At 39.3% G+C, this 72,089-nt stretch overlaps 2 protein-coding genes and 1 pseudogene across 2 annotated transcripts in view; 2 read left to right on the forward strand and 1 right to left on the reverse strand.

Moving 5' to 3' along the window:
• Positions 1-4,657: 4,657 nt before the first annotated feature.
• Positions 4,658-5,599, forward strand: LOC124086077 (olfactory receptor 6V1). Its single transcript, XM_046434082.1, has one exon. The coding sequence runs from the start codon at positions 4,658-4,660 to the stop codon at positions 5,597-5,599; it is 942 nt and encodes a 313-aa protein (XP_046290038.1).
• Positions 5,600-21,143: 15,544 nt separating this feature from the next.
• Positions 21,144-22,048, reverse strand: LOC124086078 (olfactory receptor 6V1-like; annotated as a pseudogene).
• Positions 22,049-71,119: 49,071 nt separating this feature from the next.
• Positions 71,120-72,089, forward strand: part of Pip (prolactin induced protein) — a 4,432-nt gene continuing 3,462 nt past the window's right edge. The window contains exons 1-2 of the mRNA XM_046434084.1: positions 71,120-71,214; positions 71,807-71,912. Of these exons, the coding sequence (XP_046290040.1) occupies positions 71,120-71,214; positions 71,807-71,912 (201 nt within the window). The remainder of the gene's footprint in view (positions 71,215-71,806; positions 71,913-72,089) is intronic.

Genomic DNA, 72,089 nt, shown 5'->3' on the forward strand with positions numbered 1-72,089 from the left:
TGCCTCCCTCTGTCTGCTCTCCTCTCATAGCAGGCCCAGTGAGCTTCTAGAACACATCTCAGAATAGGTCCCTCCCATGACTAAAATCTCTCTCACTGACCTCTGCCTAAAGCCCCAAATCCTGTTTAAATGTTCTCTAAATCATCTCATTCCCCTGCTACCCCATGCTGCCCTCAAACACCTAGTTAGTTTCTCCTTGTCCCTCCCAGGGCTTTGTCTCACACCCCACCTTCCCTTGAAGGGCTCATCTGTCTCCCGCCCAGCTCTGCCTAAGCACTTGCAGACACCAGGATATATCACTCTCCTGCAGATGCCTCCCCTGACCTCGGTAGACACATCCAGGTGCCCTGCCAGGGCGGATGCTGCTGTCGGGGAGGACCAAGGTACTCACTGCCCCAGCCACACTGGAGGGTCTCCCCAGAAATCAACCCCAAAGAGGAATGCTCCCCAATATTACAGCCCCTCATCAGAGACAGTGGGCTTCCAAGGTCTTATTAGTGCAGGGGTGTAAATGCCCACACCCTCACATCTCCTTTATGCTACAATGGGGGTTATTCCAACTGCCCACTTTCTTTTTCAAAATGATTCCCTAATTGTAATTGTGTGTGTGTGCATGTTTGTATAATGTATGGTAATACCAGTCTTCATCAAATATGGTCTATGAATCCCCTTCATCACTAGTGTAAGAATGTGCTCCAACACTCCAACACCCTGTCAAAAGCAACAGTTACCAGTTACTCAAAAAATATTATGGTTAATTTTCAACCCTTTTTTATTTTGTGTTTCAAGACAGAATCTGACTAAGTTGAACTTGTGATTCTCTTGCCAGGAACTTCCAAGTACTTGGGATTGTAGGCCTGTACTACAGGGCTTGGCTTAAGTTTTCTTTAATTTTAATTATGAACAATGTAAAATGCCTTTTCTAATTTATAGAAATGTTTATATTCCTCTTTAATGAATTTACTGGTTTTCAAGATGATTTTGTGTGTAAATTAAATAAACCTTACTTCACATGTTTTTAATTTTTACATTTTGTTCTTATCAAGTATAAATATTTTATTCTTATGCATTTACATTTCACAGGTTTTTAGTCTCTTGGGATCTGTGTTTTCCTTAGAAAAAGCCTATATTCATTTCCTAAATTAATTAAAAAGGAAAAATTCTCATTTGTTACATGTTATATTAAAATCTATTTGAACCATCTGGAATTTAGATTTTTGGAAGCATAGGGTGTCGGGCCAAGGTTAGGGTTGTTCCAGATATTCTGTCAATGCAACACATGTGTCCAGGACAACCTGAATGAGGGAATAAGGAGGACATAGGGGACCAAGAAGGACAGAGGGAGAGAGCATGTTAATGCAATGCCCATTTCAAATATTTTTAGCTCGACAATGACAGGGACTGTGCAACGGAAATTATCTATATTACTTGATAAGTCAAACCTAAAAATCACAAAGAAGAGAAAATTTCAAAAAAAAAAAAAAAAGAAAGAAAAGAAATTCTGCAATGCTCAGTTATTGTTCACCCATCACTGCTGTCCTCCTGAGGACTTGCCTGAGCCAGAGAGCTATGGATGGAAGTGACACAAATCACTTTAAGAATAAGCTTGAAGGACCAGCTTTCAATTCACCATTCTCTTTCTTTCAAAGGGTCATGGAAGAGTGTGTTAAAATGGAGCTTCCATCATCATGGGCCCTGTGCAATAATCATGAGCAGAGTCAGGTTCCTGGGCAATCATTGGTAGACATGTAGCATCAATGGAAAATAATTGGGAGACATAATAAAGTCACTGAGTCTTAAACCACTGTTTGAAGGTAGCAAAAGATAACTAGAAAGTCACCTCTTCTCCCATCAACTGGGGTTGTTGTTACCTCCTATCCTAAGATTCCTGCTAGCAAGGATGACAGAACCCTACCCTGATTGTTAGCTTGCTGGAAGCAAGGAGGTCAACTCCCACTCTCTGCCAGCAATGAAAATATGCAGAGATGTGCAGGAGAAAGTTGGAGATTGGATGCAGAAAAACAAGAGATGTAAGGGATCAGAGCAGCAATGTGAAGCTTTCAGAGCCCAAGCCCACCATAAAAACAGAGGATTCCTGCAGCATACAAAGAAATTAAGGATCTAAACAACTAGAGTCAGTCATCCAATCCTTTCCTTCTCCCTTCACTACCAACAAAAAGAGGTGAGTTCAGTAGATCACATATACTTCTTTCCCAACCAACCAACATTTTAGAGGTCTCCTCCACAGTTATGGTATTGATCACCAAACTTCTTCAAATAACACTTGGGAGAACTAAAAACGTGGGCACCATTGTTCAGAACCTCTATGCCCTATCTCCCTAGATCCCACATACCTGGATCTGGAAGGAGACAAATTTCCAAATGGAAATTCTAAATCTAGCCCTAGCCATTTACCCAATTTGCTCAAATTTCACTTCTATGGGGGAAAATCCTTTGTAACTTTTCACTGTATCCTCATTTTCTCTCCATTGTCCCAGGAGGAAAGAGACTGCCAAGAGGTATGCCTTGCCTTGGAACTGAGTCTAAGCCCTTCTACCCTGTCTTCACTCAGATCACCTTGGCAATGTCACTTCATCAGAGCACGGGACTCTCATTAACCTAAGGAGCATCACCAGCATCTCAGCAGTCCCAGGAGGCTCCCTGCCTTCCCCTCATTCCCACAGAGAATGCTCTGCTGGAGAGCAAGCTCCCATCCAGCATGAGCTCAGTTCTAACCAGCATCAAGAAACCAAGGTCCTGGAGACTGGCAGATAGAACCAAGAACACGCATCCTTGGGAGATAAGAAACAGCCCTTTTCCTCTCTGATCTCTCAAAGCACTTCTTTCCTCTCTCCCAGACCCACACCACTGTCCCCACTTCCCACCTGAGCTTTGTAGTGAGATAGGCTAAACTTGAATTTGGAGTTCAACATAAGCACTGGTGTTATTTGGTTCACCAACTCACTCTACCAGCAGTGCCTTCCCTGCCCAGCCATGCATGAAGCCCTGTGCTACCCTGCCAGCTTCAAGATGCCAATAAAGGGCAATGATGGCATATGTTATGTTACCCATGTCACAGAGTGAACATGTTAGGAGACTCCGGGCATAGGTGTCTAAATGAGAGAAGCACAAGGAGAAGACTCAGCTCTTTGGCTAAGGTGAGTGGCTTGTTTGTACCTCCATCAGGTTCGCATTAGTACAGACTCAGGATTGATTTTGGATTTGGTCAATGCTGGGTGTAGAATTGACTTACTGTTAAGGTTTGTCAATGACAAAGGTAGAAGCCTTCTTTAAATTGGAATGCTATTTCTAGGTTTCTGGGACACCACCTCAAATGAAGATTTTAGGGAGCCTGGAAAGGAGAAGAGTTACCTGTATACAGCTTTGCTCTCTCCATTCCTAATAGGCTTGTTGATGCTTATGTGCTTTTGGGTTTAAAATGTTTCACAATATCCTTTTAGTATCTAACATTGTACACCATGCACACATTGCCACTAAGGCAGTATGGAGAGCTGGTAGACCAAGCAAATTTAAGCTTCATTAGCAATGATTAAATTAAGAACAATGAAAAAAAGACCCAACATGTATTTGTTGAATTCTTAGTACAGTACATGTAAATGACTGTATCAAGTGACTTACTTATTTAATGTTCACAGTAACCCTAGTATTTGCAGCAACCCTATCTTCATTTTGTCCCTGGAAAGAGTCATTGAAGAAGTCAATAAAAGAGGAGCAGTTTTCTGGTCCACAGCAAATAAGAGTTGGATGCAGAATTCAACACAGATAGTCCCCCCTGCCCCAGCTACAAAAACACCCGCCCATAGCCCATGCTCTGTACCATGAAGGGAAAGAGAAGGGACACCACAGTAGCATAGAAGGCCATCAGGAACATCCCTGACAACCTGGCTGGCACTGCAAAAGCAGCTGCCTGGATTCCATGAGTATACCCCAGACTCTTGTGTCCTTTCTATCTTTAATGTGTGCAAGCACATACCAGAGGGTAACTAAGAAAAACTAATTTATCAACACAAAACACTGACTTTTTGCTAATTTCAAGGTCATAGCTGTAAAAGGAGGACAAGTGAAGGCCATAGTTGCAAGATGTGGACAAGTGAGAGTCTTTAGAAAACAGTGCAGAGAGATTTCCAGGGGTCCTTTCAAAGGGTCTTGGTGCAGAGCTTCTGGGGCATGGCACAGGGTCCCAGCACCAACCTCCATGGGGTTCTGGATGATTTTCCCTAATCTTCCCTCTTTCCTTCCATGTCTCCTCATCTCTCTCTGTCCCCCCCCCCATATTTGGTGATCCTCGATTCCTTGTCTGTTTATTTCCCTTTTATTCCCTTCTTGTTCTCTCTCTAAATGTCAGTGTCTGTTGCTCTGCTTTCTTTCTTACTCTGTTCCTGATTTCCCTCCCCTTATCAATGGCTGGCCACACCTTCCCTGCTCCCCGTTTCTGGGTGATTCTCATATTCCCTTTGTTGTTCTGTTGCGTTTGCTCTATGTCCTCCTGTTCATCACCAGCTGGCTCCTTGGCTTCCTCTTCCTGTTCCTTGTCTCTGTTCCTGCCTATCTCTGGTCCATGGTGTCAGGGTCCATGATTCCTCTTTCCATCTGGGTTTCTTGTTTCTCTTACATACAGAGATACAAGCCCTGGATCATGGCGAATCTGAGCCACACTGAATTTGTGCTCTTGGGCTTCTCCTCTTTTGGTGAGCTACAGGTTCTCCTGTATGGACCTTTCCTCATGTTGTATCTCATCGCCTTCCTGGGAAACACCCTCATCATAGTCATGGTTATAGCTGACACTCACCTGCATACTCCCATGTACTTCTTCCTGGGAAACTTTTCCCTGCTAGAGACCTTGGTGACCATGACTGTGGTTCCCAGGATGCTCTCCAATCTGCTGGCCTCTCACGCAGTCATCTCCTTCACTGGCTGCATGGTCCAGTTCTACTTCTACTTTTCCCTGGGTTCCACCTCCTTCCTCATTCTGTCAGATATGGCCCTGGACCGTTTTGTGGCCATCTGCCACCCACTGCACTACGGAACCTTGATGAGCTGGGCTATGTGTGTCCGACTGGCTGGGGCTGCCTGGGCAACTCCATTCCTAGCTATGGTACCCACTGTCCTCTCCCGAGCTCTTCTCAACTATTGCCATGGCAACGTCATTAACCACTTCTTCTGTGACAATGCACCTCTTCTGCAGCTGTCCTGCTCTGACACCCACCTGCTGGAGATCTGGGATTTCTTCATGGCCCTGGCCTTTGTCCTCAGCTCCTTCCTGGTGACTCTCATTTCCTATGGCTACATTGTGAGCACTGTGCTGCGCATTCCCTCGGCTAGTGGCCGCCAGAAGGCTTTCTCCACGTGTGGCTCTCACCTCACCCTGGTCTTCATTGGCTACAGTAGCACCATCTTCCTGTACATCAGGCCTGGCAAAGCACATTCTGTGGAAGTCAATAAGGTTGTAGCCTTGGTAACGGCCATCCTCACCCCCTTCCTCAACCCCTTTATCTTTACCTTCCGCAATGAGGCAGTGAAGGCAGTCCTACGGGGACAGATGCAGAGGCTGAAAGGCCTTCATGAGGCATTATCCTGAGCACCAGAGACCTGACCAGGCTCTCAAAAGCAGTTCAGGGAGGAGGCGGCAGAGTACCTGGCTGGATGGGAAGCCACTGTCCAGTTTCTTTGGATTTTTCCTTTGTGCCTCTGAATACTAACTACAGTGATTTTCAGTGCTATGATATCTGGCCTGAAGCTGTCATAGCCCACCATCAGAGTGCATTCACAATCCCTGTAAGCTATAAGAACTCTGTAGGTAGCCCAGAACCTGGGAGTCAGCTCAGGATTTTTGATACAAGCTAAGTACATGGCCTTTGCTTTCAAGGAAGAGAAGCCAGGAAGTGTTCTCTAACCAAGAGCTATCAGCCAGGCTCATGTGCGTTTGTGTGTATGGGCATGTATGTGTTTTTAAAGTGTGCTTATCTACCACTGTGTGTGCCTCATTGATGACTTTTTGCATCGTGAGTGCTTGGGTTACATGGGATTAAACAGAAAAGTAAAATTGACCAAAACAAATTATTTTCTGTGTGTGTGTGTGCAATTATTTATATAATCAGTTACCTGTTTATTTATATATTTAACCAGATTTACTCTACTTGTCAGGCACTATAATAGATACAAGATAAAAAGTTAAAGAAGGTGCACAAAATCCTCATCCCTACGAAACTCAGGCTAGTTAAAAAATAAAGGCTATTTCCTGTGGAATGAGGAGCATTTCCATGGTGGTCTATGGCAGCCTCATCAGAGGAAATGCAAGATGACTTTTGGGGGTTTTCAAGAGCACATGATGTGAGAGGAACCAGGCTGAGGCTGAGGACAGATTCAGGGACACACTGAATACAAGGTGGACATTGTGTGGACATGAAGCATCAGGCCCCCTTGTGCATGAGAAATACAGAAAAAACGACATACATGAAAATAAGATAAATCTCCATTGGCACAATGACAAAGCTTTCAGGAAGTATAAAGTTTTCAGAGAATGAATATGCAGAATTTTAGATAGAAAAAATAAATTGTTCCATGTATATTAGAAACATTCAGGTATCTGAAGGCAGGGATTATAATAAATCTGGTGCATTCCTTTGTCCAATTGCTACATGTATGTATGAATATGTATGTACACATATATACAAGCGCTCACATGTATGTGTAAGTATAAAATCCCTGAAGACACATTGTGCTCCATATTCCCCTTGGAATGAAATAAAATGCATTGTCCTTCCCTCCTCCATAAGAGTCTGAAATTGTAAAAATCTTGCAGTTACTGTGGCCTCGGAATAAAGATGTTCTTGTAGTTATAACTTATGCATCATTTTCTAAAACATGCCAATTTAAATTTTTCTACCATATTGTTTCTATAAACACGCTTTCATCTACCAAACTACCTTCCTTTATTTGTGGTCTGTGAACTACGAGCAAGGGTGTGTTCCTAGTACCACTTACTTGAAAACAACAAAAACTACTAATTTGTTCTAAATGTCAAGCTTTAAAAAATTTACTATGTGGAAGAAAACAAGGTGTTTCAATGTGGGGTCATTTGGTGCCTTCAGAGGATAGCTTCAGAGACAAGACTCGAGGAGGGCCCCGGTGGTTCTCACACGGGCTCCCTGGGCCACCCCAGGATGCTTCCTTCCTAAAGGAGGCACACCTTTCTCTGGCTTTCTGAAAGTGTACTTCTCCTTTGCTGAGACGGCTGTCAGCCAGAGCAATGGCGCTGGTGTTTGCTATTGCTGTAGAATTAATCGATTTTTTATCAGATTTATCTGTGCTCACCACTTTGGAAGTATTTGTAGGATAAAGGAAAGGATGATGAATAAGTCAAGAATTTTCCTGCTGATATTATCTCTTCACACTTCACACACCAATTTTCTTCATATTTTCCATTCATTTATATCCTCAAAGTCATTTCTTTAGAAAAGATCATCACCCATCAGAAGCAAAGCACTGCCCAGTGTTGGCCATTTGAAAGGAAAGAAATGTGGATTCTAACTTCAAGGGGTTCCCCATATCCTGAGATGGGGGAAGTACAACTAATTTTTATACATTTCGGTGACAGCACAAGAGAGGTGCTGACTCTTGGGCTGCAGCCAAGCAGTGTTTCTGACATTCTTTAAGAAATACGGGAACCATGGTTGAGAGGAAAACAGATGGCAGAACAACAGTGGAATCTGATTCTTTGACTTTGTTTCTATCTCTCTGTCCTTGAAATCTCTTCTTATATCTGTATCAAAAGTGGAAATATTCAGGGCTGGGATATAGCTCATTGGTGAAGTGCTTGCCTTGTATGCACAAGGCCCTGGGTTCAACCCCAGCACCACACACACAAAAAAAAATTGGAAATATTCAGACCTTATTATCCTATGTACATATATAACTATACGGCCGATGTGATTCTACGTCATCTACATCAGAAGAATGAGAAATTGTACTCCATTATAGATGATTATGAAAGTGCATTCTACTTCCATGTATAAGTAATTAAAACAAATTTAAATTTTTTTAAAAAATATGGAAATAACTGAAAGTTGGTATTTCTGGAATCTGAAGCTGCTAAATAATATTTGCCTCAGCCAAGCCCTCTTTTAGTGTGTATGATCAGTTCCTGTCTAGTCTTATCATGACGAAAATTCTGATGGCCCTTAGTGACAGTCATTGTGTAGTTAGTACCCACCACTGGAAGGAACTAGTCACTGGCAGGAGGCAACTATAGATTCAGTGTCACTTTTGAATAGTAGTGTTTTATTTTGAACACGTATTTTTAATCCAGTTCATGAACAATGTTAATTGCATCATGGATTCAGTCCTTTGCTATTATGACATTGACCTAGGGAGATGAAAGTCATTGGTCTGTATCATTAATCTATCTAAGATCATTTGACTCAGCTGTTTGGAAGCCAAGAGCCATACCACTCCATAGAAGAAGCTTTCACTGGAACCTACTTCAGGGTGATACAGGACCCAGAACTTATTTAAATACAGACAAAATCAGTGGCAGGAGTGCATGACTCAGAAATGTCTTCCCTGCCCCTGAACATCTTCCCACTAGCCCTCTACTTGTCTGGTGTTCCAGCCCCAGAGATTCACTGCTATAGTTAGCAACCATTAGAAATACAGAGTTCTTAAGAGCTAGCCCAGAATCCTTTGCCATACACTAAATCCCAATTGTTAAGCCATTAACTAGATTGTTTCTTTCAGTTGAGAGGGTTAGGGAGCCTAACCTTAAGGATATGGATATTTCAGGGTGGGGAAGTAAAGGAATATAATTATTCAAAGAAATGTAAGTTGGGTCCTGTGGTGGCCAGCAGTAAGGGAGACCTGCATCGATGGGCTTTTAGGCCTTGGAAAGGTGAAAAAGGTTTTGGGTCAAAGTCTTGGGCTGCTTGTCTGCAGCCCAAGAGTCAGCACCTCTCTTGTACTGTCACCAAAATGTATCAAAGTATATGGGAAATCCTTTGGAATTAGAATCCACATTTCTTTCCTCTCAAATAGTCAACTTCTAGGTGGCCATATTCATTCGTGTATTTCACTGATTCTTTAAGTGTTAAATGTCTTGATATAAATAAATTCCTTGCAACAATGCCTGATAGATAATGCAGAAAGATGTAAATATTTAATCTCCAGCTCCCTATTTGCTGATTTCTAACATTTGCCAACTTCCATGAGTGAACATTTCCATGATTTCCCATATAAAGTTGCTAACATGACGTCACTGAGTTTGAGATTGGGAAGAGATGCTCAGCAACAGCACTGGACAATATTTCCACCACCCTGATAAAAGTAAAATCTGGTAAATTAACTAGGAGTTGTGAATTTTTATCACCTTTGCTTTGAGCACAATTTTTTTGTGTGTTGGGGGGTACTGGGGATTGTACCTAGGGGTATTCAACCACTGAGCCACATGCCCAGCCCCATTTTGTATTTTATAGAGAGATGGGGTCTCACTGAGTTGCTTAGCGCGTTGTTCTTGTTGAGGCTAGCTTTGTACTCATAATCTTCCTGTCTCAGGCTCCCGAGCCGCTGGGAATGCAGGTATGTGCCACAGTGCCCAGTTTGATCACAATTTATTTGACTATGAGGTGGTTCTATTTAATTTTTAAGAATGTTTATATTTAAGTTCTGATGATTTCACAATTGATTCTCAGGAGGGCTCCAAAGTATCATGGACTAACATTCTGCCCCTGGGCCTTACCTCAGATTCTGTCCCCCATTCAACACAACATCTCTGCTGTTCTCCTTCCCTTAAGCTAGACATGAGCCAAGTCCTCTGGAGGTAAAATCATAGCATCTCCTTTATAAATTCTTCTTTCTTATGGACACTGCTCTCCAAATGCAAGAGAATCTGCCTTCATTAGCATCTGCGCAGCTCACAACTCATGCCTGTGTTTCTGTCACCTCTCTCAGTTGGTGGAAATCTAACCTAGAAGTTCCAATTCTCCCACCCTGGCTTTAAATCCAAAGGGTTGTGTAGGAAGCCTTTGTCCTTGCCATGTTCAAGCTGCCCATGATTGAAGGAGAAGGGACATCAGAGACTTTCTTCTCTCTTCTCCATACACACAGAAGAGGAGAGCAGAAGGTAGGATCCCCCATCTTCTCAGTCCTCACACCCAAGTCTCATGCTCCCTAGAAGAACCTAACAAGGTGCCGCAGCCAGACTGGATCCAAAAATATTTGGATCCATTTTATCATGAGCGCTCATCATATATGATATATGGACATACATACATTCAAACATATAACACAAAACACAAGTGTGCACACATGATATAATACATACAACACATAACATTATAGTAAAGGCCTTATAACTTTTTAAAGGTGAAATCTCCATTGCAATGTTTAAAAACTCTATAGTCAAAAAATAGAACTGATCAGCAAAACATTAACCTAGGTCTGTATGAGCTCAAAAAACAAAATAGAACTTCATGATATGGCAAAGGGCAATAATAAAATAGATATTGAAAAAAGCATCCTGGTTCTGTTGCAGATGTAAGAATAGCCAAACTGGAGTTTTGGATATCAGTTGTTATGGATTTGAGCCAAATCATCTTCTTTTTGGTCTGTAGAAATCGCTTTAGTTAATCTTTCTGGAATCCAAATCGGCTGCTGTTCTCCCTGTGGAAACACACAAACAGACCCCCGACTCCAGACAATTACTGGGTCAGGACCTTTCCATTGTCCTGTTAGAATATCCTTCCAAAGTACCTTGGGCTTATGCACATTTTTTGGACACATATGCCTTTCCGCAGCACTAAGTCCTGATGAATCCAAATTTAAAAAGTTTAGAGTAAAAAGGGTTATTTTAAGTTTATCTTTGGGGAATATATACCCCTTCCCAATTCCTTCTTTTTGCTTTAATAAGTACATTTTAATAGTTTGATGAGCTCTTTCAACTATGCCTTGTCCCTGTGGATTGTATGGGATTCCTGTTATATGAGTAATGCCAAATGTTGAGCAAAATTGTTTAAAAGAGGTAGAAGTATAACCAGGGGCATTATCTGTTTTTAACTGTTTTGGAACACCCACAGTGGCAAAATTTTGTAAGCAATGAGCTATAACATCTTTAGTTTTTTCTCCGGCATGAAGGGAGCCCATCAAAAATCCAGAAGAAGTATCAACTGTAACATGCAAATATTTTAATTTTCCAAATTCTGGCAAGTGTGTGACGTCCATCTGCCAAATATGGTTAGGTATCAATCCTCTAGGATTGACTCCAAGATTAACTTGTGGTAAAAAGGTCACACAATTTTGACATTGTTTTATTATTTGTCTAGCTTGTTCCTTAGTTATTTTAAAACGCTTTTGTAAAGTATTAGCATTGACATGGAACTTTTTATGAAAATTTATAGCTTCTTCTAGTGTAGAGAAAATATGTATGTCATGTGTAGTTTTATCTGCTAAATCATTGCCCAAACTAAGGGCTCCAGGCAATCCTGTATGTGCCCTGATATGTCCTATAAAGAATGGATCTTTTCTGTCCCAGATTAGACTTTGTATAGTGGAAAGCAAAGAGAAAACAGTAGAAGAAGGGGAAATCCTACCAGCATCTTCAAGAGATACTATAGCATTAACTACATACTGACTATCAGAAAATAAATTAAATACAGAATCTTTAAACATCACAAAAGCTTGTAAAACTGCATTAAGCTCTACCTTTTGAGCTGATTGTTTGGGTACTAAAAATGTAAAAGTTTGATCAGGGGTAACTACTGCTGCTGTACCATTATTTGACCCATCAGTGAATATATTTGGAGCATTCATGATAGGTGTTTTTCTTGTCATTTTTGGAAAAATTACAGGATGCAATGACCAAAAAGACAATAAAGGATTAGATGGTAAGTGGTTATCAAATGAAACATTAGATTTGCACATGATTATTGCCCAAGTATTTAACTCATTAGCTAACTCATCAATTTGATTCATAGTATATGGAGTAATAATTTTATTGGGAGAAATTCCAAACACTCCCTTTGCTGCTTTTATTCCTTTGAGTATTAATTGTCCTACAGCCTCAGGATACCTAGTAAGAATAGTGTTAGGAGAATAAGATAAATGTATCCATAATAATGGACCTTCTTGCCAAAATACTCCTGTAGGAATATTTTTTGTTGGTAGTACAATAAATAATAAAGGCAAACTTACATCAATTCTATCCAAATGCATATTTTCCATATATGTTTCAATGATTTTTAATGCCTTTCTTGCTTCAGGCGTTAACATTCGGGTGAATTTGGATCTGATGGACCTTTTAGGATATCAAATAAAGGTCCCAACGCTCCTGTTGGTATACCTAAATAAGGCCTTATCCAATTTATGTCTCCTAATAACTTTTGAAAGTCATTAAGTGATTTCAGTTGATCTACTCGTATTTGAATTTTTGGTGGACAGACCATGGTTGAGGATAATAGAACTCCTAAATAATTAATTGGAAAATTTAATTGTACTTTATCTATTGCTATCTCTAGGTTATAATTTTTTAATAAGTTTGTAAGTGTGGCATAACATTCTAGCAATGTGTTTTTAGCTTTGTGTGCTAATAATACATCATCCATATAGTGAAATATTTGTAGTACAGGATTTTGATTTCTAAGTGGCTGGATTACTTTGTTAACATAAATTTGACACATAGTTGGGCTGTTAGCCATCCCTTGAGGGAGTACTTTCCATTCATATCTCTGATCAGGACCTTCATGATTCAGTGCAGGGATAGTAAATGCAAAACGTGGACTATCCTCAGGATGAATTGGAATTGAAAAAAAAACAATCTTTAATATCTATAACTAAAACATACCAGGTTTTTGGCAAAGCAGACAACTGAGGAATCCCTGATTGAGCAGGTCCCATAATAACCATCTCATTATTAATGGCTCTTAAATCTTGCAATAATCTCCATTTACCAGATTTCTTTTTGATGACAAAAATGGGAGTATTATGGGGAGATACAGAAGGTTGTATATGTCCTTCTGCTAATTGTTGTTTGACCAGGTCATGGGCTGCTTGTATCTTTTCTTTAGTCAGGGGCCACTGAGGAACCCATCCTGGTCTTTCTGATTTCCAAGTAATTTTTATTGTCTCAGTGGCCCTTTCTGAAAATCCAACCCATGTCTGTCTGTTCCTTGATCTATTTGTATTGGTGCTGCTATACCTTGTTCTTGTTTTTCTAATCTTTTTCCTTTCCTAAAACCTTGTCTAATCATAATAGTGGGTGCATTTTGGTTGATGTTATTTGTTAATGTCAAACCTAATTGATCTAGGACATCTCGTCCCCATAAATTTACGGGAAGATGATCCAATACATATGGCTGTATAGTTCCTTCACATCCTTCAGGATCCTTCCAATCTAATACCATTGCACTTCTATGGGGATTAGTCGCCACTCCTAGGCCTCGAAGCGTTTGAGTGGCTTGTTGTAATGGCCAATGTTTTGGCCATTCTTGACGAGAGATGATGCTAAGGTCTGCACCTGTATCCAGTAGCCCATTAAATTCATGTCCTTGAATATTTAGTTTTAGCATGGGGCGAGAATCTAAATTTAAAGAAAGCATAGCCCAATCTACACCTGTGGAGCCTAATCCCTTGGAACCTCTTTCTACAGTACGACTGGAAAATTTATCATGTAGGCTGGGTATTATTAGTAACTGTGCTATTCTATCTCCTGGTGAAATTACTGATATACCCTTTGGAGAACTGGCTATAATTTTTATTTCACCTTCATAATCGGGATCAATTACCCCAGGACTTATCATAAGTCCTTTTAGAGTAGAAGAGCTGCGTCCCAATAATAAGCCTACTGTTCCTTTGGGAAGAGGTCCTTTCACCCCTGTGGGAATGATTTGAACTCCCATCTCTGGAGTTAGTACTGCTCTGGCGGAGGCGCAGATGTCCAACCCTGCGCTCCCTCTGGTTTGTCTGATGAGGGATCTGATGGACAATGTGTCCTGGGCACTACCCTGATGGGGTTGCTGGGTTCCTCCAGTGCTCCGTATATTTGTGGTTTTGGGCCCCGGAGCATTGGGCCCCCCTGTCCATTTTTTGGCAATGGAGCCCGATGCCTTTCTCCACGATATCGTGGATAAACACCTGGTCCTTGTTCGTTTTTTGATAATGGAGTACCCTCTATGGTGGTTTGAGAACGGCATTCATTAGCCCAATGTCTCCCTCTACGGCATCGTGGGCAAATACCTGGTATTCTACTCCTTTGATACCTAGTTTTGTTAAACCCTCCTCCAATGGGGCAATTCCTTTTAAAATGTCCTGTTTGTTCACAATTGTAGCATGTTCTTGGCCTGGCATCTAAAGCCTGTTTTACTGCAGCTGCCACAATTTGCCCTTGTTCATTAATGTCTCTGGCATCTAAAGCCTGTTTTACTGCAGCTGCCACGACTTGCTCTTGTTCATTAATGTCTCTACATAATTTAATATATGTGTTTAAATCTTCATGTTTCCATGGTCTAATGATATCTCTGCACCAACGATTCGCTTGCTCATAAGCCAGGTGTTTTAGTAATGGCATTGCTTGTTCTGTATTCCCAAAAACTCTGGTAGCTGTTTGAATAAGCCTATCTACAAATTCAGCATAGGTTCATTAGCTCCTTGTATTACCTTAGATAATTGACCTTGTAAACCTCCATGTCCTTGTAAAGTCTTCCATGCCTTAATTGCATCTACAGCAATTTGTGCATATACACCAGGATCATATGCAATTTGTTGCTGCTGATCCTCATAAGGTCCCTTTCCTAACAACATATCTAGATTTCTCTGAGGATAACCAGCTGCTGCATTTCGCCTAGCCGTCTCCTTGCAAAATTCCTCATTGGCAACCTTCCATAACAGGTATTGTCCTCCATTTATCACAGCTTTACACATATTAGCCCAATCTGCTGGCGTCATGTTCAAGTTGTTAATGGATTCGACCATGCTTACAGTGAAGAGTGCTTGAGGACCATAGGTTGTTACAGCCTCTTTTAGCTGCTTCACTGTTTTGAAATTTAAAACTTGGTAAAATCGCTGCCCTCCTGCCTCAAATACAGGGCATGTTAATATTTGAGACCTTGTCTCAGGATCCCAACTATCAACTGCGGGGGTTGGGGACCTCCCAGCATATGGAGGTGGCCTTGTTAGTTGGACACTTACGTCCTCTGGTGATAGAAAGGTGTTAGTAGCAGTCTCCTGTAGAGGTGGTGCTGTTGGTTGGACACTTACACCCTCTGGTGATAGAAAGGTGTTAGTAGCAGTCTCCTGTTGTAACTTTCCCCCTGATGGCTTTTTCTGTTTTACTTTCTTTCTCTGTCTGACTAGCTTGAGAGGCCTTCTCTTTTACTTGAATCTTTTCCTCTGTCTGACTAACTTGAGAGACCTTCTCTTTTACTTGAATCATTATGTCTTCTCCTTCCTCTACCATTGTCTGAACTGAAGGCTTTGGACTAAGCAAACAAGATATGAACATCCACAATGGCAATGTGCCAACTGGCAGAGTCCCTGGGCTTTTCTTTTCTATTCTTTTTAAATCTTCACCATGATGGTTCCATTGTGATATATTTAACAACTCCTCCTTAAAAAGCCATGGGCTACATTTTTGTATTGTATCAACGTATGCCCTGATTGTTCTTGATTTTACTGAGATGCCTCCTTCCTCTAACAATTTACTTAACACTCTTTCAGTTTGTTTTTTACTAATTTCTGATCCCGTATTTCTACTATAATACAACCCAACAAGATGCCGCCAAACAAAGCCGAGACAGAATGAAATAAAAAGGGAACAACAAAAAGTCATTATAGCCTTTCTATCCTCCTGACATGTGCATCCGTCCTTTCTCCCTATCTGTTCCTCAGACGTAAATAGTTTTTCCTCAGATGTGAGCGGTTTTTCTTCGGTCTCACTCATCTCCAGGGACAGGCAACTTAAAACAAAAGTGAAGCAAAACAAAAGAGGAATCTTAAAATGGCTACCCATCCTCTCACCCTGCCCTCAGGGGTGAGCAGTTTCACTTATCCTCAGTCGCTCCCCGTGGAGCCACCAAATGCCGCAGTCTGGCTGGGCACAATCAGGAGCCACTTGTCAAAAGAAACTAACTTTATTTTTAGAACCACACACGACAAACAAAACAGCCTCTCAGGAAAAACCCTCAGAGCCTCAACTGCCACCACCGGCTTTCCACAAGCCTCTCTCTCCCACACAAGCTTCTCTCCACCTCCCACAATCCTCCTGCTCTTGAGGCCGATTGGCTGGGTCACATGGGTGGAGCCAAAAAAAGTCCCCCAATGAGCAGCTCCGTGGTCTGAAAGGGCAGGGAAACAGCCCAATGAGCATCACCGCAGAGGAGCCAATCAGCTAGATGTTGCTGGGGCCGCTGTGAGCCAATCATCAGCCGGCAGCTGGAAGTTTGCTGGCAGCTGGAAGTTTGCTGGGGCCCCTTCGGCTGTGGCTCTCAACAACAAGGTCCCCAGGAAGGGCTACATTCTTGACCAACTCAGCTGTTGGCAGAGAGGGACACTGAGCATTTCAAAAAAGCTAAGCTCTCTCTGAACTGACTTAGGTTATTTGCAAAAGTGAAGGCAATAAAATTCAAGCACTAAAGGCCTTCCTATGACTATATCATTGCCCTCACACACAAAGTTTTCTCCGCCAATGCCTGCTATATACAGTGTCATAATCACATGGTCTATTGTTTCAGTGAGTGTAACTTTCTTCAGGGAACATTCAGGTGTCCCCTGAGAAACCTAGATCAGATTAGTGAAGGCACACATGGCCACCCTCCAGAAAGCCCATTTATTTATTAATTCCATCTCCTAGAATTTCAATTGTCTACACCACACACCATTTTATGTCTATCTTACTTTACATATTCAGTTGCCTCTCAGAAGTTCACATTTCCTCTCAGCCTCTTCAACTGCTTTCCATACCTCAATATTCAACTCACATAACAAAAAGTTGTCTCAACTTAACTTTCAGTTTAAACCAAAGAGAATGAGGTTCTCTCCCCTGAGCTCCCAGAATGCTTTCCATAGGACAGGTTTGTCCTTCCACACTAAGGTCTCAGTTCCTTGTATTGAGTGCTGTCTTCCTATCTCCTGTACCCAGGATACAGTGGGTATTCAATACATGTCAGCTTTCCTGTTTGCTACTGTGCTGTGCTGCTTTTTAAACATAAACTGAGAATTTAAAAGTTCAGATACATATGAAGAGAATCTGAACCAAGAAAGTGAGTATGGACAACAGGAAATAATTTTCATCTAAAATGTCACAGAATGGATGAAAAGCCCTGAAAAGTATGTCTTCATCATCAAGTATGCCATTTTGTATGAATTTTGCTTCATAAAAATTTTTATTTGTAAAAAAATAAAAGAGAAAATGAGGTTTTTAGATGAGTTTGGGACAGGAATTAGCATTGCAACCTGAGACATGGAATACAAACTTAGTGGATGATAACAGAAGAGCAGTAAACACAGCCAGTAAAGAGGCTGTCCCACTGCATCTGTCTCAGTCGCCTAAGCTCACACCACACTAGTGCAACCCCACCTAGTAACAGGGATGGGAAGAAGCAATGTGGATGGCAAGAGGCCTAGACGTTGTTCAATGGCAACATCTTATTTATCAATCTGAATACTTTGGAATGGAGTCTTCACTCATATGCTAGTTAGCCTACGTAACTCACAGGGGGACACATTGAGCAACAGTGAATGTTAATGTGAGTCACACCCAATGTAGAGTTTCAGTTCAAAATTTAAACTGTGTCACACAAGAGGGGGCTGCTTCATCATCTTTGAGTGCTGCATTCCTGGGCTTGGTTTGAACAGAGTCTCCAAGCCAGGCTGGTAAGTGTGATGTATGGAGATGCTTTCACTTAAATGGAAGGAGACAGACCTGAGTGACCTGCAAGGTCCCTTGCAGTTGCTTTTGGGCATAGTTTAGTTCATAACGACCCCATTCACTTAGAACTGGAATGCCAAGATTCTTTGCAGCAAGTTAGAAAATTCTGATAACATTGTTTCCTAGGACATGTCTACACAGGAGGCTCATTCGATTTTGTGCACATCTAGGATTCCTGTTCCATCAAGACAAATGTATGAAACCAGAACATCTCTAGGCTATATCTCCACAGGATTCCAACAGCAATTCAGAGGCTGGAGAATGTAGCCAAAATCACTCAAGAAGTATAATGTCAGAGCAAGATGAAAATCTTACAGGTCCTTATCCTGGATACTGCCTCCAGAAATAGGACCAGAAATAAATGTCACTAAGAAAGGATGGCTCAACTAATAACAGATGTGACCTCCAATTCCCTCTTGCAGTGCCCTTCACTTTGGGATTGGGACAAGGGCCTCCTTGAACAATTTCTTAGCTGCAAATTCCACCAGTGAAATGTTTAGATGGGTGCTGCTCGAAATATTGATGTGCACAGGTATTACTCCAGGGGGCCTATAAAAACAGATTTCAATTCAGCCCTTCTTGAACGGGGCCTGAGATTCTATATATCTAACAACCTCCCAGGAGGTGCTGATGCTATTCCAAACATCATGCATGGAATACCAATGGAGCACAGGTAGTTTCCTTGAGAATGTTACACAGTGTATTGCTGGATGTGATGGGCAATTGCTATGGAGGCCTAGGGCAAATGTCACCTTCCTCCAAACTGGCCAGTCAGGGACCTCACATGTGGGGAACATGATGATAAGTGGGCTATAGACTGCCATAAGATGTTGACTGTTTTTAATGTTTAAAGAAGGAAATATGCAGAGTTGAGAATAACAGGTAGGAAGGAGTTCCTCCGGGGGAAACTCCAAGTGGATTTGTAGAGTGATTATTTTAGAAGGACAAGCTGAAGGAGAGTATATGTATATCAGAAGGAGATAATTGCTTCCCACTTAGTTCTTCAGTTTTTCACAAAGTTTGCAAGGAGAGCAAATAATTAGTCTCTTGAGAGGTGAAAGTTCTCAGGCTGAAAAAGTGTTTTCCCTACTGTTCTCAGCAGAGCAGGATGTGTCTACTTATTGGTGGTGAGCCCCCAATGCAAGCACTTCTTTTAGTAGAAAAGAAAGAAACAGAGAGGCAAGGACAGAGGGGAATGGAGAGAGGTACAGAGGGAAGGAGAAAGAAAGGAATAAATGGAAGAAAGGAAGGAAGGAAGGAAGGAAGGAAGAAAGGAAGGAAGGAAGAGAGCATGGAAGGAAGGAATGAAGGAAGGAAGGAAGGAATGAAGGAAGGAAGGAAGGAAGGAAGGAAGGAAGGAAGGAAGGATGGAAGGAAGGAAGGAAGGATGGAAGGAAGGAAGGAAGGCACTTACATGGAGATCAAACTAAAAGGGTAGTAGTAGGAGACCAGTGCCTCTAGGTATGTCCTTGAACGCTTCCCCTTCCACCATGATTTTCTTCCTTGGTTGACTCCATGGATGCCCTCCACACCATCACTGTCCACACTGCATTTTACTGCCAGGGCCTCTCCTCAAGCTCTCCTGTGGATGGAGCTGGTTTCAGAAGTAAGAGGAAGTTTGCACCTACTCTTTGCCATGCTCGGCTAATCCCAGCCCATTTAAGGCTCAATCCTGTGTAAGAAACCAGTCACCAGAGCTCCTCTCCCCCATGGTCTCATGACTCCCTCAGCCACCCTGACATTTCCAAAGAATGCCTTCTCGCATCTGTACTCTCCTAGTACCAGCCCACTCTATTGCCTCCTTCTCATCTGGCTTCTGCCATTTTATTTACCAACTAGAGATTCTGGAAATATGACGAGGCTGATTCCACACAACCCAACCCCAGAGGGCTTAGGCATCTCTTCCCTCCTCTGGGCCATGGGCTTAAGTTTCTGTGGGAGAAAAGAAGTAGCACCCTTGTGACAATTTGAATATGAGATATCCCCCAGAGTTTATGATTAGATCATGAGAGCTAGAGCCTCATCAGTGGATTGGTCCATTTGATGGATTAATAATTTGAAAGGATTGCTGTCCTGGGTAGTGACCATAGTCTGGTAGGCTGTGGCTGGAGGAAGTAGGTCACTAGGGACTTATCCTTAGGAATTATATCTTGTCCCCCTGGCTCCTCCTTCCCTCTGTCTCTCTGCTTCCTGGCCACCATGAGCTGAGTTACTTCTACTGCCATGCCCTTCCACCATGATGTTCTACCCCACTTCATGCCCAGAGCAATGGAGTTGGCTGACCACGGACTGAGTGTCTGAAACTGTGAGCCCAGATAAGCTCTTCCTTCTCTAAGTTGTTCTTGTGAGGCATTTTGGTCACTACAACAGAAAGCTGAATAACACAACCCCGCATGATAAAGAAGACAGCAAGTCTGGGAGCGGTGACGCAGCTTTCCTTTCCCTGTTGAGTGTATGGAAAGGACACGGCCCTTATGGTTTTCTGTAAGAGGCCTGAGAAGCTGGCTTCTGGAGAGGCAAGAGGCACTGGGGCCTCACAGGGAGAGGAGGGCAGCTTGGGTGGGAGCAATGGGAGTGTGCAACACCTGCTGTGTGGGGTTCCAGGCTCTCTGTTCTTCCCAGAAAGCTGCCCATTTTCAAACCCCACCCTACACCCTGAGAAGGGAACACACCAAAAGTAAAAGTTGCACACAAAGAAACATAAGGGGATATAAACACAACCACAAAGTTAAAACTGAGCTAAGACTTTTTAAAAATTATTTATTTATTTTTTTTAGTTATAGATGCACATGATACTTTTATTTTATTTATTTATTTTTATGTGGTGCTAAAGTTCAAACCCAGTGCCTCACTCCTGCTAGGCAAGTGCTCTACCACTGAGTTACAATCCTCCCCGTGGGGAGACGTTCGTAGCAGATTTTAATAACAATAGCAACATCCACTGAGTTCTGAGGATTTATGAGATCATGTTCCAAGAATTTTATTTGGAGTTAAGTGTCTCACTTAACTGGTATCATTCCATCACTTTTACTCCATGTTGTGTGTTCAGTAGCTCTTTGTAGTGTAAAAGCGGAGACATATGTGCTGACATGGGAGTGAGAGGGACTAAGAAAGAGAAGATGGAGGAGCCCCAGCCTGGGTACCTAGTACCCACTCTGCAGGGTACTGAGGTTTTTACTCCTCATGACCGCACAGGTACTCACCAGCCCCTTCATCAGTGGACAGCTGGGTCTCTTTGGAGGTTCCTTTTTGTTACATTGTCAATGACCTCCTTGACCTTTTCATTCCAGAAAGTGAAGATGAAGGGATTACCACCACAACTCTCAGGTTCACCACCTTGTTGAGGTGTGTGGAGTGGCCCTTGCCTGGCCTCATATAGAAAAAGATGGTGCTGCCATAGCCCAGAACCACCTCCATGCCATGAGATCCACAGGTAGAGAAGGCCTTCTGGTGCCCAGAGGAGGAGAGGAGTGCAGCCACTCTGAGGATGCAGGAGACCACAATAAGCAGCATGGTGGTCAGCACAAAGAGCCAGGACAGGAAGAAGTCCATGAGCTCAGGAAAGCTTGAGGAGTGGAGCAGTGTCACAGAAGTAGTGGTTGATGACCTTAGGACCACAGAACCAGAGCTGTGCTTTCTGTGTTTTCAGGGTGGGGGAGTGATGGAGAAGAACCCAACCACCCAGCAGGCCACGACCAGCTTCACACAAACTGGACTACTCATGACAGTTGAGTAGTGCAGAGGGCAGCAGATGGCCACATAGCCATCAAAGGCCGTGACTGAGAGGATCAGGAAGTTGATGGCACCCAGAGGGAAGTAAAAGAAAGACTGAATAAGACCAGCCGGAGACACCATCTTGGGAGTTGATAGCAGGTCTGCCAGCATCCTAGAAATCACAGAATAAGTGATCAATATCTCTGTGAGAGAGAAGATTCAGAGGAAGAAATGCATGGATGAGTGGAGGCAGGAGTCCAGGCAAGAGAGGACAATAATGGCCAGGTACCCCAGAACTGTCAGCCCATATATCAACAGGGTAAAAGCAGACAGGAGGATCTGGAACTCATAGAGATGAGGAAATTCCAGGAGCACAAATTCTCTGACGACACTGCACTTATTCATGGCACTTGATGCCAGTTCTCTGTGATACCTGAGAGGTCAGGAAACCTTAGTGGAAGATAGCCATCAACTTCCTCCTCGGCCAAGTCCCTCGACGGTTGTCCTGGTTCCCCAAGCTTACCAGCCTATGGGCATGGTAATTTCAGTGTCCAGAAGGAACATTACCACAGGCAGAAGTTTCCCTGGGGCAAGGAATAGACCAGGTTTAGGAGTCAGCCACCTGCTTCTTTTGTCTTCAACTTATTCATTCTACATATTTATTAAGCTCCATGTCTGCAAGATGTTGGATGGGTCTGGAGATAAAGTGGTAAACGTTTTCTAACTTTCAAATTTAGGTCCTTTGATCCAATAACAGGTGCTAAGTATCACTTCTTTTCCTGTGCTGGAAACTGTGCTGTGTACCCTACCCACCACTACTTCTCATCTTTGTGCTCAATCCTCATCCTATTTTTCTTCTCTGGGACATTTCAGACTACAAATAACCCATTTTTTAAGCTGCTTTCACTCTTAACTGCAAGGTTGCTGTCCTCTCTATATAAGTGTTCCTCCAGTTCTGACTCCCTTGTCTGACCACTTTAGCTGTCTTTCTGTCATTGTTTAAAATAAAAGCTTCCACAGTTCTCTTCTCATTCTTTTCTCCTTTAGCCAAAGCAATCTTGAAAGTGTAAGTGAATCTCAAATCTGTGCTTTTGTCTGTCTCTGAGTCTCAGCTCACATTTCTAAACCACCACCACACGCTCAACACGTCTAAACCATAGAAGTAATTCTTCAAAACCAATATCATGTTCATGGCCCTCCAATCTCCCAGCCATCTAGGCTTCAAACTGGAGAGTAGCTCTGATTTTTACTGCTCTCTTCTAGACCACTTGAATTGCTGCTCTTGAAAATTTTTCTTCATCCAGTTTCCCTTTCCTTGTCCATAGCTACCACCCTAGTTCAAGGACTCTTTGCCTCTTAACTTCAACATTGCAGCTGGCTTTTTATTTATAGATTCCCTTAAACCCACTCTATCCATAAACAGCTTTTATACTTAGTGGTTTAAATGACTCTGTCCTTTGGCTGCTTTTAATAATCTGAAGCAATGTGATTTCATTTACATCTTTAAAAATTATAAAATCAATTAATCTCAAAATCAACTCATCAAACAAGCCATCTACATTCATACAGAAAAATACTAGAAAGATGTTTTTAAAATATTAACAATAGCCATTTCTGAGCGTGGGTTATAGGCACTTTTAATTGAAATTGTTTATATTTCAGGTTTATGGCATGTTGTCTTGATATGCATATACACAGTAAAGTGATTACCACAATCAAGCTAATGATTATATTCCTGACTTCTCATAGCTACCATTTTGTGTGTATAGTAAGGAAACCTCAGATCTACTTTCTTAGCAAATTTCAAATACACAATATAGCATCATTAACTATGCAGCATATCAAACCCCTAGAACTTATCATACTACATAATGGAAACCAATAAGAGATCCCACTCATCTCTCTCCAGATCCTTCATGCTGCAGGCTTTACTGTTTAGATCTATTTTTAAATTTCCAGTAGCAGATAGCTCTCCCATCCCCATGTACTAATATTACAGAGATTTGGAAGCCATTTGAAAGTTCCCTCCTTGTTATTCATCTCTCTCTGCATGTCAGCCCTTTCAGTTCTCTGTAAATTATCCCTGTTTCTTCTGACTCCTGAAACAACTTTCGTACCCCAGAGAATGACTCTCTTTTTTTTTATACACTGGAAATGCAAATGAGAAAGCTGTCCTCTTGATTCTTTGTAGCAGGAAATTTGGTCATGAGTGTCTTGGGAGGCATGTAGGTTTCTCCAGGACACGAAGGAGCAGGGCTGAGGATCAGAGCAAAGGTGGGACAGGGAAAGTACCCGAGCATCTCCTTACTGTGGCCAGGTCTTTGGAAGAGGCTGGTCATAGGGGCAGGACATGGAGGGAACAGCACACTGGGCAAGTAGAACAGCTAGCAACAAGAATTAGAGGCAAAACCAATTGAGAGGATCCTGGCTGCATGGTTTAAAGCCTAGGAAGGTTCACAGAGAAGAAAGAGATACATCAGATGGAACCAAGGCTGAGCTTCCCCACCCAGTCTCAAGAAGGGGCAGGAAGGGAATGGACAGAAAATGCTGAGCTTCTTCCCAGGGGGAGGGAAAGATGAGCCAAATGCAGGGAATTGAGTCTCCTCCTGTTATGATGAAACTCATTGCTGCATCTCGAATCAGAAATAGCCCAGTGAGTGGGAGGACATGAGCAACTCAAGTCACTCATTGGCTTGCTCATTCAGAAGACCTGACAGACTATGCCGGATATGTTGGTGCTCTAGGAATACAGGGTGAGAAAAACAGTCCTGTACCTCACAGCCAAGTTGGAGGAATAGGCAAAACAAATTTAAAATGAAAATCTTTGATGACGTTGAAATTGACATGGCAAAGACAGAGAGGAAGGTACGGTGACGCACCAGGGCCAGCTCACGTCCTGCTGCCCAGATGTGGGACCCAGAGCTTTGACGTGATGGACAACAGAGCAAATGCAGTGGGATGAACCAGGCAAAAGTCCCCCCAACTTCCTGCCAGCACATTCCCCACCCTGGGACATCTGGGGCAGTCCATAGTAAACAAGGACAACACACCACCAGGGTGGAGCCACTTCACCCCACCTGGGCCCTGATCTCTCTTTCTCTCCCTCCCACTCTCTAGGCACTCCCAGTGGAAGTCCTGGAACTGACATGCGCTCAGAAGGACATCAGCCTTCCTCCAGCAACCTTTGGTACTGATGATGTGCCTCAGCAGGATCTGGAATAGGGGCATGATGGTGAACCCCAGAGAGTGTTAGCATGTACTAGGGATTTGGGCAATGCAACTTCATCCTCAGTTTGGCAACTCTGAGCTCCTGGGAGCAGGGAGCTGACAGCCTACAGGTGCCTCCTGGAGTACTGTGACTGTTCTCACCCTCTCCCCCCTCCACTTCCCCTTCTCCCTCCCCTTCCCCTTCTCCTTCCCCCTCCCCCTCCCCCTTTCCCTCTTCCTTCCTGTCTTCTGTGAGCAGAGTTCAGTGCAGCCCTGACAGCCTTGCGATCTGGATGCTGGCTGAGAGAAGAGGAAGGGCAGGGAGTTGGGCACAGTTGCTTTAGACGTAGACCAACTCAAGAACAGAGGCAACAAGTCAAGAATTCTCCTTAGCTCAGGTCACCCAGGAGGGAAAAACCAGGTCCACTATCTCGTGGTTTTCTTATAAACTAAAAATAAGAAGAATGCTGAAGTAAGAGAAAAATCTCTTAGAAATAGACAAATGACCAGGGCCTGCTCATCAACATATTGGGTGTACCAAAATGAGAAGTTGAGGACTTGTTAACAATTATGAAATGGAGGTAATATGCATGTTTGTGAGTGTGTGTGCATACAGTAGTCACCCTTTACCTGCTTTTACTTTCCATGGTTGCAGTCATTTGTGGTCAACCAAAGTCTGAATGGAAATTTAGAAAAATAAACAACTTACAAATTTTAAAATTGCACATCATTCTGAGTAACTGATGAAATCTGCACTGCCTAGCTTCATCCCACCAGATATGCACATCGTCCCTTTACCCTATGAATCCACACTGTATACACTGCCCACCCTTTAGTCACTTAGTGGCCCTCTCAGTTGTCAGGGATACTGTCCTAGTATCATAGGGCCTGTGTCCAAGTGACCCTTGTGTAGTAGCTTAATGTTACATCTGTGCCATTCATCTCATCGGGTAGGCATTGTATCTTCTTACATCATCACATAACAGAAGTAGAATCCCATTATTGTGATTGCAAAAGTCAAAAGGATTGTGTATCTTTTTCAGAAAGATGAACTTCCTCACCACCCCAAGGATGTGCATCACCTCCCATCCCAGAGATTCAAGACATTATATCATCTTTTTCTTTGTCCCTTGCTTTACTCCATAGCAATAACTCAACTGATGTGTGCTTTCTACAGACATTGTCTGTTTGTCTCTCTCAATAACCTAGAAGCAGCTATTGGTGTGTTTATTTCACTATTGATGGTAAAGAGGAAGCCCCTAACCCTAGGGCACATAACAAGTTAGTGTTGTCTGGGTTCAGCCCCAAAGAGCAGAGTACAGCTAAGCTTTGACTTACATACTTCCAACTTTTGTGACCCTGAAGACACTCTATATTGACATAGCTCATTCACCTTTGCCAAACTCATATTTTCACATATTTGTTGACCAGTGAACATTTCAAGTATCACACCCAGAAGTGTACAATAGGTCAGCTTTGTCTAATCAATTATGAAGTATTTTTATTGAAAACACTGGAGTGTGAAAAATGGAAACTGGGGTTGGGGAACTTATATTTGCATAATATATCTATGCGAAATTGTGTAAAACAATAACAAACAACAATTACAGTACATCTGTCTCCAAGATTAAGCCAGAGTAGAGTTCTATGAATTCCTCTGTGTCAAAGCTCCAAAAAAAGAGTCTGAGACAGTTGTGCTTCTTTGAAATACCTGTCAATGTGTTTTTCTATCATCCTTTCCTTGCATATATGGGGAAGCATATCTTTGTCCTGCTGGGGCTTCAAATCTCTGATTAGGTCCATGCTGAATTTGGTGATGGGTACAGCCACCAGCCTTTTAATGTTTGAACCTCAAAGTATGACAAATATGAAAGGCATTCGGAACCTCCACATAATTTTTATGCCCCACTCTATCTAGAAGCTGTGAGTGACCCATATCAAACTAAAAGTGGTGGTAGAAAGAGAGTAAGGTGAGGTGGAGAGATGGAGGGTGTGGGGATTAAGAAGCTGAGTTGAGAAAATAATCAAAAAGGACACTAGTCCAGATGAATGAAGTAGAGGTGCTGTGATACTCAGCTTGAGAGAAAAACATGAGAGACAGCACAGGAAATAAATGGAGAAAACTGCCACAGACACACTGCTGTGGGCTGCCTAAGGAAAAGTACTCAGCAAATCAAACTGTTCTGAGAGCCCAGGATCTGAAGGAGGCTGCTCAGCAGTCCAAGGCAGAGGTCATGATGGCTTTGCACTTCTGGCAAGAAAATCATATTTTCCCCATAGGTCTCAGGGGACAAGAAAGCTTGAAGAGAACTTGTAGAACAATAACATGAACAAGTAAATGGACTCTTCCTGGGTGTGAAGGTGAAAGATGTTCTGACTAGGAAAAATAATGATCCCAAACCATGCTGAAGGCAGAATAGAGTCAGCCAGTGACTGTCACTGCCATAAGCTCATATCTAATAAAGATGAGGCACATACAGTTGATCTCCACCGTCTGTAAATTCTGCCTACATTCCTTATGCTGCCGGGCCCATGAGCAGATTTTGAGCTCGTTTTAATTCCTAGGGATTGGTGGATGGTAGGACAAACTGTAGACAAAAGTGGGGTAGGAATTGCAGGATATTGTTATAGGAAAAAAAAATCACCCTTTCTTACAAAAGGCATTAGAAAATGTCCCAAGGCCAATGGCGTGAAAATCTACCTAGGAGAACCTTGGATTTAGGGCTGTTTGAGGATGGTTTGGTCAATGGCTGGTCTGCTTGGAGGGTGATACTTGATGAGTAAATGAATATCATGATGAAGGAATTTGGGGCAGTTTGGGAACTGTGGGGATGGACCCACAGTGGGTACAGCTTCCATGCTGTGGATCTCAGGAGGCTAATTGTTTTGCCTTTTTGTGGACTTAGAACCTATAAACCAAGTGGAAAGCAATTATCTCAGAGATGTAGTACCTTCGCACATTCCTTCCTTATAAAATAATCATCCTCTCCCAATGACCATGCCTCCTCACCTCTGCATGTGTGCACAGGCACACACACATATACATACACATGCACACACTCATGTGATTGCATCTTACCTGAGGGAACATGGATCTTTTACCCACAATGGTTGGCTCAAAACTGAGACATCCAGTATCTTTCCACAGTCCTCTAAGTAATTTAAAAAATACAGCATCATCAACAGTTCAAAACAGATTTAGGTTCTTTATTAATTCTCAAATCAAATTAATAAGCTTTACTCTGGCAGACTCTGTTCTGACAGCCTCCTTACTGCCCAATACCATGTCTCGGGCAGAATCTCTGTCCCCATCTTCTTGTCCCTTGCTTTACCCCATAGCAATAACTCAACTGGTGTGTGCTTCCCACAGACATTGTCTGTCTCTCTCAATAACCTAGAAGCCGCTGTTACTGGTGTCTCAATTTCGCTATTGAAATTTCAGCTAATCCTCTTTGTCACATCTGGCTCTCTCATTGGAGCTGGGGCTCAGTCCCCACTGCTTCCTATGAATGCTGTGTCACATCCTCCTTGACACCACTTTCTACCAGGCATATTTTTAAATGTGTGTGGCTCCCTTTCCATTCTCATAAAAATCCTAACTGCTGATGTCATTTTGTTTCCATCTTCTGTTTAGCACTTAGGGACTCCGATTACACAAGAATGGATTCACTTTAACATCTGATGGAGGCTGAGAGGAAGAAAAGGCAATTAGCAGGAAATTATAAATTAATGAGAATTAATAAAAGAGCTAGTATACTGCTGTTCTTAGATATCTAGAAAAGTAAATTACCCATAATGAGGATAAAGGACTCATTAAGGATTTTCCTCACCCCAAACAAGTCCCAGCATCTCCTGCAGAGGCAGAGTTTGCAGGTCCCTTCGCAGCTTTTAGTGATCGGTCCATGGTACACTTTCTAAAGGAAGGAAGCATCATAATCACCACATATTACACATTCTGGCAGCAAAACAACCACGGGGGAGTCAAACTTTCCCCCAAAGAGTGCTAAATACATTACAGCACAATTGTGTCTGTCTGATGATAGTGTCCTAGTAAATAATTGAACATTACTTAGGAAACACACTTGAATATGAATGAAAAATTCAAGAATTTAAAGCAATGGCTCAGGAAATGTAGGTTCAGACACTAAAAGTATAAGTTGAAGGAGGAAAAAAAAAACTGAGATTATGACCAAATTTACAAAAGCCTTACAAACATGAAGAGTTTGTTGTTCTCTGCCCCTCCTAAAACTTCTACTGTCTTGTGTGGGAGCTGAAATCAAGAATCATCTGACCAGTTTATGTTCTTGCTCCACAGAGGAGCTATGGGAGAATCTTCACCTCACCCTCTGACCTTTTCTTTCACCTCCATAACCCTGGGACCTTCACTCTTCCATTTGGGTCTCCTTTGACTCCAATCTTCTAAGCTCAGAGAGCATTCTTTTGTCGTATTTGAGTCGGTATTTGAGCGACAAAGGGGAGAATGAGATGCATTGAAGACAGGAAGATAGGTATATGCCTGGCTTAAAGCTATGAGAGAAGCAGCATCTTCAGGGACCTTTGGCCTCCTTGATTAAGGTCCTGAATTCAAGTTCTCCTTAGGGTTCTTCTGGTTGTAGAGTGATCTGGGAAGGACCTCAGCAGAGAACAGGTGTCCTCCCCTGTTGGTGGCCCCCCACTCACACACACCTTTCCCCATCACTTTGTGGATTCTTTTAATGTTTTTTTTCCCTCCTCTTCCCTCTCTTGACCAACTTCCTCTGGGTCCCAATTACCTGATAAATATGCATGGCTATCAACTTGTCTGAACTTTTAGGTCAAATATCCACTATTGTTTTTAACTTTTCTTTCAAACTCCTGAGAGAAAAAATCTTAGTTGATCCAGCTTATAGATTTTAGACAATCTACTGAATGTTATGAAAGTTTCACATGAAAGAGTTGTTATTTCTCTTAATTTCTAGTGCCTGTTTGAATATTTGACATGTTATGTTTCCAGGCCCAGGGATTCCACAATTCCAGTGTTTTGCAACTCTGGCAACAAAGTACAATTCCTTCTAGAATGTTTCTAAACACTTGGGCAGGATGCCCAGAAGTTCTAATATAATTAATTGGTCTCAGGTGAGGCTCTCCAGACACATCAAGAACCAAGTCTCGGTGCATTGTCAGAGAAGAAATGATTGGCTTCCCTGGTCCCAGTAATTACTGAAGTTCTTATAGCTTTGGGCATTGCATCAGCCATGTAACCAGATGGTCTCTGACATGCTCAGCTGATTTTCCTATACCTTAAGCACACACTGCCAAAAACAATGTTCTCACTAGATCTCCTGGATTCTATTAACCAATGGTGCCACTGGCTGTGTGTCTTGTGAAGTAATGATGAGGCAACAGTGGACGTCAAGAGTGGATACCTTCTCCCCACTCACCCCCACTTGGATATCTCCCTGTGTGGTTTGAAGCCAGGTCCTTCAATGCTCTATGAGAGAGATGTTTTACCTCTGTCCTAGGCCCAAATGTAATCAGAAGACTACAGGAACAGGTAGTCACCTCTGCATCTGGATCATCTGCCTGTTTAAAAAATTACTAGGAAACAGGTTTTCTTGGGTGCAAGAACAAAAGAAAGAAATAACTCTTTCTTCAATAGACTCAGATGACCCATCCTTCCAGGGCTATTCTAGGAGAAGGAGTCACAAGATTATTTTCTGTCCCTAAGATTATGGTCTCCTGAATCATCCAAAAACAACACTATGGGATTAGCCCAATGTCCTAAGTGACTTAGCAGAAGGTTTGTCCTCATAGGCCTATAGCCAGATGTTTACCCTGGGCTAAATCTTTCAGAAATACCATGTGGAAATGAGGCAAAGAGCAGATAGACATCTCTGAAGTTGCTCTTCAGCACCTACATGTTGGAAATAGACCCATGTGCAGAAAGACACTGACTCACATCACAAACACCAATACACAGACATGTGTGCAGGCATATCTGGCTGAGGACATCAGCACCTGGTTCTCATGAGAGTTGGCACATATATGCACCCACACATCATCCTCTGACCCTTGTCTATCAATACTTAGACATATTCATGTCAGAGGGAAAATAAATTCCCACTGCCCAATGATATCTTTTCTTCCATGATGAGCACCTAAAGCTATCCATTCCTTCTCTTTTCCCACTTTTGTTCTAACCACACTGTTCCTCTCACAAGTTTTCTCTGCCCCTACTATCCTTGGTCATACCCTTAACCATCTCTCACCCAGAGCCTCTATATTCTTTCCACCTTTCCGAATGAAATTTATTCTTCAACACTCAACAGATCAACTTCTCATTGCATAATCACGGATTCAAAAGATTTTTACATATGGAGGAAATTAGTCCTCTAAGAACTTTTTGCCTTATTAGAGTCAAACATGAGTATCAGAAAACTATTGTTGGGGGCCACCCTGAACAGGAGCTGAGTACACCCCCTGAGCCTTGATTAAAGGGGGTGTGGAACTGGCATCACATGCAGTCAAGGCAGGTGGGTCTCACCTTCCCTACAAGGAAGGGTAGCTTTGAGAGTGGGCATCACCCAATGGGACTGGGCTATACCCCCCTTTTTGCTGTAACTCAATCTTTTGTCTTATTTGGGTGGAGTTTTTTATTGAATGTCTTTCCCCTAAATAAAAACAAGGGATCGGGTAAGCTCGCTCTCTTGCCTCTTGCCTCCCTTGCTTTCCTTGTCTTCCAATGTGGGAGCTGAGATCTCAGAGGCTCCTTGAACCCTGGAAAAGGTTATTTCTGTGTTTGTGTGTGGTCTTTTTGTTGCCAACCCAATTCACGTGGAGTGACCCTGACTCCATCGCCCGTGCAGGAAATGGGCGATAAACTTTAATGTCAAAAATAAATTTGGGAAGCTACAAGAGAAAGGAAGCAGATCACATTTAGGGGTAAGCCAATCAGGATAACAGCTGATCTTTCAACACAGACTCTGAAAGCTAGAAGATCCTGGAATAACATATTTCAAACACTGAAAGAAAATGGGTTCCAACCAAGAATTGTGTTTCCAGCGAAATTAAGCTTCAGGATGGAAGATGAAATTAAAACCTTCCACGATAAACAAAAGTTAAAAGAATTTGCAGCTAGAAAACCATCTCTTCAAAACATCCTTGGCAAAACATTACAGGAAGAGGAAATGGAAAATAACAATGAAAACCAACAGTGGGAGGTAGGACACTAAAGGGGGGAAAATAATCAAAGAGGAAAACAAACCATGTTTAGTAACATAAATAAACAAATATGGCTGGAAGAACAACCCATATCTCAATAATAACCCTAAATGTTAATGGCTTAAACTCACCAATCAAGAGACACAGGCTAGTAGAATGGATCACAAAACAAGACCCAACAATATGCTGCCTACAGGAGACGCATTTGATAGGAAAAGACATACATAGGCTGAAGGTGAAAGGTTGGGAAAAATCATATCACTCATATGGACTTCGGAAACAAGCAGGAGTATCCATACTCATATCAAATAAAATAGATTTCAAGCCAAAGTTAATCAAAAGGGATAAAGAGGGACACTACATACTGCTCAAGGGAACCATACACCAACAAGACATAACAATCATAAATATATATGCCCCAAACAATGGTGCAGCTATGTTCATCAAACAAACTCTTCTCAAGTTCAAGAGTCTAATAGACCACCATACAATAATCATGGGAGACTTCAACACACCTCTATCACCACTGGACAGATCTTCCAAACAAAAGTTGAATAAGGAAACTATAGAACTCAATAACACAATTAATAACCTAGACTTAATTGACATATATAGAATATACCACCCAACATCAAGCAGTTACACTTTTTTCTCAGCAGCACATGGATCCTTCTCAAAAATAGATCATATATTATGGCACAGGGAAACTCTTAGACAATATAAGGGAGTAGAGATAATACCATGCATCCTATCTGATCATAATGGAATGGAACTGAAAATCAATGATAAAAGAAGGAAGGGAAAATAATACATCACTTGGAGAATGAACAATAGGTTACTGAATGATCAATGGGTTATAGAAGACATCAAGGAAGAAATTAAAAAATTCTTAGAGATTAATGAAAACACAGACACAACATATCGGAATCTATGGGACACATTGAAAGCAGTTCTAAGAGGAAAATTCATTGCTTGGAGTTCATTCCTTAAAAAAAGAAAAAACCAACAAATAAATGATCTCATACTTCATCTCAAAATCCTAGAAAAAGAAGAGCAAAACAACAGCAAAAGAAGTAGAAGGCAAGAAATAATTAAAATCAGAGCTGAAATTAATGAAATCGAAACAAAAGAAACAATTGAAAAAATTGACAAAACTAAAAGTTGGTTCTTTGAAAAAATAAACAAAATCGACAGACCCTTAGCCATGCTAGCGAAGAGAAGAAGAGAGAGAACTCAAATTACTAACATACGGGATGAAAGAGGCAATATCACAACAGACACTTCAGAAATACAGAAGATAATCAAAAATTATTTTGAATCCTTATACTCCAATAAATTAGAAGATAGTGAAGGCATAGATAAATTTCTTAAGTCATATGATCTGCCCAGATTGAGTCAGGAGGATATAGACAACCTAAACAGACCAATATCAATTGAGGAAATAGAAGAAACCATCAAAAGACTACCAACTAAGAAAAGCCCAGGACCGGATGGGTATACAGCAGAGTTTTACAAACCTTTAAAGAGGAACTAATACCAGTACTTTTCAAGCTACTTCGGGAAATAGAAAAAGAGGGAGAACTTCCAAATTCATTCTACGAGGCCAACATCACCCTGATACCTAAACCAGACAAAGACACTTCAAAGAAAGAAAACTACAGACCAATATCTCTAATGAACCTAGATGCAAAAATCCTCAATAAAATTCTGGCCACTCGGATACAAAAACTTATCAAAAAAATTGTGCACCATGATCAAGTAGGATTCATCCCTGGGATGCAAGGCTGGTTCAATATATGGAAATCAATAAATGTTATTCACCACATCAATAGACTTAAAAATAAGAATCATATGATCATCTCGATAGATGCGGAAAAAGCGTTTGACAAAGTACAGCATCCCTTTATGTTCAAAACTCTAGAAAAACTAGGGATAACAGGAACATACCTCAATATTGTAAAAGCAATCTATGCTAAGCCTCAGGCTAGCATCATTCTGAATGGAGAAAAATGGAAGGCATTCCCTCTAAAATCTGGAACAAGACAGGGATGCCCTCTCTCACCACTTCTGTTCAACATCGTTCTCAAAACACTGGCCAGAGCAATTAGACAGACGAAAGAAATTAAAGGCATAAAAATAGGAAAAGAAGAACTTAAATTATCACTATTTGCAGATGACATGATTCTATACCTAGCAGACCCAAAAGGGTCTACAAAGAAACTATTAGAGCTAATAAATGAATTCAGCAAAGTGGCAGGATATAAAATCAACACGCATAAATCAAAGGCATTCCTGTATATCAGCGACAAATCCTCTGAAATGGAAATGAGGACAACCACTCCAATCACAATATCTTCAAAAAAAAAATAAAATACTTGGGAATCAACCTAACAAAAGAGGTGAAAGACTTATACAATGAAAACTACAGAACCCTAAAGAGAGAAATAGAAGAAGATCTTAGAAGATGGAAAAATATACCCTGTTCATGGATAGGCAGAACTAACATCATCAAAATGGCGATATTACCAAAAGTTCTCTATAGGTTTAATGCAATGCCAATCAAAATCCCAACGGCATTTCTTGTAGAAATAGAGAAAGCAATCATGAAATTCATATGGAAAAACAAAAGACCCAGAATAGCAAAAACAATGCTAAGCAGGAAGTGTGAATCAGGCGGTATAGCGATACCAGACTTCAAACTATACTACAGAGCAATAGTAACAAAAACAGCATGGTACTGGTACCAAAACAGGCGGGTGGACCAATGGTACAGAATAGAGGACACAGAAATCAATCCACAAAACTACAACTACCTTATATTTGATAAAGGGGCTAAAAGCATGCAATGGAGGAAGGATAGCATCTTCAACAAATGGTGCTGGGAAAACTGGAAATCCATATGCAACAAAATGAAACTGAATCCCTTTCTCTCGCCATGCACAAAAGTTAATTCAAAATGGATCAAGGAGCTTCATATCAAATCAGAGACACGCCGTCTGATAGAAGAAAAAGTTGGCTACGATCTACAGTCGGTGGGGTCGGGCTCCAAATTCCTCAATAGGACACCCATAGCACAAAAGTTAATAACTAGAATCAACAAATGGGACTTACTCAAACTAAAAAGTTTTTTCTCAGCAAAAGATACAATAAGAGAGGTAAATAGAGAGCCTACATCCTGGGAACAAATCTTTACTCCTCACACTTCAGATAGAGCCCTAATATCCAGAGTATACAAAGAACTCCAAAAATTAGACAATAAGAGAACAAACAACCCAATCAACAAATGGGCCAAGGACCTGAACAGACCCTTCTCAGAGGAGGACATACAATCAATCAACAAGTACATGGAAAAATGCTCACCATCTCTAGCAGTCAGAGAAATGCAAATCAAAACCACCCTAAGATACCATCTCACTCCAGTTAGATTGGCAGCCATTATGAAGTCAAACAACAACAAGTGCTGGCGAGGATGTGGGGAAAAGGGTACACTTGTACATTGCTGGTGGGACTGCAAATTGGTGCAGCCAATTTGGAAAGCAGTATGGAGATTTCTTGGAAAGCTGGGAATGGAGCCACCATTTGACCCAGCTATTCCCCTTCTCGGTCTATTCCCTAAAGACCTAAAAAGAGCATGCTACAGGGACACTGCTACATCGATGTTCATAGCAGCACAATTCACAATAGCTAGACTGTGGAACCAACCTAGATGCCCTTCAATGGATGAATGGATAAAAAAAATGTGGCATTTATACACAATGGAGTATTACTCTGCATTAAAAAATGACAAAATCATAGAATTTACAGGGAAATGGATGGCATTAGAGCAGATTATGCTAAGTGAAGCTAGCCAATCCCTAAAAAACAAATGCCAAATGTCTTCTTTGATATAAGGAGAGTAACTAAGAACAGAGTACAGTCGAAGAGCATGAGAAGAAGATTAACATTAAATAGGGATGAGAGGTGGGAGGGAAAGGGAGAGAGAAGGGAAAATGCATGGAAATGGAAGGAGACCCTCAGAGTTATACAAAAGTACATACAAGAGGAAGTGAGGGGAAGGGGAAAAATAATATAAGGGGGACAAACGAATGTCAGTAGTGGGAGCAGAGAGAGAAGAGGGGAGGGGAGGGGAGGGGAGGGGAGGGGAGGGGGGATAGTAGAGGATAGGAAAGGCAGCAGAATACAACAGACACTAGTATGGCAATATGTAAATCAATGGATGTGTAACTGATGTGATTCTGCAATCTGTATATGGGGTAAAAATGGGAGCTCATAACCCACTTGAATCAAATTGTGAAATATGATATATCAAGAACTATGTAATGTTTTGAACAGCCAACAATAAAAAATTAAAAAAAAAAAAATAAAAAAATAAATTTGGGGAGTCCAGGCCTAGGACTGTCCCACTGACCCCTGTGGGAGCCTAGGACATGGTTAGGCCCAGAATCACCCTGCCAACCATCAGACCCACCCCTGAGCCCAGAACCTAGCCCACCTCCATCTTGGGACACTGCAGCCATCACCATAGCCCTCCCCAAGTAGTAGCCTCAGCCTTGAGACAACCGACAGGGCCTGGAGGCAGCTGAATCTCTGAACAGGCAACCCACCCTTTCAGCCCCATCTCTCTGAAAGTGGTTGCAGCCATCTTGGGACACCCCCACTGCTATCTTGAGTTACCTCTGCTATTGCCACCACCACCTTTAGTTGCATTAGCTTTTATTGTGGGACACCAGCCAGGGTCTAGAAGCTGAACACCAAGGTGAGGTACAAGTAATCTGCAGGGACTCTACAAGATTATAGGGCAGAAACTGTAATACCTCAGATCTGCTCTGCAAAAAAGGGAGGGAGATATACAGAAAACATTAAAAAACAAGGGAGGAAAGTGCCCCAAACAAACAAAGATACTACAATAATAGAATCCACAGACAGCACGGTTAAAGAAATGTCAGAGAAGGAGCTCAGAATGTACATAATTAAAATTACCTAAAAATTAAAGAATGACCTAAGTGAGCAAATACAGTCAAAAATTGATCACTCCAACAAAGAGGTAAGAGAGCAAATAGGGGTAACCATTGATCACACCAACAAAGAGATAAGGGAGCAAATACAGGTAGCAAAAGAGTATTCAAGAAAGAGATAAAGATTCTGGGAAAAAAAAACCCGACATCACTATAATGAAGGAAACAATAAACAAAATTTTAAAAAGCTCAATAGAAAGCATCAACAACAGACTAGATCACTTGGAAGACATAACATCAGATAATGAAGACAAAATATACAATCTTGAAAATAAAGTTGACCACACAGTGAGGATGGTAAGAAACCATGAAGAGAACACCCAAGAATTATGGAATAGCATCAAAAGACAAAATGTAAGACTTATTGGGATAGAGGAAGGCACAGAGATTCAAACCAAAGGAATGCACAATCTCTTCAATGAGATACTATCAGAAAATTTCCCAAACATGAAAAATGAATTAGAAAATCAAATACAAGAGGTTCACAGGACACCAAATGTACAAAATTACAACAGATCTAACCAAGGCACATTATAATGTAAATGCCTAGCATGCAGAGTAAGGATAGAATCTTAAAGGCCATAAGAGAGGGGAATCACATCACATATAGGGGGAGACCAACTCGTGTCTCAGCAGATTTTTCAACACAGACCCTCAAAGCCAGGAGATCCTGGAACAATATATATACGAAGCTCTGAAAGAAAATGGATGCCAACCAAGAATCTTATATCCAGCAAAATTAAGCTTCAGATTTGATGATGAACTAAAAACCTTTCATGATAAACAAAAGTTAAAAGAATTTACAGTGAGAAAGACTGCACTGCAGAGCATCCTCAGTAAAAATTCCAGGAGGAGGAAATGAAAAACAACAATGAAAATCAGCAAAGGGAGTAACTACACTAAAGGAAAGGCCAATCAAAGAAGAACCCAATTCAAGTTAAAAACCAAAAATAAACCAAAATGTCTGGGAATACAAATCATATTTCAATAATAACCCTGAATATGAATGGCTTAAATCTATCAGTTAAAAGACATATATTGACAGATTGGGTTTTTAGAAAAGACCCAACAATATGCTGCCTTCAAGACACTCATCTCACAGGAAAAGACAGCCACAGACTCAAGGTGAAAGGGTGGGGAAATACGTACCATTCAAATGGACCAGGTATACAAGCAGGGAGGTTTCCATCCTCATATCAGATAAAGTGGACTTCAAACAAAAGCCAGTGAAACTGGATAAAGAAGGAAATTTCATATTGTTTAAGCGATTCACACATCAACAAGACATAACAATCATAAATATCTATGCCCCAAACAATAGGGCATCTATGTATATCAAAAACAAACAAACAAACAAAAAAAAACTTCTCAACTCAAAGAACCAATAGACCACAACACAATAATAATGGGTGACTTTATTTCACCCCTCTCACCACTGGATAGATATTCCAAACAAAAACTAAACAGAGAAACTATAGAACTCAATAATACAATTAATAAGTTAGACTTAACAGACATATATAGAAGATTCCATCTAGCAACGAGCGATTACACTTTTTTCTCAACAGCACATGGATCCTTCTCCAAAATAGACCATATGTTATGCCACAAAGCAAGTCTTAGCAAATACAAGAAAATAGAGATGCTTCCCTTTATTCTATCTGATCATAATGGAAGGAAATTAGAAATCAATGATAAAATAAAAATAGAAACTACTCCAAAATCTGGAAACTAAACAATTTGCTATTGAAAGATGCATGGATAAGAGAAGACATCAGGGAGGAGATTAAAAAATAATAATTCTTGGAGGTAAATGATAACTCCAATACAACTTATCAAAAACTCTGGGACACTATGGAGGCAGTCCTCAGAGGAAAGTTCATCGCATAGAGTTCATTCATTAAAAGAAGAGAAAGTCAACAAATAAACAACCTGACATTGTAGCTCAAAGCCCTGGAAAAGAAGAAGAAACCAACAACAAAAGTAGTAGAAGATAGGAAATAATTAAAATCAGGGCAGAAATCAATGAAATTGAAAAAAAAATTTTAAAAAAATTGACAAAGAGCTGGTTCTTTGAAAAAATAAATAAAATTGACAAACCCTTAGCCACCCTAATGAAAAGAAGGAGAAAGGAAACTCAAATTACTAAAATTTGTGATGAAAAAGGAAATATTATGACAGATGCTATTGAAATACCGAAAACAATTAGAAATTATTTTGAAAATTTATACTCCAGTAAAATAGAAACTCTCAAAGACACCGACAAATTTCTAGAGGCATATGATCAACCCAAACTAGGTTAAGAGGACATACACAATTTAAACAGATCAATTTCAAGCAAGAAAAGAGAGGACACCATCAAAAGCCTAACAGCCAAAATAATCCTGGGACAAGATGGATTTACAACTGAGTTCTACAAGCCCTAAAAGAAGAATTAATGCTGATACTCTTCAAATTATTTCATGAAATAGAAAAGGAGGGAACCCTTCCAAACTCATTCTATGAAGCTAGTATCATCCTGATACCAAAACCAGGCAGAAACACATAAAGGAAATAAAATTTTAGACCAATATCCTTAATGAACATGATGCAAAAGTTCTCAATAAAATTCTGAAAAATCACATACTAAAACATATTTAAAATATAGTGCACCATTATCAAGTTGAGTTCATTCCAAGGATACAAGCTTGGTTCAACATATGGAAATTAATAGATATAATTCATCACATCAATAGACTTAAAGATAAAAATCTATCTTTTTGATGAAGAGAAAGCATTTGACAAAATACAACACCTTTCATGTTCAAAACACTAGAAAATCTAGGAATAGTAGGAACATACCTCAACATTGTAAAAGCTGTCTATGCTAAACCCAAGGCCAATATCAGCCTAAATGGAGAAAAATTGGAAGCATTCTCTCTAAAAACAGCAACAAGACAGGTATGTCCTCTTTCACCACATCTACTCAACATAGTCCTTGAAACTCTAGCCAGAGCAATTAGAGAGATGAAAAAATTAAAGAGATATGAATAGAAAAAGAAGAACTCAACTATCATTATTTGCTAAAGACATGATTTTATATTTATAGGATTCATAAAATTTCACCGGAAAACTTCTAGAATTAATAAATGAATTCAACAAAGTAGCAGGATATAAAATCATTACCCATAAACCAAATGCATTTCTATACATCAGTGATGAATCCTCTGAAAGAGAAATTAGAAAAACGATCCCATTCACAATAGCCTCAAAATAAATAAATAAATAAAATGCTTAGGAATCAACTTAACAAAAGAGGTGAAAGACCTCTACAATGAAAATTATAGGACACTTAAAAAAGAAATTGAAGAAGACCTTAGAAAATGGAAAGATCTCCCAAGGTCTTGGATAGGCAGAATCAACATTATCAAAATAGCCATACTACCCAAAGTGCCATAAAGATTCAATGCAATTCCAATTAAAATTCCAACGGCATTCCTTATAGAAATAGAAAAAACAATATGAAATTCATTTGGAAAAATAAGAGACCCAGAATAGCCAAAGCAATCCTTAGCAAGAAAAGTGAAGCAGGAGGCATCACAATATCAGACCTTAATGTATACCACAAAGCTATAGTAACAAAACAGCATGGTATTGGCACCAAAATAGACATGTAGAACATGGTACAAAATAGAAGACACAGAAACAAACCCACATAAATAAAGTTATCTCATACTAGACAAAGGTGCCAAAAACATACATTGAAGAAATGATAGCCTCTTCAACAAGTGGTGCTGGGAAAACTGGAAATCCATATGCAGCAAAATGAAAATAAACCCCTATCTCTCACCATGCACAAAACTCAATTCAAAGTGGATCAGGGACTTAGAAATTAGACCAGAAACCCTGCACCTAATAGAGGACAAAGTAGGTCCAAATCTTCATCACATAAGATTAGGCCCAACTTCCTTAACACAACTCCTAAAGCACAAGAAATAAAATCAAGAATCAATAAATGGGATGGATCCAAACTAAAAAGCTTCTTCTCAGCAAAAGAAACAATCAACAAGGTGAAGAGAAAGCCTGCAATTTGGGAGCAAACTTTTGCCACACACACATCAGATAGAGCACTAATCTCCAGGATATATATAAAGAACCCAAAAACTTTAACACCAAAAACTCAAACAACCCAATCAATAAATGGGCTAAGGAGCTGAACAGATACTTCAGAAGATTTACAATTGATTAACAAATACATGAAAAAATGTTCAACATCTCTAGCAATTAGAGAAGTGCAGATCAAAACTACTCTAAGATTTCATCTCATGCCAGTCAGAATGGCAGTTATCAAGAATACAAATAACAATAAGTGCTGTCGAGGATGTGGGGAAAGGCACTCTCATACGTTGCTGGTGGGACTGCAAATTGGTGCAGCCAATACAGAAAGCAGAAGGAAGTAACCTGTCAAGGCCGTTTGGTGTCACAGTAGAAGGCCAGATTGAGGAATTTTTATTCACCTTGATAAGAAAGAGAAACATCTTAAGAATGTTGAGAGTGAAGTGGTCCTATTGAAGCATCAGCTTCAAAAGGCTAATTTATGTTGTTTAAAGTTATTTGAATTGAAGGAAAGAGAAGACAGGGACAACAGATAGGAAACTCTTATAGTCACAGTGGACTATCGAGGTTGAAATAATGTGGCTGAAACCAAAATAAAACCAGGGTAAGGATGGAGTGGAGGAAGACTCTGGATGACTTGATGGCTGATTGATCCTTCTCTCATCCTGCTCCATGCTAGGAAGAAGATACTAGTTTCCATACCTGGTAGACTGAAGAAATGGTAAAAGCAACAAGGGGAAGAGATTATTTGAGTAAAATAGATTTTGAATACACTCAATGAAAGTTTAACTGAATGTCCAAGGAAGTGGACAACAGGCCATTGGAATGAGGGGCAGGAGATCAGGAATGAAGTCAGGGCTGGACACTGCTATTTCAGTCTCAAGGTGAATTTGTAGCTGGGAAAAATATCAAGAGAGTGTCCACAAATAACTATTTTTAAAACTCTGTTTATTGGGTTGGGATAGAGTGGGGCCTTATACTAAAGAGGTTTCTCGGGTCCTGGCTTTTGCTGTGTGATTTAGTTATCATTTTGATTTAGTGTTTTTGTTCTCTTCATTTATTTCACGGGGAGAGAGGGGGAGAAGTAAACAAGTGGGCTGATTTTACCATCTTGAGCTGAAAGCCCCATAATAAAAAATTCCCACGGAGAGCTGGGGCTGGGTCTCAATGGTAGTGCACTTGCCTGGCATGTGTGAGGCTCTGGGTTCGATTCTCAGCACCGCATATAAATAAATAAAACAAAGTTCTATCAACAACTAAAAGAAATAAATAAATAATAAATAAATGATTCCAATGGAGATTGAAAGAACCATAGCCCAGGAGAGGAGAGCAGCTCTGGAGTGGGTTGTTTTCATCACCTCCGTAGAACTGTGCTATCCCAGCCCAGGACAGGTTCCTGGAAACTAACCTGAGTGCTGAAGGACTGTGTGAGATAGAAGCTGAGATAAAGGGGAATTAGAGTGATCAGCCACCATGATGTGTCCAGAGCTGGGGATTTCCCGGGACACAAGACTTTCAGTGCTACACCTGAGAAAGTCTAGGAAAATCAAGGTGCGATGGTTTCAAAAAAAAAAAGGGTAAAACGGTGACAGTGGGAAGGAATGCCATAGCTCTGGTTGATTATTTCCCCAGGTTCTCTCAAAATGTTCCCAGGCCTGGGAAGCAGAGAATTATAAGGAAAGCATGGGTGAGCTCCTTGTGTATACAACACAGATGAAGCTCCTGGTTTACGTGGAGGTTTCTATCAACAACCACTTTCCCATAGAACCAGAGCCCTGGAGACTTGAGCAGGAAAAGTATCTGGGGTGCAGTCCCTGCAGGCACTCCAAGAAGGAACACAGGGTTGGAGTGAAGGCAGGAAACAGATCAGGGCAGTCAGTGGCAGAGTGGCAAATGGAAATTGAGCAGCAATTGTTTCACATGATTGACTTTGAAATAGCAAGCAGGTGGATACAGGTGGATTAAATTGACTTCTGACAGAAGGACATTATTTCATCTATAAACCCAGGAAGAACAGCCTGTCTCCTATCCTGGAGGCCTAGTCATGACATGTGCCATTGTGCAGCTGCTGTTGACTTTGTGTATAGAAGCAGAATCCGCTTGAAAGCACATCTTGAAAGGAGAAGAGGGATCATTGGGAACCCCTGCCAACTGGCCTGAAGGGACTCTTGCTCTTTCTCTTCCTCCTGATCCCTCCAAAAATCCTGCTGGGCTGTGGACATTGGTTTATCCTTCTGCTCTTCGCTAGCTGCCAGGTGGGAGGCATTTATCTTGGCCTCTGTGTGCAGAGGATCACTGCAAGGATTAAGCTGGGATTTTAAGTCCTAACTGTTAGGCAGCATGCTATACTGAGAAGAGAAGGGCTTTTGCAATGAGCAACATGGAGACATTAATTTTGTCTGGCCAACTTACTATCTGTATCATCTTGGGTAAATAATTAATTTCTATGGTATTTAGTTCTCTTATAACTATCGTTGATTTAATAATTGTATTTCATAGGGATTTTATGGGACAAGCACCGTGTTCACAAGAAAGAAAACTCTTCTTCCTTCTCCCACAAAGTGCTCTGACTCTCCATCTGTGTGTGACTATGTACATGAGATATGGGATGTGTGTGTGTGGTGTGTGTGTGTTGTTCTTCATATGACCCTCTGCCCTGTGGTCTTACCTAAGAACAGAAACCCTCTCTTTCTTCCTCATTGTTCACAGCTATTTTGTGAACCAGGTATTATTGTAACTCTAACTCTAAAGCCTATCAGGTTGCATTTCTTCATATCCCATATAGACTTCCCCAGGCTCCAGATAATATTTGTGGCTCCCATTCTACTCTAAAGAGGATGTTGAAGGACCTTCCTTTCCATTCCAGGGAACATGGAGCTAGTGTTGTCTCTGAGATATCCTGCTCCAAAGATCTCTCTCTGAGAGGTTTGGATATTTGAGTCAGAAAATGACCTCCTCCGACATTCCCAGTACTCAGATCTCTTGATGAAAATGAGCCAAAGTCTCTTCTTCCTACAATCCTCCCAGCTCTCTCACTCAATCCTCTTTTGTTCCATACATAATTAATTCATTAGGAACACAAAAGGCCTCTGGGGAAGACCTCTACCAGAGAGGGCCAACACACTTCTGGAACTGGTATATCAAAGAAATCCTTTAGAAATAGAAGCTAAAGGCGTAAATCTATTAAAGGAAAGGAAATCCCTGACTTCCTGCCACCCCAGAAAAGAGAACCTAAAACCAAAGAACCTCATTTTTCCATCTGGTTCTCTGGCCTCTTTGTTTTGCATGAGACAAGACTAGTGTGAGGTGTTTCACTGGTTTCAAAAACTTTGTTCCCGCGTTGCTAATCCAAGATACCTAAAAAGAAGCAGATACCAGGAGGAACTTCTGGGGTAGAAGGGTGCACAGGAAGTCAATAAGGCCCTGCTGGAGAGCAGTTTCTTGAACAAGGTTAATGGAGAGTTCCATTTTCCTGGCTTGGCTGGCTGAGAAGGTCCGAAACATAAGTTTCTCCTTCCTGGTTGTTCTGTGCTGCACTGGACAATCTCTTTCAGGCCTCGGTGTCTTCTTGTGCTCTCTTCTTTTGTTAGAAACAAATTCTGGAGAATGTTGCTCATTGGGAGTTTGTAACTTTCTTAAAATTGTCAGGTCCCCAGATGTTAAACTCTGAAATGGCAATCCATTTCCTGAAATGTTCTGTCACTTTACACCCTCATATATTTGCTTCTCCTCTCCCTTGCTCCCTGTCTCTCTCTTCCCTACCTTTAAGGGTCCCTCAACCGACATTTCATTCAAGATCCAGTTAAGACATCTGCAGTGGGCCAGACACCTCCCACCCAACTGCAGCTGTCCTGGCCTGCCATGGGCTGAGGAGGCTTCTGCACCCAAGATTGAATCTGAAGGAATAATGGTCCCAATGGGATCTGAGATACAGAGAGTACTAAACAAACACCACCAGGAGATGCCAAAAGCTGCCATGTTACAATGAATTTTAAAGACAGATCTATACTTTTCTCCATAACAGAAAATTACTTCCAAGCTTTCAAGATATTTTAACTCTGAAAGAAGTTTACTCACTCATTTATTCTTTTGAAAAATACTTACTGATTTTCTACTGTTTGAAAGTTAGTGTTTTGTGCCTTCTGGATAAAGCAAGAAATGAGATTGAGTCAATGACCTGCCTGTAAGACTTCCATCCTATTGAGGGACAGACAGAGTATAAATAAATACACAGTAACATGCTGGGTATTGATAAGTCCAATGGAGAACAATAAACCAGGGAAAATGGACAAAGAGCATCTAGAAGTAATGACTTAAACAGGTGGCCATGAAGGTGGTTGTTGGAAAGGACATATTTGGGCAGGGTGGTCCAGAACTTTCCACACCTGTGATAGTGGTTGTTAGGCAGAGGAACAAGTAAGAGCTACAAGCAAGTACAGAGGTCCTGAAGAGGGAGTTCACTTTAGTGTGTGTAGAGAGAGCAAGAAGGCCAAGGTTAATGTGGTAGAGTTAGAAGAATAATAGTAGGAGATAAAATTAGAAGCATGAGGCCACGATAGGGTAGAAATATTCCAATTTACTGTACGTATAGGGATACGTCATCAGGAAGGGTTGAAGGGTTTTGTTTTTGGAAGAAGGGTTTAAAATCTGATTTATTAAAAAAAGGGTATCGATCTTTAGATGACATGATTTCATACATATAAAAACCTAAATAATCCATCAAAAAGATTTTATAATTGACAAATGAATTCGGCAATGTTGCAAGATACAAAGTCAATACAGCAAAAACAATATCATTTTTATGTACTAATAATGAACTTTCTATAAAAGAAGTCAAGGAAGCAATCCCATTCATGATAGCTACAAAACTAAATAATATACTTAGGAAATAATTTAACCATGGAAGTAAAACATCCACAATGAAAATTATAAAGCATTGATTTAAAAAAGTTTAAAGAACATAAAAAAATTGAAATATACCTGTATTCATAGATTGGAAGAATTAATATTGTTTAAATGCTCATACTCATACTACCCAGTGTGATATAGATTCAATGCAATTCCCCTCAAAATACTGATGGTGTTCTTCACAGAAATAGAAAAACAAGCCTGACGATTAAGTGGAATCCAAAGGACCCACAATAGCCAATGCAGTCCTGAGTGGGAGGGAAAAAAAGCCGGAGACATCATAACACTTGGCTTCAAAACATACAACAAAGCTATAGTAACCAAACAGCATGACATAAGCATAAAAACCAACTCACAGGCCAATGGGACATAATGGAAAACCCAGAAATTAATCCACATTCTTGCAGTCAGCTGATATTTGATAATGGCATGAAGAATGTACATTGGGAAAAGACTAGTCTCTTCTTAAACAGTGCTGATAAAAATAAATATAAATATGTAAAAGAATGAAACTTAGTCCCTGCCTCTCATCATATACTAAATCAACTCAAAATGGACCAAAGACTTAATGTAAGACAAGAAACAATTAAACTAATATGTGCAAACACTTAAAAACTGAGGTGTAAGTGTTTTAGTCAGTTTTTTGCTGCTGTGACTAGGAGACCTGAACAGAACAATTGTTGAGATTTCAGTCTACAACAGCTGGTTCCACTCCCCAGGGATCCAGGTGCACAGAACAACATGGCATAAGAGTATGATGATGGGAAGTAGCTCATGTGAGGGTCAGGAAAAGAGAGAGAGAGAGAGAGAGAGAGAGAGAGAGAGAGAGAGAGACTAAGCTCAGCTCACCAAATATATATGATGATCAGAAAGCAGAGAGAGACTCCACTTGCCAGATACAAAATCTTATACCCCAAAGGTACATCCCCAATAATCATAACCCAATGATTTATCCTCTAAACCTCCTTGCACTGTTTCACACATGAGATTTTGGGTGATATCTCACATCCAAACCCTAGCAGTAGGAAAAGATGTTTAAATAGGATCCCAAAGCATGAGAACAAAAGTAAAAATAGCCAAACGTGATTTACCAAACTAAGAAACTTCTATATAGCCAAAAAGCAATCAACAGACTTAGAGACACCTAGAATGGGGAATATATTCTCAGTATTCATCCAGAATACTGAATTTGTAAGAATTCAGAATTTTTAAGAAACTCAAAAAAACACCAAAAATACAAGCAATCTATTAAAGCGTGAGCTGGAGATCTTAACAGACATTCTCAAAAGAAGACATACAAATGGCCAACAGTTGTATAAAAACAACAACAACAACAACAACAAAAACCCACTAAATTCACTAAGTGGGAAAATTAAAACTACTATGAGATCATCTCATCCCAGTTTGAATGACTATTATCAAAAATAATAATAATAATTTAAAAAACTGAGGGCTAGGGTTGTGGCTCAGTAGCAGAGCCATTACCTCCTACGTGTAAGGCACTGTGTTCAATTCTCATCACCACATAAAATAAATAAATAAAATAAAAATATTGTATCCATCTATAACTAAAAAAAAATTTAAAAAAATTCTGGCAAAGAAGTAAGGAAAGGGAAACTCTTATACACTGCTGGGAATATGAATTAGTACAGCCATTATGGAAAGCAGTATGGAGACTCACTCCTTAAGATACTAAGAACAGAACTACTAAAAGACTTAGTAAACCAATGGCTGTAGATCCAAAGAAAGTGAAATCATTATATCAAAGAGATACCTGCACTCCCTCATTTATTGTAGCACTATACACAATATCCAAGATGTTCATCAAGGAACTAAAAGTAAATCAGGAAGTGGGCTGGCTTGTGACTCAGTGGTAGAGCTCTTGCCTAGCACATGGAAGACCCTGGGTTTGATTCTCAGAACCACATAAAAATAAATAATAAAATGAAGATGAAACCAATCTAAATATAAAATAAAGTGAATCAGGAAACTCTAATATATATGCACAGTGAGATATTATTCAGCCATAGAAATGTGAGTTTCCAGTGAAACACACACACACACACACACACACACACACAATCTAAACTTGAATATAAGCACCATGAGGGTGAATTTTTTTCTTCTATAGTTCAGTGTCTGGAAAAGTACTTAGGATGTAGAAGTCTCAATAAGTAGAGAATGAATGGAAGATAAGTAAATCATTCCTAGAAGTGAAACAACTGGGTCAAATATTGTATTTCTAAATTACTTATTCCAAAATTACTTGTCCTCTGTCAGTGTGTGATATTGTTATTTCCCCCATGCACTTACCAAACTGTCAATATAAAGAAGAATTTTGGGATTGCATCTCTCAGAGGGAAAAGACATAGAAGTTTAAGGACATCAAGATAGCAGAAGCAGGAAACAAGAAAAATGTCCTCTGCAGTACAAGACAGGGAGAAGCATCATGATCCTGATTACAGTAAGTCCCAGTACCATTACAACTCCAGCCACTATGGTGACAACTCCCACCATAGGTTCTATATTCTAATCAGGTGAAAATCAAGTAACCAATGAAAACTGTATTCTATTCAAGTTTAGATTGTGTTTGTGTGTGTGTGTGTGTGTGTGTGTGTGTGTGTTACTGGAGACTTAACCGAGGGGCACTTTACGACTGAGCTACTCACCCCCAACCTTTGTTATTTTTAAATTTTGGGACAGGATCTCAGTAAGTCACCCAAGTTGACCTTGAACTTTCAACCCTCCTGCCTCAGTTTCCCAAGTCACTGGGATTACAGGTGTGTGTCACTAAGCCCAGCTCCAGTGTATATTTAATTACAGTATTTTTTCAGAGAGCTAAAACTGAAAACAACTAAATGTTCAAATAAAGAATCAGTCAAAGAAATCATTTATGTATCATAACATGGAATGCTATATAACCTTTAAAATGTGTAGAAGTTTAAGTACAGGGACAAATATTTATAAGTATTGCTGAGTTAAATAATTTTATTCAAAATAAGATGTACAATTATGGATTTATTTAGAAATCATATACTCCATGTTTGTAGAAATATGTCAATATAGCCTCTACTGTCATGTATAATAAATAAAAAGAACAAATTTTTTTAAAAGTGTGTATATGCCCAACTAAAATAGTTATTGTTCTTGGCAAATGGAAATAGGGTCATTTTAATGAATTAGAAAGAGCATCTTTGTCTTCCATAAAATTGTTTAATAATCTTGTGTTGCTGACCTAAAAATGTCCTAAGTATTCATCAAGGCCTACTTGTTATTACTTCAACAGTCAGAATTGATTGCTGTTTTTACTTGATATAACAAAAGTTTATCTCTGAATATTAATTGATATGTTTTACTAAATCAGACTTGTATTCTTGGTACAAATGACTTTTATCAAAGGCAAAATGTAACATCTACTCAAATTGTGCTCAAATTGGTGTGTGGTGATCAGGAGTAGGCAGCCTTGGAAAGAGTCACCAAAGAAAGTCTCTGGTGGTCTTTTCACACTTCCCAGTGTTCAAGCACATTTCTCCCACTTTTCATTTCCCTTCCTGAAACCCACTTTTGTTTAGGGCTGATGATTAATAACATTCCCAACAGGCCACAATTCAGGACATTTCAAACTTTCTAAAACATCATCCTAATCTGGATAATGACTAATATGAGCCACTGTCCCAACTCTAGCTCAGCATGCACTGCCCACCACACCTTGTAGAATTGAGATCAATGGAATTTCTATCATTTGAATACAGTTTTACTAGCTTGAGCATTCTACATACGTAGGCTTATAGGTTTTATTCTACAAATCACTGGTGGTCATGATAGCCATTAATGTATGTTCATAGTGTATTATTTATCAGTTAAATGGCAGGTAAAAGAAAACATCTTATTCCTTTAATGTTACTCAAATCTGCTCTGAATTTCTTGCAGTTGTTGTGCAATAGGACATAAATGTCTTCTTTGTTAAACATGTCTACAGAGTTGGTAGTTAATGCTAAAAATTGTCAAATAGTCCTTCCAAAGTTATTCCTGTGAAATATCAAAAAAAATTGATCTGTCTAATTTCTTTTTGGGGAAGGGTGGATATCAGGGATTGAACTAAGGAGCACTCAACCACTGAGCCACATCCCCTTCCCTTTTTATTTCTGATTTTGAAACATGGTCTTGCTAAGTTGCTTAGGGCCTTGCTAAATTGCTGAGGCTGGCTTTGAACTCACAATCTTCCTGCCTTAGCCTCCCAAGCCTCTGGGATAACAAGAATGCATCACCACACCCAGCTGATCTGTCTAATTTCTATTTTTTAAAGAGTATATATGTGTTTTTGTGTGTATAACGTAAATTTACTGATCTAGTGTTCTTGTTGTTGTTGTTGTTTTGTTTTGTTGCTATTACTGTTTTAGGAATAAACAAAAAATATGCTTCTCTTGTCTGAATTCACCTTTGTGTTCTGAGTCAGCACTGTAACTCAGACCTTTGGCGATTCAGGGCATAAAAGAAGGTCTATAGACCCAAAGAAGAGGCTGGTATATGACTGGGGAGAAAGAAGCTAGACACAGAATTGATCTGTCCTAGAGGAAAGAGGGCTTTCAGAATGCAGGAGAGATCCTTTGGCGAACTTCCATGTGTGCTAGAAATCTGTTCTCAGTGTACACAGCATCCTGCTCCTGAGCCTTGGGAGATGAAAGGACTTTTGCCAGATGAATTATTTATTACAGAGCAAGTGTTAGGATGGCATCCTCGGCCTGCCTTGAACAAAGAGCACTGCAGAACTGACCAAGACCAATAAAGACTATATAGAAGTAATCTCTACATTCATGATTAAAATGAAGGTTTTCCAAGCTTTAGTAGGTTCATTTGTCCAGATTTATCTGATCTAAGGCATTAAAATAATGTTTCTTGCAGACTAAGGAATTTCTCAGTTGCCCATCCTTGATTTCATATATATGTGTATATGTGTTTGTATGCACGTATGTATAAATGCATGCATGTGTGTGCATACACAAGTATATGCCTATATAACTTACAGACGCATTATATTTTGATGAGTGAAGAATGAGAGAGGAAGCAAAATTCTATAAAAGAATGTTATCAAGGATTAGATTCCATGGAAAAATGTTGACTGAGCTTCCGTGTTTGGTTACATTTTTTGTTACAGTATTTAAAACTTTGCAACAGTTTTAAGTATTGTGGGACTTCAGAAGAGGATCACCCTGAGATAATCAAGCAAGTCTCTTTAGAGAAGATGGATTTGAGCATCAGAATCCTACAGGTAGAGAGGAGGAAGGGCTGGACAACCCAGGGTTAGACACTTGGAAAGTTGGCTTTTTGGGAACACAGACGACGCCTATGGCATGCGCTTAGCCTGTCTCTAACATCAGAAGGGTTGTCTAAGCGGGGCCTACAGAGAGTATGAGGGAGGTAGGAACATAAACAGGCTTCACTTGCTGTCCTCCTCCATTTCCCAGGGTTTTGTTTCATAAATTTTCCTCCAAGATAATCATAACCATAGCATTAACCATTCTTTATTTCCCTAATAAAATATTTCACATTCCCATGTGTTACTTATGCTTATTTAAAACAGAAAAGCTTCCAAATTTTAAAATGCTGAATCTCTACATACCCAGAGATTTTAACCCAGTATTTCTAGGACAGACCTCCTCCTCACTCTGTTTTTCTTAATTTCCATAAAACAAGCTCCTTTGCATTGCACAAGCAGAGAAATAAAGTTTTCTCAAACAACCTAAAGCATCAAATTTTCTGCTGTGTAGTTGATTTAAAATGTGGTTATATAAGAACATCTATTATAACATTGAGTTTTAGAACCACATTGAGGAAGAAAAATATCAGCTCATGAGAGGACATGGCATGGTTCTGGCAAGGAGCCATACTTAAGGCTTATGTCAACTCCTGCCAAGTCTTGCATCACTAACCCAGCAGGTATATCATCTGAATGGAAAGATAATTATTCCAAGGACAGGTCAAGAAGACTTAAAATCATCCAAGTGCAACATTTGACAGTTTCAATTGCTCACTAATGTTTGGAGAAGGACACGTGGCATATGTATGCGTGGGATGAGCCAGTACCCTGTTCTACACAGCTCCAGACCTGGAGTGTCCTGAATGTCAATGTCATAGTAAAGAAAATGCAAGTCCTCGAAGCAACAGGGCCTGGACTTGGTCAACAGCTATAGGAATATGTCAATCTGCATGGGTCAAGCTGCACTGTGAGTGATAGCCTGTTCCCTCCAGGAAATCCACACAAAGAAATTGTGTAACTTCTAGTAAAATGTTCACAGAAGCATAAATCTGTGCTGACACATAAGCAAGTACTCCCACTTTTATAATCCAGTGGTACCTCTGTGTTGTTCAAGCTTACAAAACACTCCCCGTTTACTATCCTGTAACACAGCCACTATTAAATAAATTGGGTGAACAACCACCCAATCCAAGAAAGGCTCCAACAGATATTTTGTCATAATAACTCCTCTGGCCCCAATTAGAGACAAGTTACCCAGAAATGCTTCTTTCATAAAAATTATGGTACATCCATTTGAGGAACATTCATGCTTCCATCAAAAATAGTATTTAGTTTTGAGCACTTAGGAAGAAAAATAAAGAAATGAGCACAAAATCACAGTATTGGAGGCAGAGCCAAGCTTTAAACTCAAGTGGACCTTATTTTAAGATGTGTGCTCTTTTTTAAAGTAGCATTTTAACTGGCAGATCCCAATTGTATGCATTTATGGGGTACAGTATGACGTTTTGAAAAATGTCAGCAATGTGGAATGATTGAATTATGCTAATTAACATAAGTATTACCTCACTTATATTTTTTGTGTATCTGTGGTAATATTCAGTGTATTATTGTTAACTAGTCACCTTGCCATGCAATAGAACTTAAGACTTATTTCTTCTGCCTGAAATTTTGTACCCTTTGACTAACAGCTCCCCATTCTCTCCCTCTCTTCCCATCTGCAGCTCTGGTGAGATGTTCTACTCTCTCCTTCTGTAATTTTTTGCTTTTCTTTCCACCTGTGAGATCTTATGATATTTGTCTTTATATGCCTCTTATTCATTTAACATAAGGTCCCCCAAGTTCAGCCACTTTTTCTCAAGTGATAAGATTTCTTTCTTTTTGAAGGCTAAATTGTGTTTTGGGTATATATACAACAGGTTCTTTATTCTTTCATCTGGGATAGATAATGCAGGTTGATCCCATAATGATTATTTTGAACACAGAATAGCTCCTGGGTGAACACAGATCAACTTAATGGTTTCATGATGATATGGAAGCCAAATGCATCCAGTAAAAGCTACACTTTAAATTTTGAATGTTGTCTTTTCTTTTGATGCTGGGTGGTGCTCTTGAGGGTAAACAACTGGTCCTCAACTGTGTACTGTGTTGCAAATATTTTTTTTGGATACAGGTAGTGAACAAATTACATGACATATTCAACAGTTTACTAAGCTCTGTATTAAGTGATTTTTCCCTGACTGTAGCTTAATGTAAAAGAAGACAGGTAAGGTAGGCTAGGATAAGCTATGGTATTTGGTAAGTTGGGCAGATTAAATGCATATCAACTTAATGATACTTTCAATTTACAATGGATGTATTAGAACATAGCCCCATTGTTAAGTCAAGGAGCATCTGTGACACTGCAGTAGACATAAGAGTACAGATGGTCCTTTGACATGTTGATTTCAGATTCTTTGAATACATAGGCAGTTGTGTGTGTGTGTGTGTGTGAGAGAGAGAGAGAGAGAGAGAGAGAGAGGTGGAGCCTTACAGGTTCTATGTATAAGATCATGTTGTCAACAAACAAAAACAGTTTCACTCCTTCTGTTCCTATTAGTATCCCTGGATTGTGGGTCCTTCCTTTTGCACACACTCCAATCTTTGCTTCTGTTACGTCCTCTCACTCTGACAACCCTGCCTTCTCTTTTTTCTCTGATAGGAACCTTTGTGATTTCAGTGGGCCCATTATACAGACCTGGGTAATCTCGAGGGCCTTAATTTAATGACAGGTAGAGAGTCTTTTATGCCATAAAAAGTAATACAGAGATTCCAGGGAGTAGGCATGGTAGTTTGGAATGCTGTAATTCTTTTTTTTTTAATTTTTAAAATCTGGGTTTTTTAGATATACACTATGGTAGAGTATATTTGACATATTATACATACATTCAGTATAACTTCCCATTCTTGAGATTGTACATAATGTGGAATTACAATGGTTGCATATTCATATATGAACATAGGAAATTTATGTCTGATTTATTCTACTGTTCTTCCTTTTCCCATCTGCTTTCCCTTTCCTTCATTCCCCTTTGTCTAATCCAATGAACCCCTATTCTTCCCTCCCTCCTGCCTTATTGTGTGTTAGCATCTGCATATCAGAGGGAACATTCAGCCTTTGTATTTTTGGGGTTGGCTTATTTTGATTATCATGATAATCTCCAGTGCCATCTATTTACCAGCAAATGCCATAATTTTATTTTTCTTTAAGGACAAGTAATATTCCATTGTCTATATATACCGCATTGTCTTTATCCATTCATCTGTTGAAGGGCCCCTAGATTACTTCCATAGCTTAGCTACTGTGAATTGAGCTGCTATAAACATTGATGTGGCTGTGTCACTGTAGTGTGCTGATTTTAAGTCCTTGGAGTATATGGCAGAGTGTGATTACTAGATCAAATGGTTGCTCCATTCCATGTACAACAATTATGTACGAGTGTGCCTTTTTTTCCCCACATTCCTCACCAACATTTTTTGTACTTGTATTCCTGATAATTGCCATTCTGATTGGAGTGAGATGGAATCTCAGAGCGTTTTTTTCTAAATAATTTTTTCATTTGCTCTAATTAGTTATACATGACTATAGGATGCATTTTGACATATCATACATAAATAGTGTAACTTCTCGTTCTTCTGGTTGTACATGCTGTAGAATTACACCAGTCATGTGATCATACATGCACATAGGACACAGAATATGGCTTCCAAAGCCAATTCAAATTCAATAAAACCAATAATAAAACTTTATGTTTAGAAAATAAAGCATTTCTAAAAAAAAATTTGGATCATGATAGTCCCATTTTTTATGTTTGCTTTTTTTCTCCCTGAGATTTGGGTTGTGATATGCAAAAACATCATTGCCAAGGATGATACTAAGGAGATTTTCCTCAATTTTTTTCTTCTAGGAGCTTGATAATTTTAGAGCTTGCAATTAGGTCTTTAATCCATTTTGAGCTCATTTTTTGAGTTTTTTATAAGATAAGGGTTCAGTCCCCCTCCCCATCACATATATCCAATTTTCCAAAGATGGTTTATTCTCCTTTCCACATTGTGTCTTCTTGGTGGACTTGATGCAAATTAATTGATCATATTTGCTTTATTTTTGTGCCTGTTGTTCTGTCCCATTACTCCGTGTCTACTTTTATGCCAGTACCATATTGCTTTGTAATACAAGTGCCTGCAACTTTGTTTTTATTTCTTAGAATTATTTTAACTATTTAGGGTCTTTGTGTCCTCTAAAAATAATAAAATTGCTATTTCTTTTGAAACACACCATTAGACTTTTGATAGAGCTATGTTGAATCTGCATATTGCTTTGGGTAGTATGGACATGTTGGCATTCCAATCCACAATTTTTTTCATCAGCACTTTATACATTTCAGTGTATAGACCTTTTGCTTCCTTGGCTAAATTTATCATAAGCATTTTATTGTTTTGGGCACTATCATAAATGGTATTCTTAAAACTTGCATTTGAGATAGATCATTATTGGTGTAAAGAAATGGTATTCATTAATATATATTTTTGTACCTTTGATACTGAATAATTTCTGAACAATGAAAGAAACAATCAACAAAATGAAAAAGTAGTCTATAGGAAAAAAATCCCATTTTTTTTTCCTATGGGATTGCAGAAAAAAATTGCAAACCATATACCTGACATGGGTTAATACCCAAAATACACAAATAAATAAATAACACAATTTAAAAATAGGCAAAGAGTCTGAATGGACATTTTCCCCAGAAAACATAAAAACAACAAACAAGGACATGAAAAGGTGTTCAACACCACTAAATGCAAATCAAAGCCACAATGATATATCACCTCACATCTGTTAGAATAGCTATTTATCAAAAAATAAAGACAGAACACATGTTGTTGAGGGTGGTAGGGGAAAAGGGGATCTGCCCTGCTGATGGAAATGTCAACTGGTATAGCCATTATAAAAAATAATGTGAAGTTTCTCAAAAAATCAAAAATAGAACTACCTTATGACCCAGCAATCCTTCTGTTGGGTATATGACCAAGGAAGTAAGATTAGCAGCTAGTAGAGATAGATGTGTGCACTACTGTGGTCACTGCAGCTTTTTTCACTAATAGCCAAGATATGACAACTATTTAAGTGTCCACTGACAGATGAATGGATAAGGAAATTGTGTCATATACACACATACAATACAACATTATTCTTAAAAAAAATCCTGCCATTTTCAATAATGAGGATAGAACTTGAGAATACTATGCTAAATGACATAAGGCAGATACCCAAGGAAAATACTGTATTGTTGCAAATGTGGAATCTAAAAATCAAAATAAATTGAAACAATAAAAAAACGGTTGCCAGGGATGGGGAGGGGGAGGAAATGGGAATAAATTCTCAATGGATACAAATTTGCAACACACACACCCCTAAAATAAGGGAATTATGGAAGTTGATACGTAAATGTGTTCGATTGCTATAATTATTTCACTACATACATGGAAAAGCATTTTAAATCTTAAATATATGCAATAAAAATCAATTTAAAAATATTAAAATAAATAAAACAGATCAAAAAGAAATCACAATGGAAATTAGAACTAATTTAAGTGATGATAAAATTTAACATTTTTAGAATACAGCTAAAGCCATGCTTTGAAACAATTTATAGTTTTAAAAATGCATGTTACAAAAGAAAATTAGAACCAATGAAGCATCCAAACCCAAGAAATTAGAAAACCAATAGCAAAAAAAAAAAAAAAACAGAAGCAAAATTGCAAGAAATAAATGAAAAAGAAAATCATAACCTAAAGAAAAAACCATAAAATCACAATTTTTTAAGAGACTAATAATATGGATGAACGGTACAAAAAAATGCATCAGTAGGGAACATAATTACAGATCCTACTGAGGTTAACAATATAATCAAAGGACATGAAAAGGTGTTCAACATCACTAAATGTAAATCAAAGCCACAATAATATACCACCTCACTTCTATTAGAGTAGCCGTTTATCAATGTTCTATGTAGGTGTATGCCAGTAAATTTTAAATGATGTAATGTAGACAAATTACTTTGAGTCTACAAAACACACCCTTAAAAAGTGAGAAAGAGGGTGGAGGGGATGATGTGGACTAGAGGAAGGTGCACGTCCCAGTGGTTTCCCAACACCAGACTATCAAAGTCCCCGGAGATGGCTTCCAGCAAGGTGGATAACAGGAAGGGGTGGAGCAGGGTGGGGGGGCTCACTGAAACTAAATACTGAACTGTAAAAATGAACATCACAGAAGTCAGAAATGTAAACATCAGAAAAATACATGAGAGGAGTGCCAGCTTCGGGGCCAGTGGTGAGGGGCAGCACAGACAAAGGAAGAAGATGGCCTGACCAGTGGACAAAGAAATTTAAAAATAAGGAAGAATTGACTTGGGATAACCTGTGAATTACAAAAAGCAGCTGATTTTAGTAGACACACTTCCCCTTTAGTAGGGGAAGCAAATCAGTATAAGCATATCCAAAAATAACTCCCACAGGAGGGAAAGCATTTGAGGGCATGGAAAACGACTGTGAGCTCCCAGGGAAAGCCTCCTCAGTGGCACACACCACCGGGGGAAAGCATGTACTTGCCCTTCCAGAGAAGGCAGCTGCCATTGCACTCATGCTACCAAAAAGAGCAGCAATTTCCTGCATTCCTGTGGCCAAAGGAAGCAGAGGCTGTGCCGCCCCATTCCCACTGCCAGGAAATTGGTAACCTCTTCTGCTGACCAAAAAATCCCAGAAGGCATCTGAACCAGAGAGGCTGAAATAGACACAAAGAAAAGTTTTCCTGGGCCATTCAAGCTCCGGATCCCCAGGGAGAAATCACCCATTGCTGCTGGCACTTCAGCAGCTGCACAGGAGTGCCTGAACTCCAGGACAGATACCAGGTGTTTCCTATTCATACTGGTGAAGGTGAAACCTGGGGAGGTTTTGTCCCTACACCCCAAAAGCAGATTTTACCATAGACCTTAGAGATCCAGGCGTCCTGCAGAAACTGGCATCCCCCTTCAGTTGGGTGTGTAGAGCAACTCTCAAACACCCACCTAGACTGTTTCAAAGTTCAATCTAGACTAAACCCCAACTACTGGAACCTCCAATTTAGAACTCTGCAACACCCCTGCCATAGAAACACACAATTTGCACCCAAATTGTGCCACTCCACTGTACACTGGGAGAATGAAAGCTAAGGCCTACTATAACCAGCTTTGCCTCCTAGCCACAAAACCTGGCAGCTAAGAGGAGCACAAAGGTCACAACCCCCAATCCTTGACCCAAGGGTTAGGAAGCCAAAAGCAATACCAAGAATGAACATCCATCCCTGCCAACAGTTTTGACCACCACAGCTGAAATGAAGCCTTTATTACTCATCATGATTTTTTGTTTTTAATTTTTTTCCTCATTTGTTTTTCTGTTATTTTGTTCATACTCCCACTTTAATCTAGTCTTTTTTATTATTTTTTTATTGTTAACTATTTCTTAATTTTTTTCAGACACCATTTCATCATAATGTATTACTTTTTCTTTTTTCCATCATATATGATTTGTGTGTATAAATGTGGGTGTGTGTATGTGGGTGTGTATATACTCACTACATGGATAAGTCTGAGAAAATATATGTACACTCATATAATTTTACTTTCACATTAGTTGTTTCCTTATACACCTGTTTATTATTTAGCTTTAATTTGTCTTAGGTGGGGTTCAGTTATTTGTGGGTACAAGTTGTTTTGATCTTATAGTTGCTAGTTTGTCAATACCTTGGTTCTAATCCCTCTTATCTCCCCTTAATAGCTCTTTTCTCCCACTAACAGAAAAATTTTCCTGTTCTCACACCCTCTCTTTCTTTATTTTATTGCTTTGTGTAATCTTTTATTCTTCTTCTTTATAGCTGACATCTGCTACCTACCATCTGTCTCTCCTTGGGTCACTTTTCTAAATATTTCAAACTTTCTCTCACCTTCTCACCCTATTTTCTCTCTCCTTAAGATACTATAATCCCACTAAATAATATAATTACATAGTTTATATAATTCATATCCCATTCATTTTGTTGTGATTATTAATAAAGTGAATGACATACTAGGCACCTGATGTTGAATGCCTGATCTAGCCCCCAGCTTTGTATTGCTGGTCTTGATGTTAAATGTGAACCTCACCATTTCTTTATAGATGGCAACTAGTATTACTGATGTCAAAGTAGACACTGAACATTCATCTCAAAATGATACCTATGTGGCTGATGTTAGTGCTACTTCTGGCTTCCCATGCCCCTAAGAGGAAGCTTAAAGTGATTAGGACACTTCAAGAGAGATCCTACTGCTGAGAAACACAACTCAGTCAAGCAACCATGAATCTTGCAACACACATGATCTAACCCCACCGAAATAATACTTTAATTCATAGAATTGGGAACAGCAAAAACCCAAACCAAAATTAGGTCCCAAAAACAAACAACCAGAGGGAAATTTCAGGTCTCATCACTGGACATCTGTTCATACATCAAAAAATAGAGAAATCCGAGAATGAAAAAGAACTACACACATAAAAACACACATATAAAAGAGGAAGAGACATCCATCTCAATTTATATGAAAGTCCAGGTCCTTTGAAAACAGGCAATCCCCCGATCCAAAATCCCCCCAAAAAGGATCCCACAGATATGGAAGAGAATAAAATTTCAGAGAAAAATTATTAAATTCTGATTATTAAAAAGATCAATTAAATTGAAAAAGATCTAAGGAATAAATTAAGAGAGCAAATACAGAGGAGAAAAGATCGTTTTAGTACACAAATAAATATATTGAAAATAAACCAATCAGAACTCCAGGAAATGAAAGTAATAATGAAGCAAATTAAAAATTCACTCGAAAGCATTATCAATGTATTGAATTGATAAAAAGGAAATTTCAGCTCTTGAAGACAGACCCTCAGGCCTTGAAGACAGAATACACAAATTTGAATATACAGATTAACAATAAAGGGAAACATAATAGAACTTGATCAGTATACACAGAAACTCTGGGACAATATCAACAAACCAAATCTGACAATAATTGGAGTAGAAGAGAAGTTGGAGATAGAAGTTCAAGTTATTAAGAACATTTTCAATGAGATAGTCACATAAAAGTTTGCTCATATCAGAAAAGAGATCGACATCCACAATTAGGAGACATGCATGATGCCAAATAGACTAATTAGAAGAAAATTTCTTGAAGACACATCATCATCAAAATGACTAACATAGAGAATAAGGAATGAATTATAAAGCTACCAGAGAGAAATATTAGGTCAAATTTAGAGGAAACCAATAAGGCTGACTTCTGACTTATCTATTCAGACTCTAAAAGCAAGGAATCTGGAATGAGGTATTTAATTCTTCAAAAGAAAACAATTGCCAATCAATATTGCTATATTCAGCAAAACTCTCTTTCATATTTTATTTGGAAATAAAAACTTTTCATGACTAAAGAATTCATGACAATCAAGCCAGCACCATAAAGAATTCTCAAATATGGATTGTAAAAAGAGAAACCAAAATCAAGTCACAAAACTCCCAAATAAATGAAGACAATTGAAGACTAATCATCTAAATCAGAGTCAAGACAGAATTAAACATAACAAAAAATCAAAATGGCAGTAAACCACAAATACATATCTATAATAATGCTGAATTTAAATAGTCTCAATTCTACAATTAAAAGACATAGATTCCTAGAGTGAATGCATTAAAAATAAGATCCAACTATAGGCTGTCTGCAAGAGGCCAATCTCATAGGCAAAGACACTCAGAGGCTAAAGGTAAAAGGATGGAAAAAATATCCCACACAAATGGAATCTGTAAACAAGCTGCAGTAGATATTTTAATATTTTATAAAGTTGAGTTCAAGAAAAAAATTAACCAAGAGACAGAGAAGACCACTATATATCCTGGTAAAGAGAACAATCCAACAGGAAGATGAAACAATAGTAAACATATATTCCCAAATGTCAGTGCATTCAATTTCATTTAAAGAAAATACTCCTTGACATTAAATCACAAATAGACCCCAATATAATAATAATGGATGATTTCAACACACACACTATCACCCCTAGACAGCCCATCAAAGCATAAAGCCAATAAGAATATATACAACTAAATGATATTACAAATCAAATAGATCTAATAGATACCTACAGAATATTTTACCCCCAAGAGCTGGATTTACTTTCTTCACAATAGCTCATGGAAGCTTTTCCAAAATAGACCATATTCTAGCTCACAAAGTAAGTCCTAGTAGATGCAAAAAGTAATCAGTGTAATCCCATGCATCCTATCCAATCATTAATAGCCAGAAAATAATAGAAACAACATAAACACACAGAGATTAAACAATATTCTTTTTAATGAAATGTATCATGGAAGAAATTAGAGAAGAAGTCAAGAAATTCTTAGGAACAAATAAAAACAAAATATAACATATCAAAATCTCTGAAATAGTATGAAAGCAATTCTAAGAAGAATCTTGAAGCATTTAGTGCCTACATTAAAAAATAGAGAGATTCCAAAATAAATAAGCTTATGCTCCACCTCCAGGCCTAGAGAAAGCAGAAGTAACTAACCTTCAAATCAGAAGACAGGAAACAATCAAAATCAGAGCTGAAATTAATGAAACTGAGAAAAAAAGATAGTACACAGGATCAATGCAACCAAGAGTTCGTTCTTTGAAAAGGTAAATAAGATTGATGAACCTCTAACCAAGCTAACAAAAGAAAGATAGAAAAGACCCAAACCAACAAAATTACAATATCATCATGGACATTTCTGAAATCCAGAAGATTACTAGGAACTCTTGAAAATTTTTGCTGCAATAAACTGCAAAATCTAGAAGACACTGACAAATTTTTAGACACAAATGGCCTGCCCAAACTGAACGAGGAAGACATAGAAACCCTAAACAGGTCAATCTCAAGTAATGAAATTGAAACATCAATTAAAAGCCTTCCAATAAGAAAAGCAAGCCCAGGCAACATGTATTCTCAGCTGAGTTCTACCAGACCTTTAAAGAAAAACTAACACTGGTCTTTCCCAAATTATTCCATGAAATTGAAAGGGAAGGGTTACACCCAAACACATTTTATGAAGCCAGTAAAACCCTGATACCAAAACCAGACAAAGTCACATCTAGGAAAGAAAACTACAGACCAATATCCCTGACACACATAGATGCAAATACCTTTAATAAAATATTAACAAATTACATACAAAAATTAAGGAAATAATACACCACAACCAAATGGGTTTCATCCCAAGGATTCCAAGTTGGTTCAATATACACAAATCAACTATAATTCACCAAGTAAATAGAATTAAGAACAAGAACCCTATGATTATCTCAATAAATGCAGAAAAGGACTTTGAAAAACTACAACAATACTTCATGTTAAAAATGCTGGAGAAAATAGCCTCAACATTATAAAGGCTATATACGACAAACCTAAAGCCAACATCATACTGAATGGAGAAAAACTGAAAGCTTTTTCTCTAAAATCAGTAACAAAACAAGGATCTTCACTTTTATTATTCCTATGCAATATAGTTCTCAAAACTAGCCATAGCATTAGACAAGAAAAGGAAATTGAATTTATACAAATGGGAAAAAAAGAAGTCAAATTATCACCATTTGCTAAAGACATGATACTATATCTAGAAGACCAAAAAAAAAAATCCTCAGGAAGATTCCTAGAGCTTATAAATAAATTTAGCAAAATAGTAGGATACAAGATCAATACTCATAAACCAAAAATTTTTCTATGTTCCAACAGCAATTCAGCTGAGAAAGAAATCAGGAAATCCATCCCTTTAACAACCCCCAAAATAAAAAGGCTGCAAACTAACCTAACCAAGGAAGTGAAAGGTATTTACAATAAAAACCATAGAACACTGAAGAAAGAAATTGAAGAAGACCTCAGAATATGGAAATACTACCATGTTCTTGGAAAGGCAGAATTAATATAGTCAAAATAGCCACAGTACCAAAAGCAATATACACATTCAATGCAATTGCTATCGAAATACAAATGCCATTTTTCCAAGAACTAGAAAAAATATTCCTTAAGTTCATTTGGAAGAATAAGAGAACCAGAATAGCCCAAGCAATACTGAATAAGGAAAGTGATGCAAGAAGCATCAAAATATTCAATCTGAAATTAAACTACAGAGCTATAGTAGCAAAAACAGCATGGTGTTGGCATCAAAGTAGACATGAAGACCAATGGAATAGAGGACACAGAAACAAATCCATATACTTACAGCCATCTCCTACTTGACAGAGATGCCAAAAATACATGTTGGAGAAAAGACAGCCTTTCTAACAAAAGGTGCTGGGAAAACTGGATATCCATATGTAGAAGAATGAAATTAGATCCCTATCTTCCATCCTGCAAAAAAGTCAAGTCAAAATGGATCAAAGACTTAGGAATTAGACAGAAACCTTGCAACTGCTGGAAGAAAACTTAGGGTGAACTCTCCATCATATAGGTTCAGGAACCAACTTCCTCAACAAAACGCTAAAGCTCAAGGAATGGGATGCCATCAAATTAAAAGCTTCTGCACAGCAAAGGAAATGATGAAGAGAGTAAAGAGAGAGCCTATGGAATGGCAAAAAAAAATCTTTGACAAACTACTCCTTTGAAAGGCGATTAATATGCAAAATATGTAAAGAACTCAAAATATTCAATGCCCAAAAAATAAATAAATAATGCAATCAATAAGTGAGAAAAGAAAACTAAACAGAAATTTCTCAAAAGAAGAAATTCCATTATGGAAAGCAGTATGGAGATTCCTCAGAAAACTTGGAATAGAACTACCATTTGATTCAGTTATCCCACTCCTTGGCATATACCCAAAGGACTTAAAATCAGCATACTACCATGACACAGCCACATCAATGTTCGTAGCAGCTCTACTCACAATAGCTAAACTATGAAACCAACCTATATGCCCTTCAGCAGATGAAGGGATAAAGACAATGTGGTATAAATACACAATGGAGTATTACTCAGCCTTAAAGAAAAGTGAAATTATGGCATTTGCTAGTAAATGGATGGACATGAAGAAAATCATGCTAACTTAAATAAGCCAGACTCAGAAAATCAAGGTTGAAATATTTTTTTCTCATATGTGGAAGCTAGAGCAAAATAAAGGAAGCAGGGGTTGGATATCATATAGATATAGAAATATTAGTGGAGTAGGAGAATGAGAGGGAGGGAGGAAGGAAGGAAAAGCAATATGGAATGAACCTAACAGAATCATGTTATATAAATATATAAATGCACCAAAGAGAATTCCTCCTTTACAGAAAGTCCCAATCAAAAATAAAACAAATAAAGGAGTGAAAGGAAGGTCAGTATAGGAGGAGAAATAGGGAATCAGGGAGGGGCAAGAGGAAGAATGTGGATTGAAACCAAATTCCTTGTATGTATAATCTGACCAAAAGGAATCCAAATACTATATATAATCGTAATGCTCTAATTTTAAAAGTTTTTTTTTTTAATGAGGACGAAATAAAGTCTGGGTAATCCAGTTAATTTTCAAAGACATCGAATCTATATTTGAAAAACCTCCCACACAGAGAACACAAAGACCAATTCACTTCACCCAATAATTCAATAATTCTACCAAATATTTCAAGAAGAAATAACAATTATATGTAACTTATTCCAGAGAATAAAAGAAGAAGCCTTTCAATTAATTAGGACATCCGAACCCCAATAACAAATTCTGACACACACATTTGTGAAAAATCATTACAAGTCAACATAATCTGTAGACAGAGAAATAAAGATACTAAGAAAGTTCTGTGAAACTAAATCCATCTGTCATCTCTATCTATCTGTAATCCATATTGGCCTCCATGCATCTACGTATACAATTATATATGTGCACATAATACATACATACACATGTATAATTTGTTTACTTATAAAATATGTAATTAGCAATTGAGTTTATGCCTAGTAAGAAAGATTACTTTAATAAAACAAAGTCATTTTCCAAGTTAACAAAATTAAGGAGAGGATCATGCCATCATCCCAACTGAAGAAAAAAAAATTTATTGATAAAATTCATTCTCTATGATTTTTTATTTTTTTTATTTTTTTAACTTTTATTTTATTTATGTTTTTATTATTAGCTGTATGATTTTTTAAATCTCTTGTCAAACTAGTAAATTTGTTTTTATTGTTGCTGTAACAAATTGTTGCAAGCTTCACAGTTAAATAGCACAAATTTGTTATCTTAGAGTTCTGAGGATAGCTTATAGTACAGTGCAAGGGTCACTGGGTTAAATCTCAATGTCTGCAGAGCACCCTTCCTTCCTGGAAGCTCAGGGAGCATCCACTTCCTGGCCTACTTATCTAGAAGCTACCCTCATTTCTTGGTACACCACCCTTTTCTCTATCTTCAAAGTCAGCAACGTTGTTTCTCTCTGACTCTTCTACTGTCTCCTCATCTTTATAACTAACCAAAACTGAGAAATTCTTTCTGATTTTAAGAATTCTTGTGATTGTGTTGGGTCTACCTGAAAGTCCATGGTAATCTCTCATCTCAAGATCTCTGATGCTAGGCACACCTGCAAGGGCCCTTCTGTGATGAAAGGTAACATTCATGGGCTCTGGGAGTGAGCAGTTAGGCTTATTTGGGTTATTATTCTACCCATCACATCTAGTAAAAAAACAAACCAAAAAAAGGAGACTTCTTTACTCTTATGAAGAATATTTATGAATTTCACACAAAGTTAATATTGAACTATTTACCATTCTGCCTTCGCAACCAGGAAATCCACAGGATTTTCACGATAGTTGCTTCTATTCAACATTTTACTAGAGGTTTTATTTAGGTGGTTCATCAAGATAAAAAAAAAATAAAGTATAGGTTTCACGTGTCAAATCTGAAGTAAAATATTTAAGTTCTTCAAAACCCAAAACTTTTTGAATGCTGACATAATGCCACAAGTGGAAAATTCCACACCTGATCTTATGAAATTGGTCACAGTATGTAGGTGCATTGAAAATATTATGTACAATTACCTTCGGATCATGTGTATAAGGTATATATGAAAAATAAAAGATTTTCATGTCCAAATTTGGGTCCCATCTCCAAGATATATCTGTCTCTGAGAGAGAGAGAGAGAGAGAGAGAGAGAGAGAGAGAGAGAGAGAGATCTTGAATATTCCAAAGTACAAAAAAGGCAAAAGTCCAAAATTGGAAACTTTTCTAGTTCCAATCACTTCAGACAAAGGTTACTCAACCTGCAGAAGGATAAGAAGAATTTTGTTATAAGTGATATATTTGTGTTTGTTGAAAATTGAAAAGAATCAATAAAAATTATGAAGAACACAAGTATTTGCAAAATTTCTTTTTTTTAATTTTTTCCCTTTTTGTTTTGGGGGGGGGGGTATTGGGGATTGGACTCAGGGGCACTAGACCACTGAACTATATCCACAGTCCTATTTTGTATTTTATTTTGAGACAGGGTCTCACTGAGTTGCTTAGTGTCTCCCTGTTGCTGAGGCTGGCTTTGAACTTGTGATCCTCCTGCCTCAGCCTCCCAAGCCACTGATTTTACAGGCGTGTGCCACTGCACCCAGCATATTTGCAAGATTGCTGAACACACGATCTATTTATAAAAACAATTATATTTCTGCATATAAATAACAAACTATTAGAACATGAAATTAAGTCTTAAAATTCATAGTGACATGAAATGTCAATCACCTAAAAATAAATCTAAAAAAGATTTTTCACAGAAAATGTTATTGGGAGAAACTAAAGAAGACTGAAGTAAAGAATATAGTATCATCTAGCTTGTAAACTAAATGATGTGTTAAGTTTTCCCACACTATAGAATCAATGTAATTCCAAAAAATATCAACTTTTATTCTTTGCAGAATTTATAGGCTTATTTTAAAATACACATGAGATCACAGAGCCAACAATAAGGATAAGAGGATCTTAAAGAAGAATCAATATGAAAAAATTACTTTAGCAGATGTCATAAGTAAAAATTTTTTTGCAATGCTGGGGATTGAAACCAGGGGATTACGATGTTAGGCAAGCATTCTGCCACTGAGTTACATCCCCAGCCCCATATGTAATTTTTATTATAAAATTATATAAAATATAAAATTTATTATACAATTATAATTTTAATTATAAAATTATTTATAATAAATTTTATTTTGATTATAAAATTATAATTTTATAATAAAAACTTAATAATTTTATTGTAAAATTATAAAAATATAAAAAGAGCAAATACCTTTAATTATCACAAAAACTAAAAGTAAAATCATAATAAATTTCAGTACAGATCCAGCAGAAAAGCCACAATTAAGAGGATTGATAGTGTCACACATTGGTGAAAGCAATTTATTGCTTTCTACTAAAAATGACTATTCACATACCTTGCACAGGTGGTAACGGGAAACTTCACTAACCAGTTTTCCCTGTTCCTGGGCCACACGGAGTCTATAGTTTCCAGTCTCACAGGTTGGTGTGGACATGTGACTTTGGCTGTGGGGATACAGGATGAATGCCATGAGCCACTTCCAAATCGTGCCCATAAAAACACCTTCGGTAGTTCTCCATTCTGTCACCTTTTGACAGCCGGATACTAATGCCTAAAGTGACCTTAGAAATGACACTAATGATGACAGGTTTCTAAGCAGAGGTACACTCCCACCCCTATCTCTCTGACAGATTTTATGTGAGCTACAAATAAACTTCTGTTGATTTAAGTCACTAAGATTTCAGTATTAATCCATTAAGGCAAGTAGCATTGCTGTTGCACACACAAACACACACACACACACACACACACACCCCTCAGCTGGGCTCGAAAGTGACCTCCTCTGGTGAGCAATTCATTGTATCCTCAGTCACTGCATCTTCAGTACAAGTTCAATACCCCTGTATAAATCCTACAGCACTCAAGCGTCCACTCATTAAGAGGAAGTGAAAAGTTGGCTTTCTAAGTGCCAACTGTGGGTCCCTTCTATCTGATTTCAATAACACCTTTGTTATTTGTTGGCTGCAATTTAAAAAAGTTATAAAAACCTCAGTGAGTTTCCCTTCCTCAACTTTAAAACATCCTTACACCAAGAAACAGGACAAATACTCTTAGGACATAAACACTGGTATCAGACTACTTAATTTTGAACCACGATTTTGTCACCTACTAATTTTGCATCCTGGTTCTCCCCTATAGACAGTGTTGTGGTTCAAATCTCAGGTTCTAGAGCTAGGCTGCCTGTGTTGAAACTGGCTCCGTCTATCAGTGTGTTCACCATTAAGTTAATAATGTAAAATGGAAGGGCTCCTTACTTTCAGGCACCTCTTTAGGATCCTCAACTTGTTTTTTTATATTTGCAAGTTTATATTCGATTTCTGAAAGCGTTCCCCAAGAATGCAGATAAAAATACTCAGATATCACAAAATCTGTTTCCAAAGTTGGTTTCACCAGTTACTGGCTCTATGACATAAGCTAGACACTTATCTCTTCTTTCCCTCAGTTTCCCTATTTGTAAAATGGAATGAAAAATAGCAGCCTACTTTACAGAGTTGTTATGGGGATCAGTGAGTTAATGCATCTGAAATGTTTAGAATGGTGTGATGTACATGCCACATCCTCCAAATCTGTTGGCTCCCTAACTCCTTATTTGGGCCATTCCTCACCTTGCTCTTTCTTGAGGCCTGTCAAGTCTACGATCATCTTTCTTTTTGCAATTTGAGCCTGTGACAAGCTTCTTCTTAATCCATAATCATTAATCCCTTCCTTTTATCCTGGTGCACATCTCTTCTATAAGCCTCCTGAGTTGTTTACAATCTAATTTTTCAACCTCTATTTGGTCTCCTAAATCTAATCGACTAGTCCATTGTTCATTGCACACTGACTAGTTTACAATTTCCCCCTAAGAGTCCCCTGTTAGATTGGATACCCTAACCATTGCATGGGCAACTTTTGCCATAAAGCTCATTAAAACACTGCTACATATCATCTACAGAACTGAAAATCTATTTAGATTCTACCTGGCTTCTGAAACACCGTTTCCAAATGCACTCAAGCCCATGAATGCTGATACCCCTATGTCCCTTGTGCAACACATTGAGGACACGTGGATTTTGGCATGGTGGATTTGCCCACTCTCCGATAAGCTAAACTCAGTAAAATGTATAAGAAAACACCATCCTACAGGATATGCAGGATGCAGGTATCTCCACCCAGACCTAGGCAGTGAGGGTGGTAGTTGAGGAAATTAGGCTAGAGTGACTTGTGGCTTGTTGCATCACATCTATTGGCCCACATATGTCATTTTGGTGGAAATTATTCAAACAAGTAAGAGAAGATACAGTGTAAAGAAAATGAAGACATAAAAGAATGTTCATGAAGGAAGGTCACTGTGACCAGGGCAAGGTGGAATGAAGTTCCACCTTGAGTTCAGGGAACAGGAACAAAGAAAGTATGCAATCACAACAAGAGCTGCAGTTACCAATGAAGAATGACATCAATCATTCCCAATTCAAGAATGTGTAGGGAGGCACAGGAGCTCAGCAATCAGGACAGAGAAACTTTTAAAAGACATCCAGAAACTGGAATTCAGACTTCAATTCTGAATGCCAGCTGTAGCAACATATGCAGATAACTCCTAGAATGGGGATTTTCACTCCTTGTGCCCAAAAGGATATTCCTGGGCTCCTGTAATGTGGAGGATAGGAGCAAATAGCACAATTCATAAATTATAGACTAAAGTACGGATCTAATTGATTAAAGAGAAATAACAAAGTGCCACTGTCAGTAAGAGAGTCTCCCCATCATTCCATTGGGAAGAACACTTTGGCCAGGGCTTCCCCTGGACATGGGTTGTTCCAGAGGAGGAAGTCCTTTCCATTATCTCTTCCTGTGTGTTTTATGCCACAAGACAAGTGTGAGAAAGTGGCCAAGTCAATATGGAAACAAACAGACACTTTGATGCCAAACAGTCTGTTTGAGAATGTTAACTCCCAAATGTTCAGGAATTGTATCGAATGACAAGATTTATTGGTCTCCTGCACTGAGGACTTTGGGGCATCTGAGATCTTGGTCATATGTAGCATTTACCACTACACCTGAAATTCAGAAGGAATTAAAAATCACAAACATCGTTATATGGATCACTCCCCACCTACCCTTCCCTGAACTTAATCTGGTGGCACTTTTCTATCCCCCAGAGCAGTCTCCCTCCTCCCTAGTTCTCATCCCATGTGAGTGTTGGTGGTCCCTAGCAAGCCCTGATCACCCTATCACTCCAAGACACTGTTTGGATGACATCTACTCTTGAACTTAATAGAAGAGTACTCAAGCTGATGTGCTCTATATTAGTGGCCTAGACTCCGCCAGCACAGTTGGATCATTGCCTGCAGAGAACAAGAGAGCAGGGATGGGACACGGGGCTACACCTCACTGCAGACACTGAAGGGACAGAACCATGTCCTTAAGCCAGGCAAGGGCCATTCTGAGAAGCTCTGATACTGAGAAAATAAGGAAGACAAACAAAGTTCAGCTCAACAAGGAAAGATCATGAATAGGGTGCAGGATTGGGTGAATCACTTCATGGAGCTACCTGACAGCTCCTCCTCTTCCTTGATTTACATATAAGAAGTGTGCTGGACACCAGGATCACCACTCCTCTGGGAAGTCACCTTCTGCCTCCTTCAGCATGCGCTCTCTCCAGCTGCCACTCAGGGCTGGCCCTGCGGTCCTGCTCCTGGTCCTGTGCCTGCAACTGGGATTCAACAAAGCTCTGGAAAACCCGTGAGCCAAGCCCTTCCTTCCACAGAGAAACCTTAGGGAGGGCTTCTTTCCTAATCAGGAAATCTGTACATCCCTTCCTATAGAGTTTTAAAACTTCCTGGGACTCCAGTTCCAAAGAACTAAGTAAATACTAATTGCTGGACCCTATCCAGAACAAAGAAGGAGGATCTTTCAGGACAGTCATAAAAAGTCAGTGCTTGGAGATGTTTGCTGGAGTGACGTGATTCTGTGGCTATGCTGTCTTCTCCTAAGGGTGACTCCCCTCTCCCATCCCACAGCAGATAAGCAGCAGAACTGTAGGGTGTTATTAGTAAATGACGTGTGGTATTGTCCTTGAATCTTCATTTCTTTTTTCTGTTTGTAAACTTGTTCTTTTTTGTCAATGGAAATAAAATGGAAGATGATCTATTTTAAGTAGAATCCAGTTGCTTTTCAAAATGAAACTAAATCCAGACACAATATCCAAACCCACCCACAGGCAAAAATTCCTGGGGCTCTAATGCTAAGCAGCTCATCCAACCCCACCATCTCCTGCCATTCCCATGAACAAGTCTATGATCTCTGTTCCTTGCTTTTCTCTTCCGGGAACCAGTCGGAACGTGATGAATTTTGATGTGGATTTCCCACAGAGAGCAAGAGCAAATGAAGAAGTCACTTTGAAACTGAAAGTTCAAACAGAACTGAGAGAATGCATGGTGGTAAGTACAGGCCTGAGGAGGGACCTCCAGACAAATCTTACTTCTTATTAGGAACAAAACTGAATTGCTCTCTCTCGCTTTTGTGTTGCACGATATACTTAACCTCCTCATAAGTTTTGCTACTTGAGACTCAGAACAATTGTGGGAATGTGGGATGAACATTCTCATTTTAGACAT

The sequence above is a fragment of the Marmota monax genome, unplaced genomic scaffold (assembly GCF_021218885.2).
Source record: "Marmota monax isolate L192 unplaced genomic scaffold, Marmota_monax_Labrador192_F-V1.1 WCK01_AAM20220418_F8-fsc00122, whole genome shotgun sequence".
Lineage (NCBI taxonomy): Eukaryota > Metazoa > Chordata > Mammalia > Rodentia > Sciuridae > Marmota > Marmota monax.

What these genes read in the sequence shown, in the direction of transcription:
- LOC124086077 (XM_046434082.1), top strand. Translation starts at nt 4,658, where the DNA reads ATGGCGAATCTGAGCCACACTGAATTTGTGCTCTTGGGCTTCTCCTCT.